This window comes from Coptis chinensis, chromosome 7 (assembly GCF_015680905.1).
Source record: "Coptis chinensis isolate HL-2020 chromosome 7, ASM1568090v1, whole genome shotgun sequence".
Classification (NCBI taxonomy): domain Eukaryota; kingdom Viridiplantae; phylum Streptophyta; class Magnoliopsida; order Ranunculales; family Ranunculaceae; genus Coptis; species Coptis chinensis.
This window is the reverse complement of record NC_141462.1, coordinates 54,981,790-55,053,878: the sequence shown is the minus strand read 5'-3', so window position 1 is coordinate 55,053,878 and position 72,089 is coordinate 54,981,790. Positions and strand designations below refer to the sequence as shown.

Sequence of the window (72,089 nt, the reverse complement as noted above, 5' to 3'; positions counted from 1 at the left end):
CCTATAAGCGAATGCCTTTTGGCCTTTGTAATGCCCACGGTACCTTCCAGTGATGTATGCTTCATATATTTAGTGACATGGTAGAGCACTTTATGGAAGTGTTCATGGATGATTTTTCTATCTATGGAGACTCCTTTTGAGAATGCTTGTCTAACTTTGTCTAAAGGTCTTGACGATGTGAAGAAAAGAGCCTCGTTTTAAATTGGGAAAAGTGTCATTTCATGGTCAAAAGGGCATAGTACTAGGTCATATTGTATCTAGTGATGGCATCGAAGTAGATAAAGCCAAACTAGATAAGATAAGCGACCTACCTAAACCACGGACTGTCCAGGTGAGATTAGAAACCTTTCTAGGCCATGCGGGGGTTTTATAGGCGTTTCATTAAAGATTTTTTGAAAATAGCTAGGCCTTTAACTAACCTGCTTTTGAAGGATGCAATCTTTGATTTTAATTTTAACTGTAAACGGGCTTTTGAAACCTTAAAAGCATAACAACCCTTGCACCTATTATCTGACCTCTGATTGGTCTAAACCTTTTCGAACTCATGTGTGATGCTAGTGACTATCACGGTTAGTCTTTGTCTTGGGACAGAAACTAGATAATAAGTCCACTTTGTTATTTATTATGCTAGTAAAACATTAAACAATGCTCAACGGAATTATACAACTCTTGAAAAAGAATTCTTAGCTGTCATTTATGCTTTAGATAAGTTTAGTCCTTATTTGGTTGGTTCTAAAACTTTAGTTTACGGACCATGCAGCCATTAGGTACCTTCTTGCAAAGAAGGATGCTAAGCGAGATTAATCGATGGATTCTTCTCCTGCAAGAGTTCACATTAGAAATAAAAGGACAAAGAGGGGTCAAAACGTAGTTGCCGACCACTTATCTAGACTTACAAATGGCGATAGTAGTGATTACGAGTCCATACGGGACTCTTTCACGATGAGCATCTGTATGCTATTTTTTCATCACCATGGTATCGCGGACATAAATAAATTATTTAGCGGCTGATGTTATGCCTTATAATTGGTCAAGAAATGAGCGTAAGAAGTTCTTGGCGAGTCAAGATATACTATTGGGATGAGCCCTACCTTTTTAAAGTATTGTGCGGATCCAGTTATTAAATTGTTTGCATTCCCGGTGGGAATATAATGAAGTTCTATCGTTACGCCATGACAAAGAGTGTGGTGGCCACTTTAGTGGAATGAAAACAGCCGCTAAAGTTCTTCAATGTGGATTTTATTGGCCTACCCTTTTAAGGATGCCCAAGTGCATTGCAAGGCGTGTATTAGTTGCCAACAACTTGGGGCGAATCCGCAGCGTAATATGATGCCATTAAATCCAATCTTGATAGTAGAAATTTTTTATGTTTGGGGTATTGATTTCATGGGCCCTTTCCTGTTTCCCCACGGTTATAGTTATATTCTAGTTGCCGTGGACTCGTTAATCTAAATGGATAGAGGCCCTAGCTTGCGTAGCAATGACCATAAGACCGTTGTATTTTTATTAAAGAATATATTTTCTGTCGGTTTGGCATTCCTAAAGCCATCATTAGTGATGGTGGAACACATTTTTACCTTGAGTTGTTGCATCCCTAGTGAAAAAGTATGGAGTTACACACAAAGTAGCAACTCCTTATCATCCACAAACTAAGCGGCCAAGTAGAAGTTTCTAATAGGAAATCAAAAGATTTTAGAAACAACGATAAACCACGATAGGAAAGAAAGATGGTCGAAGCGTCTATCGGATGCCTTATGGGCATATAGAAACTGCTTTCAAAACTCCTATAGGTATGTCTCCCTTTAGACTTGTATTTGGGAAACCATGTCATTTGCCCGTTGAATTAGAGCACCGTGCTCTATGGGCTATAAAAGCCTTAACTTCAATATTGATGAGTAGGGTGTCAAGCGCAAGTTACAATTAAATGAGCTTGAAGAAATCCGTGGCGATTCTTACGATCTCATGAAGGATTATAAAGCTAACATGAAACGTGTTCATGATAAGCATATCTTCTTGCGCCAAAGAGTTTGTGGTCGGACAAAAGGTTTTGCTTTACAACTCCGTCTACATATTTTCCCGGAAACTAAAAACCCGTTAGTGCGGTCCTTTTAAGTTCTTGAAGTCACCCCTTACGGGGCAATTACCTTAGTAAATCCCAAGGACAACATTACCTTTCAAGTTAGCGGTCAATGATTAAAACATTTTCACGAACTTACGTCACGATATAGAGGAAGTCCTTTTCACGGGACCACATCTATGAGGAATGACCCTTGTCATTGGTGTACTTCCTTTCACTTCCATTTAATGGTAAGTGCACCATTAAAATAACGGGCCCTCCCTATGGAGTGTGTGGCTGTAAAAACCCGGATCCTAAGTCCACGGTTCACATATTTCCGCGTTTTCCACTCTTGCATGTTTTCTCCGGATTTTTGAGTCATGTTTCTCTATGGTGTGAATTATGTCTTTATTTGCTTATTGTTTTTTCCAAAAAAAAAAAAAAATATATATATATATAATAATATATATATATAAAATAATAATAATAATTAATTTTAATAGTTTTTTCATTTTTAGATATAGATATATATCTAAACCCATAAAACTAACAATCCAACAAGTCTTGGGAATCGACTTTAAATGACCCATGTTAAAACAAATTTTGTGTTTAAAAATTTGTTTGGGGAGTCAGAAAATCATCTTTCCATCGGATTACTCGAACTTTCATTTGTGTTGCTTAGGTCCATTAGTATACTTCATTGGGGTTGGCGTCATCTAATTTAGAGTTCATTCGTTAAGCACTTACATCACACACGCCTTCGAGGCGTTTTCCACACTCTTATATATCACCCATGGTTAGAATTGAGTGTTTTATGGATCATTGGATTGGAAATTCTCTCTGATCATTTCCATAACTCATTAAGCCAAAATCGGACCCGATAACAAAGCGGTAAATTGAATTTGAAATTACGCGAAAAATCGAAAAATTTGAAATTCAAATTGGGCTTGGGCCCAAACCGCATACGCCTGCTTGTCGTCTCCTTCCTTCCCAAAAACGCGGTGTTTCCTATTCCACTCCTGCCGGCTACCATGGTTTAAAACAAACCCTAAACCAAAAAAAAAAAAAAAAATAGAAAAACCGAACTACACTCCACGCCAAGTAATTCAATCAAACTGAAATCTTCTTCAAACCATTACCACAAACTACCCCACAATTTTACAACTCCGAAAACAACCACCGTAACCACCACCGCCACCACCATTGTTTCTTTGGTTGTTTTTATCAAACTTCGCCTCCCCACGGGCTACAAAACCATTAGTTATCTAAGAAACTTCAATGGCGCTCTGACGAAGAATGTTCTTAACCGCAGCGTTTGGCCGACCATTTCGCACCATTTTTTTTAATGCCTTGAATATGATTAAGAGGGATTGGAACGGTTGTGGTATTAAATGAGAGGAGTTCTATCACTATGATTTGGTAGAACAGTTTTATAAGAAAAAGCGAGAATTGGAGGAAATAGGATTTTCATTAGGATAGCGAGGAGCGAGGAGGGAAATGCGAGGCGGTTGTTGGGCTGAGCTATTAGGAATCACGCCTGTAACCAACCTAGATCGACCATTCGGGAATCGATATCTTGGAGTTCTGCTTTGATGAAAGATCACGGTCATAGAGGGTGAATACAATCACGATATCTCATTCGTTAAGCGGGGCGACCACGAGAACCAATCAATCAACCGGCTGCTCGGTGGATTGGTAGGTCCTCGGGAAAGACAAAGTCGGCGACATCGGACTTGATTAATGCGCGTTCTCTGGATTTTGCAAGCGAATGAGTGTAATTTCTGCATCCTCGGTTTAATTTTGAATGTGATTGGAGGAGGGGAAAGAGCATGGCACCTCTTCCCGTATTGATTACTAAGATCATGCTCTCATTTAGAGCATGTCGCCAAAATCTGCTCCTATTAAGATCAAATTGTATTCTAATGCAAGTATTTATAAGGAATGCATCAAGAGACTTGGCGTTGTCTGCAGAGGATGAAGTTGATTCGGATAATGAAGGGGAAGATATGACATGGTTGGTTGAGGATAATTTCGATAGTCATACTTCTAATTTAGAGCGAATGATAATCTTTGCAAACTGGTTTGCGATCGCGGTTATCGTATCTGTGAAGATATCCGACATAGACAAATTGTAATTGAAATAAACAAAGCGAACTTTCAGGCGAGAGTTGAAATGCTTTCGAAAGAAATTCGGGAAAGATATCTTGTCTAAATTGGAGATTATCCACGGAATCACCAAGCCCGATTATCGCGATTACTCAAAGGCGAGATGGAAGCCTGGTAGCTTGTTCGGGATAGAGATGCTACGACGTATGCCACTTTCGGGGATGAGTCTGTCTCGGTGAGTCGCGAGGCATGCATGGTCGTCGCGCCCCAGGCCGGATGGCTCAAGCCATTCTTCACCCTGAGAACCGATCTCCATCTCGGGGACCATCTTCTTCACCGCGCCTAGGTGTTCACCATCGGTTGTGTCTGTTATTTCATTGTTTTTATTGTTTTGTTAGTGGAATTTTATTTCAGTAGTTAGATTTAAATATTAAGTTGTTTGTTTTAGATTGCTTGGATTTCATATTATTTTAATATAATTTATTTTGATCATCTTTCTTAAGGTTGTCTTGGAGTAAAAGTTGAAAATTAGGCCGATAACGGCATATCTATGATTTTTTTTGTAGTGGTAGCATGATATGTAGGAGAGTTTAGAAGTTACTATTCTAAACCAAGTTTAAAAGATACCAGGGTTGTTAGGAAATCAAAACTATGGTTAGTTTCCGTTTTCGGGTTTGGCGGTTTTTCTATTTCGGAAATTGCCTTAAAACAATTTGGCAACTTGCCGATTCGTTTTGAAACCGAACCCTATTTAAACTTCCATCATTCTACACTCACAACCCACACTACACCCACAATCATCTCTCACCTTTCCTCCAAGCTTTTTCTTCTTGTTTTTCTTGTAAACTTCGGTTTACGCACTTACGGCCAGCGCCAGCGCCTCGATTAAGCCAGCGCTGCGCCCGACTGGCTGCCATAATTTTTTTTTTTTGGCGCGCGAAAAATCTCATGGCCTACAACACTGTAAATCGAAAAATCTCCGCGCCCAGCGCAAACAACTGTAATTCCAAAACCTCTACAACTGTACTTCAAAACCTCTGCTATCTGGCCTATCTGGCGCCAGCCCTCCTCCCGTAAACGCGGGAAATTCCGATTTTCTGAGGTTTCTTCGAGTTTTCGCGAGCTGTTCTCTGAGTAGTTTTGAGATGACACCTCCTATAGTGATTCTGAACAGTCATTTGAAGACTTGATGGGAACCGATACCTATGGAGCATCGTTCATGGCCGGATCGATGCGATTAGGATGGCGGCATCTTACGGTGAGTGATGGCGATTCTTTTTCACCTAAGCTAACTGAATTCTTCTATAATAATATTACTTTTTTTTGTACCCAAGAAGGAGAACAAAAATTTTCCCTTGCTATTGATGGCACGACTATGGAATTGATAAGCAATTGATAGCTTTGGTTTCGGGGTTGCCATTACGACCACTATGCACCGCGTGGGGATATATGACGGATAACTTCATACCTATATGAATATGCCTATTTCCATGAGTATTATGGGGGAGGGTGTTTAAATATCATGGACCAAGACCAATATAACATAATACTGAGTAGCCTATCGGCTGAATGTAGAGCCTGACCATATTGTTCATCATGATGAACATTCTAGAACGCGGCGGTTTATACGCCAATAATACGGCTGGTGGCGTTTTCCTTGCTTTAGGCGAGGGGCGTCGTCGGTATGACATTCCCGAGTTTTAGTTGCTACTCTGGAGCGAGGCCATACCTTGAGGCATAAGTACCTTCTTATGCATCTTGGTTTGCCGCATTATCTTGCGCTTTGCCTACCCATATTCTGTACCGCGATTACCGCAGTTGGGAAAGAATTGAAACCATGAGACCCACCAATCGATAATGGTAAGATCATTCGAGAGCCATGACTTGGCGGGATGGCGAATCAACCACATTTGGTTGCCCCTTACACCCCATCAGACCAAGTAACACTAGAGAGGTTAGCACTAGTTGATGATACCGCGGCGGGCGTGGCAAGTTATTATGGCATGGTAGGATCGCGAAAAGAACCTCATATAGAAGAGGAGGATGGCGAGTAAATCTTTGGGGTGCGGGTAAGTTTTTAGTTAAGTTAGTGTGCGCTTATGTCCCAAAGCAATTTCATTACATTAACCCCATAATGGGTGGAACTCTTATAGAGTTCGTCGGTTTTTTTTATATTACTATATTTTGTATGTTTTAACCTTGTTTTGCGGATGTTCACGAATTTCCGCGCGCTTCAATGGTATTTTTTCCTACCTTCTTTATTTAAATGTTTTGAGGACAAAGCATGCTTCTTGTTTGGGGGGCATAGAAACCGTGTAATTAAGACATCTGTTAGGATATAGATATGTATAATATGCACTTGTTTTCTAGTTAAAATTTCAAAAATTCAAAATATAAATAAAAAAAGTATGTTATACACTTAGGAATATTGGTATTGTTTTCTTTCTCTATGCTCTTAACAATTTAGAAGTCTCACATAGCTTTTGCATCAGAATAATTGTTAGAAACTTAGGTTAATATGTAGGTAATAATCTTTGCATCTATCTATAAATTTATTACATGAGTATCTATGATTGTTAGCGATAAGTTTAAAATCTAGGCTAGAGTACTTATTCTAAAATCCTGTGAGAATATAGCCTAAAGCCTTATATGAAGCGAAACATTTGAGAAATGACACAAGGGAGAAGTAAAATCCGGATAGAGAAATCACCGCGTCCACTTGCTTGATCACTAAACCATATCCTAAAAAGCGAGAATTTAGGCCCTCTTTTCGATCGATATAGCCAGAAATTCAAACCTATGAATTAGTTTCCGCTAATTAAGCCCCTCTGAGCCTTTCCTTAGCCTTTCATAAACCAAAATTCCTTTACCACTGTTACAAAAACAAAACAAAATAAAAATATAAAATCAACCTACCCAATTTAGAATAAGTCGAGAATATAATGAGGAAGAAAGAAAAAGAGAAAAACACATGTAAACAAAAATTAGTAGTTGCTTGAGGAAAAAAAAAGAAGTTTCCATCCAAGAAAGAAAAAAATAGAAATAAATAAAAAAACTCCAAAATAGAATAAAGGGAGTCAAAAGCCAAAAGAAAAAAAAAAAAAATATGGCTAAGGATGAAAACAAAGTATAGAAGCAAAAAGAAAATAACAAGGTTTTCTCTAAGTTACATAATATGAAGACTCTATTATCTCGGACTTGTCCTTTTGAATATCCATTTCCTTCCTTCTTAAACCATCTCTAATCCCATGACACCTAATAAAGACCTCTAGCTCGAGTTAGGAATAGGTTAGTGTGATAGTAAGTGGTAGATGTGTTTGATCGACTCCGACTTCCTTGTGTGTCATTGAGATTGTAAGGTAAAAGTGTGCCCATTTACCACACTTTTGGGATATGAAAACTTGAGTGGAAAAATCAGTGGTTTTGTCTCTTGACATTTATGTGAGGACCTACTTAAGGGCGTTATTCGAGTTTTAAAAGCGGACCTGCTATTACATTTCATAGTATTACTCATTGTTATATGTTTATTTTAGATGATTGATTATTATGCATATATTAGCTTAGGGTTACATTTGGGTTATTCTTATGTATTTGCTAGTGAGATGTATAGATAGTTGAGACATGAATGAGAAAACAATAGTTTTATTTCTTAGTCGTTGTAGTATAGATGAAGTTTGTGAGTACCTTCACTGGAAAACTCTCCTTGAGGGCTATAACTTCGTCCACTAGGGAATTCCTAGTGGTTTAAGGCCTTGTTGCATATATGGTCAATCTGTCGCACTTTCAGTGAGGCGAGTAGATAGAACTCCATTTTGGTCACTTATGCTAATTTCTCATATTTGCTTGAGGACAAGCAAAATGCTGTTTGGGGTGGTTGATAAGATCCCAAAACTGTAGTTTTAACCCCTTAGCATCATACTTTTAGACCAATTATGTGAGTAATAAGTAAGAGTTAATCTTGATTCACGTGTTTTATGTATTTTTCGGGCTTCAAAGTCAATTATATGCGAGGAATGTGCCACTTTGATGAGATAAAGGAGCAATGGTTGGTTACTAAGGAGTTCGGTGATTAAAGGCCAAGATTCAAGAAGACAAAGCCTTTGTAAAGCCTGCTCAAAAGATGAAAAGTCAAGGTCCACGCAAGGCGAAAAAAACAAGCAAAAGGCAATGAGAACTTCCGAAGACCATATCTTTGGACTCAGACCTTGGAATTGGGCCTACCTTATGTCAAAACGACCGGCTCGGAAAGAGCTTTCCAATGGACCAAGCCTTGACCCAATCAGAGGAGTAGAAGTGGACGAAAAGTCTGCTGAATCCAACGGCAGGTGAAGAGGCCTTTTTGAATTTGAAAAGAATTGAGTTTTGGGCACGATCCTCGGCCCAAAACATGACTCAAGCCCATGCACGATTTTTGGATCGGAACATATAAAAACAAAAGCTTAGCTCTTTGTTAATGGTAGCTAGTTAGACCTAAAATAATATAGATAAATCTAGATCTGTTTTTCATTAATTAATTTAAGTTTTAGTTCCAATTTTCAATTCTTGTTTTAGATTAAGTCTTTGAATCATTATTCTTGATTGATTAGATAAATAAAAAAATAGTTATTTTAGCAAGTTCAATTGTGGTATTTCAATTTATAGATCTAGTTTTAATTATTGTTGGTTACCATTTCTTAGTTGTTAATTAGAATTTAATCATTATTTAGTTTAGATTAAGTAGATTTCGAATCTTGATATTATGTTTAGTTATAATAATATGGGAAATGATGTTTTGATGACTCAAGGCCAAAACATCCATTAGAGGGGTTGATGAAGCCTTGATGAAAACTTAGTTGTTTAGTATAGAATCGTTGTAGAATCTATTCCACTCTAGAAGGTCGTGTTTCGCCATGAGAATGGGTGGGCGACCTCACATGCTAGTTAGTACTTGGTAGAAATGCCATGAACACTAAGGATTAGACTCGAAATTCTTGCCGTGAAAACGTAAGAATCGAGATACGACAATCTATACTAGGTTATTAAGTTGGATTCAAGGTGGATTTAATTCCCTCTATTTTCTTTATCTAGATTTAAACAATGTATTTTTCCGTAGCTTTTCGTAGATTAGCTTTAGTTTATATTTTATCTTGTTATTTATTATATTATTATATCTTGTTATTTAAATTAACGCGTCTTGTTAGCATAACATTTCGTAAAGTTCTCATTAGACTTCAGACTGATTTCTTAGACTTAGAAAACAATCCATGCTAGGGAACTAGGAGTGGAACGAACTTCCTACTCCACTTAGTGCAATTCGCATCGAGAGTAGAAGCTTTGATAATTGAGATTAAAAGATCAGTTTTAGTTTACTTACGTTTTGAATTCATTTCGTTCATTTCGTAGGTAAACTATTCATTTTACATTTATCAATAACCTAGCATAGATTCTTGTATCTCGATTCTTACGTTCTTACGGCAAGAAATTCGAGTTCTAATCCCTAGTGTTCATGGCATTTCTACCAAATACTAACTAGCATGTGAGGTCGTCCACCCATTCTCATGGCGAATCACGACCTTCTAGACTGGAATAGATTCTACAACGACTCTACACTATACAACTAAGTTTTCATCAAAGCTTTATCAACCCCTCTAATGGAGGTTTTAGCCTTGAGTCATCAACCCATCATTTCCCATTGAATTATAACTACACATCATATTAAAATTCTAACTTAACTAAATTAACTAACAATGTTTCAATCTATTTAAACTACGAAATGATAATCAACAAGAATTAAAACTAGATCTATAAATTGAAATGACAAAAATCGAAATTGACAAAATAACTATTTTATTTATCTAATCAATCAAGAACAATGATTCAAAGACTTAATCTAAAACAAGAATTGAAAATGGAACTAAACTTAATTAATCTACTGAAAACTAGATCTAGAATTAATCTCTATTTTTAGGTCTAACTAGCTACCATTAACAAAGAGCTAAGCTTTTGTTTTTATATGTCTAGATCCAAAAATCGTGCATGGGCTTGGAGCCATGTTTTGGGCGGAGAATCGGCCCCAAAACCCAATCTTCGATCCAAAAGGCCTCTTCACCTGCAGTTGGCTTCAACAGACTTTTAAGAAACTTTTGCTCCTCTGATTGGATCAAGTCTTAGACCATTGGAAAGCTCTTTCCAATTCGGTCGTTTTGACATCCTGAGTCCAAAAGATACGGGTCTTGGAAGTTCTGGTGACTTTGAGTCTTTGTTTTACGCCCAGCGTCGACTTTTCAGCTTTTGACCGGGCTTTAGAAAGGCTTTGTCTTCTTGAATCTTGGCCTTTAATCGCAGAACTCCTTAGTAACCAACCTTTGCTCCTTTATCTCGCTAAAGTGGCACATTTCTGCACATAATGGACTTTGACGCCTAAAATGCATAAAAACACGTAATCAGTATTAACTCTTAATTATTACTCACATAATTGGTCTAAAAGTATGATGGTTAAGGGGTTAAAACTACAGTTTTGGGCTCTTATCAGTGCTTTAAAACGTCTATGGGCTGGGTGGTTAGAAGCCCATTGGGTATCCCTTAATTGAGCCCGACCATCAGGAGTGAGAGAGTCATCATCTCTGCGAACACCGTACCTCTTCCTGGTTTCACTGTTTCTCTTCGTGTTTCTCGGGATGGATTCAAACCACGATGCTAATGAGTAGGAGATGTATGTCGACCCTGAAGATAGTGAGTTGCTGGTAGCAAACCACCTTTGTGCGCTTCGATTACGAACTCGAAGAGATGCTTGGAGATTTCTATCACCACCTTGATAACCAGTAAAAACTCAACTAGATTACTCTAACCTTATTCTTACGGTATCAATTATTTATTTCCTACTCTCACATATATATTCATGCAATATATCGAGTACGGAATCGTTCCACTCTTAAACTAGAAAGACATAAGTGAATTCAACTAATCAAACACAAAGAACAATGGTGAGAGTAATGTGTGATGTGAAATTTCTATTCTACGATTATATTATGGATGCAAATAACTCTAAATTAACTAAACTATTAAAAATATAGATGAATCAAATATGGAGAAAGCTAGAGAGAGATTGAAATACACTTTTTAACTTCTTAACATGCTAGAATAGTATAGAAAACCCTAGTCTAGATATTCTCACACAAAATTAAAATATAAAGACTATACCGTTAATGATCCCTAATTACTTTATAGTTTATACTATCTCTAGTCATAAAATAATTAGCATAAGAGAAAGCTTGTTCCCATTCTCATGGAAACTCACTATTCTCTAGTTTAGGTTAAACTCTTCTTATCTCTAAGTCAAGAAAAACATAAACTTAAAATCCTAAACAACAAATCTATACTAACAAATCAAGTCCTCTAAAAGCTTCATTCAACTCCCTCTAATAGAAGTTTAGCTTTGATTCATGGGACTATCATGAACAAAATAATGAAAAGAATACATAATAGAAAAAGAAGCAATTGAATTGAATAATAATTAAGCTTTTATTAAATGGTTCTAATTGAGGCTACAAAGCTAAATCTAAATTAAAACAAGGTAATATAACTAATTACTTGAATTCTAAAACTAATTGTGATTCTAAACAGTAATCTACTTTGTTCTAACACTAATTAATTGAAGGTAAAAACTAGATCTAAAACAAGCTATTGGAACTAATTAATGGGGTATAACCTAATTTTCTCATCTAGATCTAACTATCTTAAAAGTTAAGTCTTCTCCATATAAATGGAGGAGACCAGATCCACTTTTTCATGCATGAGCTGTGGAGCCATGTTTTGGGCTGGAAAATTGAGCCCAAAACCTAATTTCTTCAATCCACAGAGGTTTTTTCAGTTAGATTTGACTTCCATGGACTTTTTGCCCACTTTTACTCCTCTGATTGGGTCAAATCTTGGACCATTAGAAATCTCTTTCCGATCTGGTCGTTTTGACATAAGGTAGGCCTAATTCCGAGGTCTGAGTCTAAAGATATGGCCTATGGAACTTCTGCTGACTTTTATACGCTGTTTCTGCTCGCGTTGACTTTGACTTTTCAGCTTTGACCGGGCTTTAAAAGGGCTTTTTCTCCGTGAATCTTGGCTTTTTATCATAGAACTTCTTAGCAACCAACCATTGCTCCTTTATCTCGCAAAAGGGATCCATTTCTACACATATTCGACTTCAATGCCTGAAATACACAAAAGCACGATAACAGTATTAACTCTTACTTATTAATCACATAATTGGTCTAAAGCAATATTGTTAAAGGGGTTAAAACTACAATTTTGGGCTCTTATCAAACCACCCCAAACAGCATTTTGCTTGTCCTCAAGCAAATATGATAAATCAGAATAAGTTACCAAAAATGGAGTTCTAACTAATCTCGTTTCGCCGAGTACGATTGCATTGACCATATGCAACAAGGCCTTAAACCACTAGGAATTCCCTAGTGGACGAGTTATAGCCTCGTGAGAGTTTTCCAGTGAAGGTACTCACAAACTTCATCTATACTACAACGACTAAGAAATAAAACTATTGTTTCCTTATTTATGTCTCAATGATCTATACATCTCACTAGTATTTAAACAAGAATGATCATTCTTAAACTCAAACTAATACATGCATAATAATTAAATCATCTTAAGATAAACAACTATACAATGAACTATGATATGAAATACAATGGCAGGTCCGTTTCTGAAACTTTTGGATAGCGTGCCTAAGTAGGTTCTCACAAGGAATGTGTCAAAACACATAACACTCTGATTTTTCCACTAAAATTTGCTAACTCCAGTGTGCAGTGGGCACACATTTCCTCACAATCTCAATGACAATCCAAGGAAGCCGAGGTCAATCAAACACATCTACCACTTACTATCACACCAACTTATTCCTAATTGAGCTAGAGGTCTTTATTAGGTGATACGGGGCGTAGATATTGGTTAAAGAATGAAGAAAATGGATATTCAAAAAGACAAGTCTGAGAAAATAGGGTCTTCATATTATGTAACTAGAGAAAATTTTGTTCTTTTGCTTCTACACTTTGTTTCCATCATTAGCCTTTTTATTTTGGTTTTTTTACTCCTTTTATTCTATTTTTGGAGTTTTTATTTTATTTCTATTTTTCTTTTTCTTTTCTTTTCTTTTCTTTTATTTTTCTTTTCTGAAGCAACTAACTAATTTTTGTTTACACAGGTTTTTCTCTTTTCTTTTCTTCACTCATCCTATTTCTCATACTTATCCAGATAGGTAGGCTAATTTTATTTTTTATTTTGTTTTATTGGGTAAAGGATTTGTGGTTTGTGAACAGGCTAATAAAAGGCTCAGTGCGGCGACTAGTGGATAATAAATTTCATATAGGTGTGAATTTCTTGCTATATCGATCCAAAAAGGGCCTAAATTCTTGCTTAGGATATGGTGTGGTGATCAAGCAAGTGGATGTGTGATTTATCTACTTGGAATTGACTTCTCCCTTGTGTCATCACTCAGATATTTCACTCTTATAAGACTTTTAGGCTAGATGCTCGCAGGATATGTATTAAGTACTTTAACCTAGATCTCAGAAAAATACTGCCAAGTACAATCAAAGATGCTCATGCAAGATGTTCGTGAAAAGATGTAATGACTATTACTTATGTATTAATCTATGTTTCAAAAATTAAATCCTAATTCAAGTACTGCGTGAGATTTCTAGACTAATATCATCATGGAGAAGGGAACAATACCATTATCACTAAGTGCCTAGTATAAACAATATTTATGATTTTTAATTTTTTTATAAAGAAAAGTTCGTAATTTACATCTTAAAAGTGCCTAATATTTGCAAATGTTTCTATCCCACCCCCAAACAATCGATCTCTTTGTCCTCAAAGTGTAAAGAGATAAGGAAAGAATTTATCATAGAAACATGGCAAAAATTGGCAGTACCTGTAACAGAAATATTGTAAAGATGATATGATACCATAAAACACAATTAAACTATTACGTACTAACTAACACAAACTTTACTAGAGTAAATATGACAGACAATGGGTGGCAAAACATTTTGAAATGAAATACTAAAATACACCACCCCCAAACAAAATTGGAAGACTCTTTTTAAGTTTGAAATTTTTTGTTTGGCCTATACTCCAGAAAAGTGGTATTGTACAAAAACTTGGGTCTTTAAAAGTTAGACTCCCTAGACTTAATGTGATATATATGTATTAATATGTAGTTTACCATATATCAATAATCTAAATAATTGTGGATCTTTCCAAAAATAGTTAACATGGAAAGCACCATCAAACAAAATTAAGCACCAAGATTTCCTATGGCATGACTTAGTAGAATGGGAGTGAATTCTGATGGATCTAGAACCTAATCGAGCATAAAGTTTCTTCTATTTCTTTGAACGAAAATGTGTCCAAGTGAATGATCGTGAGAAAATGGATGGTTATGGAAGATATGTATGGTATGGATAAGTTTTAGATTGAAGGAATGGAAAAAATGAGTGCGTGGTTTTAGCATAAAACTTATTGGTGGCATGGGTTGGTATTATCACACATCTGAAAATGAAGGTATCAGGTGGCTCTTTAGGTAGTTCTTGAGAGGGTGGATCATCATAGGCTCTTAGAAACTCGTCGAATTCCTCATCTAGGTTGTTTGCATCCATATAATTATTGTTTTCATCTCCAACTTTGAGGAATTCATCTATCTCATCTATTGTGAGGTTTACTCCATCTCTTGTATGGTCGAAATGCAGGGTGGGAAATTCTTTCGCTAATTCAGTACTTCAGTTATGTTTAAGGAATCAAAATTGTGATCTTTGTCTTCTTCCATAAAAGGGGTATCTACTAGTATAGGGACGAGATCATCGGAAGCACTAATGTGATATACAGAACTCTCAATAGACTTAACTTCACCTTCTACAGGAAAACCTAGTTGTCTCTACTTTTGTTTAAACATGTTAACTTCCACAGAAAGATTTCCAAAAGAAAGAGTCATTGAGACATCCCGACAACTGATTTGGGCATTGGCGGTTGCCAAGAAAGGACACCCTAAAATGATGGAAATGGAATCATGAGCAACTTCTGTGTCGAGAATAACAAAGTCGGCTGGATAGTAAAAATCCTGAACTTTAACGAGAATGTTTTCAACTACACTCTTGGGATACTTAATAGAACGATCGGCTAACTGCAAAGTCATTTTGGTTAGTTGAAGTTTTGTTAGACCTAGTTGTTTATATAAATAAAAATGAAGTAAGTTAACACTCGCTCCCAAGTCTAATAAAGCAGTTGTTATGAAGGTATCACCTAAGGTGTATTGTACAGTAGGACGACCAGGGTCTTTGTACTTAACAATTCCGTTATGTTCAGATAAAGAGGGATATTGTTCAGTTAAGAAGGCTTCATTGGGTATGTTGGTTTTCCTCTTCTTGGTGCACAACTCTTTTAGAAACTTAGCGTGTCCAGGTAGACTTTTTATAGCATCTAGAAAAAGTAGGTTTATAGTCAGATTTTTAAACACTTCCTTAATCTCATCAAAAAATTTGTCCTTTTTAGACACAATTAGTCTCTCGGGATACGGTGGTTTATCTCTATATTTAGCAATATTATTAGTCTTTGCTTTATCTCTAGCCGTTTTCCATCTAGGTGTCCATATTGGAACCTCTACAGGTGTAGGGTCTTCAATTTCTATTATTGGGTCTTGTAAGTTTTTCTCTTTTGGTTGTGGTTTAACTGATACTTCTACAGTTGTAGGGTCTTCAATTTCTATTACAGTATTTGGTATGGTTTCATTTTCAGCTTCTGTTTGTGGGTGGTCTTCAGGCATAGTTACTTTGTTATCAACTACTTTCCCTGAACGAAGGGTAGTGACTGCCTGTAGGTCCCCTTGGTTTATATTACCATTACATTGAATATTGTTTATTTCAAAGGCGGTGTTTGTTTACTTAGGATTAGGCGTTGCTTGACCTGGAAACACGTTGGTTTGGTTATTATTTTGGTTAGGAGACATGTCAATAACCTTTTGGCGCAAAGACTGCATCATTTGCATCGTTTGTTTCATCATATTAGAGTTTTGGTCATACTGATCTTTCATCAAGTTGGAGTTTTGTTGCATAATTTGATTTTGTTTTTCCAACAAGGTCATTACTACTTTGTCCGTAGATGGTTGAACTGGAATTAAGGCTTGTTGAGCATTCATGTCTTGATGTTGATAGTTCTGGGTCATGGGCACTAAACCTCTATTCTGGTCACCTAAGTTTCCTTGTCCATGATGTGAAGTTAACTGGTTAAAGTGTGATGGTTGTGGTGGTGGTTGTGCATAGTTAAGAGGACAATAGAAGTCGAAATGCTCAAGGCTACAACAGACATTACAACGAGTAGAGTTAATCTTCATGACTGGAGTGGGTTGTTGTTGAATAAAGAGGGCATCTACCTTTTAGTGAGGGCATCAATAAGAGTTTTAAACTCGGGATCACTTTTAACCTCAGAAGAAGATGGAGTGGAGCAGGAAGAGTCGTTACCTCCCCAATTGTTGTTCCTTTTAGATTGATCTTCTAAGAATGTATAAGTTGACAAGGCTCCTTTACTAAGAAAACTACCCCCAGTCATGATATCTAAAACCTCCTTATGACGATGTAAAACCCCCTTGAAGAAGGCACGAACAAGCGTGTCTTTCGCAAGATTATGATGCAGGCATTCAATAAGAAGATCAGTGAAACGATTCCAGGCCTCTGAAAAGGATTCATGAGGATTCTAGCGGAAGAAATGAATCTTTTGAAGCATTTCATCTGTCTTCAGTGGTAGGTAAAACTGTTCCATGAACAATTGAACAAGTTGAGCCCATGAGTCCACAGAGTTTGGCATTTGGGCAGTTAACCAAGACGCTGCCTTGTCGGCTAGGGTGAAAGGAAACACCCTAAGTTTAACTTGATCCGCACGTACACTAGGATGATGGAATGTAGTGAGAACTTGTTCTATCCTACACATATGTTGGTAAGGCTTCTCGTGGTCTAAACCATGAAAAACCGGTAATAAGTTAAATATATTAGGGGGAATTCGAAAATCCCCTACTAGGTCTGCAAGAACGATGCACGACTTAGGGCCATCGTTTAGGGTTTTATAAAAATCAGAGAGAGGAGTCTCTTATTCTTTAGCCATTGATGCAGGTGTAGTGTGTAAAATTTTAGATAGGCATGTGGTATTTTTGTCTACGAAAAACAAGCCTGATTATACTAAAATTAAAACTCCTCTGACAGAAGAGACGAGGAGTGGAAGAAGGAGTACCTGAATGCCTCCTTGCTACGCGTTTGAATATCGTCTTGTATACGCGATCTCAGTGTTTGTATGATGTTAGAAACGCTGAATAACTTGAAGAAATGAAAGCTTGAACTAACTTGTGAAAAATCGGGCTGGTACACAAGAGGGCGCGGGTCGCGCTCAGAAATGGCCTTGGTAGGGCGCGGGTCGCGCTCGTGCTTTACACAATGTCCAGGCGGTTAAGCGTGGGGTGTGCTTGGAAATAGGCTATCTTGGGCGGGGGTAGCACTCGTGCTTGACACAATGTCCAGGCGGTTGAGCGCGGGGCGCGCTTGGAAATAGGCTATCTAGGGCGTGGGTCGCGCTCGTGCTTGACACATTCTCCAAGCGGTTGAGCGCGGGGCGCCTTTGGAAATAGGCTATCTAGGGCACGGGGTGCGCTCCAAAAATTTTGAAGGTTTTACAGTAGTTTGCTAAGACGTCTATCAAGTAGCCTGTAAAATTTCAGATCAATAGGAGCTATAAAAGTTCTTCTACTGCCCTTCAAAGTTTGTGAAACAATTTTTGGACACAATACAAACAACTGAATGGTTAAGAAAGCAAACTAGAGCCAAAAATCTCCAAAGATTTACTGGAGACTCCTGACAGATCCTACGTGTTTCTGTAAAAATTTTAGAGCAATTGGAGTTCTACAAACCCTCCTTATAGGCTGGTGTTCTAGAAATTAAGTGTTTGCAAAACTGCAAAAACACACTGAAAACAATCCACTAGTTAGGTGGTCAAAACAAATCAAAAACTCGTCAAATGTTTACTGAAAACTCCTAACTTAGTATAGATACTCCTATATAAAGTTTAGAATTTTTGAAACTTCCTAAATAGCCTTACTCGTCTGTTTTTCAAGAACTTACGGTTTGAAAACTGAAATGCAGCAATGTAAAGATCGTATCTGTTCACAAGGTAAAACAATTAGGAAAATTCGGAAAATATTCCAGTAAATCAATAACACCTTAAATATTATACCTGAAAATATTCAGAATTTTAGGAAATTTAAAAATACCTTTACTGCAGTATTCTTCGTTGTGATTCCGCAGATATAAGGGAGGGAGGGCGCGCTCTGTGCTTAAAACAGTGAACAATAACGAAAATATGAGAAAAAAAGAAAGAAAAATGAAAAGGGTGGATGGGTAGAGAACGGGGGATTACCCCTTGAATTCAAGCAATTAAATTCTTGTCTTGAATGAGACTAAGACAGCAGCGGCGTCATTTGATAACCAGTAAAAACTCAACTAGATTACTCTAACTTTATTCTTACGGTAGCAATTATTTATTTCCTACTCTCACATATATATTCATGCAATATATCGAGTACGAAATCGTTCCACTCTTAAACTAGCAAGACATAAGTGAATTCAACTAATCAAACACAAAGAACAATGGTGAGAGTAATGTGTGATGTAAAATTTATATTCTACGATTATACTATGGATTCAAATAACTCTAAATTAACTAAACTAATAAAAATATAGATGAATCAAATATGGAGAAAGCTAGAGAGAGATTGAAATCCACTTTTTAACTTCTTAACATGCTAGAATAGATTTGTATAGAAAACCCTAGTCTAGATATTCTCACACAAGATTAAAATATAAAGACTAGACCTTTAATGATCCCTAATTACTTTATACTATCTCTAGTCATAAAATAATTAGCATGAGAGAAAGCTTGTTCCCATTCTCATGGAAACTCACTATTCTCTAGTTTAGGCTAAACTCTTCTTATCTCTAAGTCAAGAAAAACATAAACTTAAAATCCTAAACAACAAATCTATACTAACAAATCAAGTCCTCTCAAAGCTTCATTCAACTCCCTCTAATGGAAGTTTAGCTTTCATTCATGGGACTATCATGAACAAAATAATGAAAAGAATACATAATAGAAAGAGAAGCAATTGAATTGAATAATAATTAAGCTTTTATTAAATGGTTCTAATGGAGGCTACAAAGCTAAATCTAAATTAAAACAAGGTAATATAACTAATTACTTGAATTCTAAAACTAATTGTGATTCTAAATAATAATCTACTTTGTTCTAACACTAATTAATTGAAGATCAAAACTAGATCTAAAACAAGCTATTGGAACTAATTAATGGAGTCTAACCTAATTTTCTCATGTAGATCTAACTATCTTAAGAGTTAAGTCTTCTCCATACAAATGGAGGAGACCAGATCCACTTTTTTGTGCATGGGCTGAGGAGCCATGTTTTGGGTCGGAAAATTGATCTCAAAACCCAATTTCTTCAATCACCAGAGGCTTTTTCAACTGGATTTGACTTCCACGGACTGTTCGCCCACTTATACTCCTCTAAATAGGTCAAGGCTTGGACCATTGGAAAGCTCTTTCTGATCTAGTCATTTTGACATAAGGTAGGCCCAATTCCGAGGTTTGAGTCCAAAGATACGGCCTTCGGAAGTTATGCTGATTTTTATGCGCTGTTTCTGCTCGCGTTGACTTTGACTTTTCAGCTTTGACTGGGCTTTAAAAAGGCCTTTTCTCCGAGAATCTTGGCCTTTTATCATAGAACTTCTTAGCAACCAACTCTTGCTTCTTTATCTTGCAAAAGGGACGCATTTCTGCACATATTCGACTCCAATACCTGAAATACACAAAAACACGATAACAGTACTAACTCTTACTTATTAATCACATAATTGGTCTAAAGCAATATTGTTAAAGGGGTTAAAACTACAGTTTTGGGCTCTTATCACACCTCTATTATTGCCTTGAAAAGGAATAATAGGAAGAAGATGACACCGATCTTTTCGAATAGGAGATGATGAGATCAAAGGCCGGTGAGTCCTCTCTGTGGTGAATGTCTGATTGTTGTTGTGTGGGGTTGTGAGAAACACCCAAATCGACAGCTTTAGAATGGGAAGTTGAAGCTGAAGAGTTATGGCGCAAGGGTGCATGATGGCGATGAGGCCAGAGTTGAGGGCGTGAGGAGCTTGAGGAATTGGCAGAGTCAGTATCAAGATTGGAGTCGTGGGCAGGGAAGTTGTCATATGCTAACTTTTCAATCTCTAAAGTCTGCTCAACTTCAATTGCTTTTGCTTTGCCTTTCTGATTCTGCATCATTTGTTGCATCATTGTTTGCATATCCAAAATTGCGTCTTCTACTCGATTCAGCCTTGTATTAACTCCGGGGGGTCTACCACAACCTCGTTCTTGATTTGCCATAGCAAAATAACTAAGAAAGTTGCTGAAATCTTATACCAATTTGATGTATCCTTGTCGCGGAAGCAAGAACAATAGATACACAATGTATAAAAATACCCAAAACTAGGGTTTAATGAATAAAAATGAATTTCATAAATTCAATCTAATAATAAATCAAGTCTGAAAATCTTAAAGTTTACATCTGCTTATATAGAGAACTAGTTACCAAATCCTAATCATAATAGAACTTGGGAAACTAAAATAGAAGCTAGTCTAATTCTAATTAACTAAGGATTTAAAATAGAAATAGAATAAAAGATAAACTCTAGCTATAGCATTATGCATATGCTGTGCACATCTATTGCGTCCTCGCATCAATACCTTTGGAGTGTGCCACCACTTTCAAATCCAGGTGCAATAATATCAGCAAATAGGGAACTAACTTCGCCGCAGAACGTCCATCTGTGTAAACTTTGTTATTTTACTTGGTTGGCGGGGCAAGGCGCTTAGAACATCTATGTTGTTCTTCATTACTTTTCGTTGTGGATGAATAAAAGAATTTAATTGCTAGAGTTTGCTAGATCGAGTTATTGATGAATGGAAGAATTTAATTGATACATTGTAGACTACAAAGGGTGCAGGTGTAGGTGGCCCCACATATAAAAGGGCCAGAAAAACCATTTTTTTTAATAAATGAGAAATCATTAGTAACAAATACTGAACCGTACCGTCAGGAATGGAAATCATTAGTAACAGATACGAAACTATTAGGAATGGAAAATTAGTAACAATTATAAAATGTCAGAAAGGGAAAGTACCAATACTTTATCAGTTGCAAACAAACGTTGTGCAAAATTAATAAACGTTGGTAATGAATTGTAACGGTTTTTACATGTCACTGAAATTAATTTCAGTAACGTATAATATCTGTGACTAAATTTCATAACGGATAACAAATGTGACTAATATCCATTATTGTTGATTGTCACGCTTTTGTGTCAACGCAAGATAACCGTTACTAATATTTTTAGTGATGGATGTGCATCCGTTACAAATCAGTCAATATGTGACTAATGTTAGTCTCATTTGTTATTGTAACGGATAACAAACGTGACTAATATCTATTACTGTTGATTGTCACGCTTTTGTGTCAACGCAAGATAACCGTTACTAATATTTTTAGTAATGGATGTGCATCCGTTACAAATCAGTCAATATGGTGTAGTTCTCTCTCTCTCTCTCTCTCTCTCTCTCTCTCTCTCTCTCTCTCGATTTAATAACATTACTTTCTTTTACTAAAATGGGAATATTAGTTGGTTCAATTTAGCATAGTTCTCATTCTAGGTTTTTACTTGAAAAAATTCCCTGGTGTGTTGTACATGCAGAGGGGATCGATATGTCAATGTTGGTGATTCTGCCCTTGGTTTTGACAGTTAAGATCCTCTAGGGCATTTACTCGGATTATGTGGTATGTTACACTGAATCACTTTTCTTCCTTTAATTATGTGGTACATTTCTTTGAACATTGAATCCATTAGAATTTGCCACTCCAATATGAAATTATGAGATATTTATAATTGCAAAGAATCTTGTTTGCCAACTTTCCCCGAGTCATCATAGTTAGTTAGAAATTGATTCTCAAGTTCCTTTGGCTATATTGAATAGCATGCATATTTTTGTAGTACTTGTCTTACTTCTACATAAATGTCCAATTTTTGTAGTACTTGTCTTACTTCTACTGAAATTTTCTCCTGGACACTGTATTTTCTCCTCTAGTCAAGCCAAGTACATAAATGTAGAAGCAAACTAATTCATTTGGTTGTTGTTAATGAAGTGAACTAAGGTTAGATATATGGTAAAGTAACAAAGAAAAAAGAAGAATCATGCGTGTGTTACATCCTTGTGATTTTTTTTTTTGGTAGATGATCCTTGTGATTTATGATGTGACCTAAAGTTTTTTTACTAGTTACTTGTGAACCTATCTAGGGGGAGTGCAACTCTTATTGTTTTTACGAAAGGTACGTAAGACCAAGGCCAAGTAGAATCTTGTTGCTACAAAACTTGCTCCCTCAGGTGCATTTAGCATTTTAGGCACCCTTGACCCCCTTTGTTAGTTAGTCTGGTTTGAAGCCGAATGAGACTATTTCTGTTGGTATATATCTCACTGGGGATTAAAATATTTTGCATTTTATATTTTTTTTTTCTTGTTTTTCTATATGCTCTAATGTAGTGTGTTAGAGCATACTACATATATATATATATATATATATATATATATATATATATATATATATATATATATATATATATATATATATTGATTGGTAAGCCTGTTTTAAATGAGAGCAATAACTCTTTGATGCTGGTGGGGTTCGAGCCCCAGACCTCTGGTATCATCACCCAAAGATTTTACCGACTTTGCTAGTCAGCACCTACAATGTAGTTAGTTATATGCTTGTTTTTCATTTATTGTTGTCACTATTGCTATTATAAGGATCATTTATGCAAGCATAAAGGATGCCACAAATTGCATTTAGCCACTTTAAACACAAAGATATGACCAGCTTTTGTCTACTTTCGTGCTCTATTTTAGTGACCTATTTGTTCGTTCATTCTTGGGGTTTGTTTATATATCAAGTGGCTCAAGTTCTCACCAGACCATACCATTTTTGGTTATTAAGTGTTGGATAGTCTACCTCATTAAAATGTTAGTTTCTATACTAGCTAGTCCTAAACCTAACCACAATTCCCACCCAAAGACCATCACTTCCATAGATGTTTTGATATACAATTTCTCTTACTTGGCATTTATTCTTTTTCTTGTAATTGATAACAATTTTAGTGACTTGACTATTTATTTCTTTTCCAAGGTCCATTCTCTATCCCCTTCATCATCATTAAAATTATTTGTTACCTTTTTCTTGAAGAGAAATTAAATTGGTGGTGCTTTTATTTTGTTAATTTAATAGCTGTTTATATGTAATTTAACCAAGTTGAAATTTTTGCATGATTTCAGCTTTTGGATGTCTGAAAAAACATAGATTTTCATTCATTAGAGTAAAAGGCTAGAAGAGTATTGGGGTTATTTTTTTCTTCATTAATCACTGAAAATCAGTGTAGGGTTTTTCTTTTGTTAATATCTACGAAATGCCCAATTTAGAGGATTTAGTGGGAAAGTTTGTAGTAGTGAACTAGTGGTATGTGCTGTATCACCTCAAAGTTTTTGAGATTCTAGGCATCCCAGCATACCAATAAGTCTGAATGAACTTGGGTTTCTAGAAGTTTTACTAAAGATTTTAGTTATCTTGGCGAAATTAGTTTTGAATATATTGGTGAATATAGATGTTTTTTATGTGGGTGGAACTCTTATTGTTTGATGGATCAAGTTGTAACAAGTACAATATACCTAATTGCATTATACCAAACAAGTCTGATTTTGGTGTCAGAAGAGAGTTCCAAAGACTGGGATTTGTGTGTGTACCTGTAACACACGGAGGTATGGAATTTTGCTTTGCTTAATTTATCTTTTCTTCCGTTAGGTGTAAATCATTTTTCTATTGCTTGAGTGGGCCATTTCTTTTTGTATTAGATATGAACCATGCTAAAAAAAATGCTTATATAGATATTGTATTGTTTGGTATTGTTATCGGAATAAATAAATAAATAAATAAAATGTATTATTTGGCATTGTAAATGATTGTGGTTTCGTTGGTACTTTGGTGGCTGCTTGCGAGAATCTTTGGTCTTATGTGGAATTGGTAGAATTTTTTTTACCACTGTCTTGTTTCTTCTGTTAGTGATTGCAAGTGGTAAAATGATTGAATGGCTAAGGACATACAAAACTAGAAGTAGATAAGGTTGTTGAATCTTTTCAATCTATCATTGTACAATTATTCTACAGTTCTATTAGTTTTAGTTACTAGATATGTGAATGAACATATGTATATTGGTTATTCCAGCTACTCATAAGTAAGCCTACGTACTCGAGTGAAAGAAAAATTTGAACTTGGTATTATAATACATAAGTTGTACTACGGTAATTGGATGTCATTCTAGTGGTCTAACTTTTAAACCTTAATTTTCACTTAAAAACTTAAAACTCAATCAGACCTTATCCTTCTGGTATACATGTAAGTCAAAATCTTATGTTGTTTTTCTCCTGTGTCATACTATTTAGAACTTCATATACGATGTTTTTCACCTTGTCAAAGAAACTATGAATTGAGAAGCAACAACTTGATCGGGCATGTTCAGGCACAAGGAAATGAACTTTAGTAACTAACTTGGCAATGTAGTTGTAAATGTGAGGCTAGTTGTCCTTCTACATCTTGTAAGACACACCATGTGTGGTACCCACCATGAGCACTCTAGGTGCTTAACAATTTAATTTTTCTCATTCTGTGGCCATTTTCAGGTTCTTGATATACGAAGTTTGACATGGTCCAAGAGGTTGAGGTTGAGGTTGAGGTTAAGGTGGGGACTGTCTTCGAAATTGTCATCTCCAGTACTTGTTCCCTGTGTTGAGCATCCCTTGCTTCGTATTCTTCAAGACAGTGGTGCATCCTTTTCATTGTATTTTGATATACTTTAATTTCTTCTTATCCTATTATTAGTTGTTGAATACTATTTGTATGTAGATTCTATGGGAAAATAAACTTCTTTCTATTGTTGAACATACGAAAGATCCTATCGAGGTCATATTATGTCAAATTTGCAACCTTTTTCTTCACGCTTTCTTCACTAACTTTTTTTTTTAATGTTCTTTCTCATGCCAGTGAAGGAATTTAATATCTAGGCTTGCACTTGGTGTTTGTGCCTTGAAGAATCATAGAAAAGTACCGCTATTTGATGTGCATCCTTATCTTTATCTCAACGGAACAATCAATATGATGCATCTTTATCTTTTTCAACTACAACGATAAAAGAGAAAAGAAGAGATTTTTTTTTTTTAGTACCAGTGCTCAACACCTTCCCCACTTCTTCTTGACTAGGGCAGGAATATGTTTAATTGTTCCACTTGGAATTGGAACATTTTGTTCATCTTCAGTCGTTTTCAACCCCTTAATAGTTTGTCTACTCAAATCTAAGAGTATAAGGTTGCATTGTACAGGAGTAAATGATTGATTATGCAGTGTGCAAATGATTGATGTACCAGAGTCTTTAAAATAGTTTGTGACAGATAATTGTATATATGTGTATATTATGACAATTTTTGTTTCTTTTTTTGACATCAATGATATGTGACATATTTACTGTCATATTGTTAAGTATGATAAAAACAATAACATATTAGGCAGTTATTATAACGGATGGAAAGACATATCTTTCTTATGACAATTGGAATGACATAGTACGACTTGTTTCAATGCCACATCAAGTTTGGTCTCATATGACTCTAAATTGTTTATAATGAAAATATCCATAATGACGTATGTCATTCTTAATGTCATATTGGCGCTTTACTTCTTAAAGTTTCTAAAGTAACATACATAGGCTTTTCTCTAGCACCAAGTCTAATTTATATATCATTTGGAATGACATATACATATATTACACCATTTGTAATGACATTAGTACTAATATATATATATATATTACTCCATTTGTAATGACATAAGAACTCATATGTTATTTGGAATGATATGGACCTATACTACGCAGTTGTAATAACATAAGTACCCATATATCATTTGGAATGACATAGACCTATATTACGTCATTTGTAATAACATAAGAGCATCTCTAGGTGGTGGAGGCAAATCCCCATAGTTTGCCTCCACCAATGTGAATAGTCACTCACAAATCGTCCCCAACTCTAGGTGGTAGCAACCAAATTAAATAAATAGTGGGACCCAATTTTATTTTAAAATTATTCTTTATTAAAAGTGGTCCACAAGTTAGTTTTTTAATTATTTAATTAAAAATTAATTTGGCCAAAAAAGTGGCGATGGTTTGTATGTCATTCTCAATGTCATATTGGTGTTTTACATCTTAAACTGACATATGTAGCCTTTTCTCAAGCACCAAGTCTAATTTATATATCATTTGGAATGACATATACATATATTACACCATTTGTAATGACATTAATATTAATATATCATTTGGAATGACATATATATATATATATATATATATATATATATATATATATATATATATATATATATATATATATATATATATATATATATATATATTACTCCATTTGTAATAACATAAGAACACATATGTTATTTCGAATGATATGGACCTATTCTACGCAGTTGTAATAACATAAGTACCCATATATCATTTGGAATGACATAGACCTATATTACGTCATTTGTAATAACATAAGAGCATCTCTAGGTGGTGGAAGCAAATCCCCATAGTTTGCCTCCACCAATGTGAATAGTTACTCACAAATCGTCCCCAACTCTAGGTGGTAGCAACCAAATCAAGTAAATAGTGGGACCCAATTTTATTTTAAAATTATTTTTTGTTAAAGTGGGCCCCCAAGTTAGTTTTTTAATTATTTAATTAAAATTTTAATTTGGCCAAAAAAGTGGCAATGGTTTGTATGTCATTCTCAATGTCATATTGGTGCTTTACTTCTTAAAGTAACATATGTAGGTTTTTTTCCAGCACCAAGTCTAATTTATATATCATTTGGAATGACATATATATATATATTACGTCATTTGTAATGACATTAGTACTAATATATCATTTGGAATGACATATATATATATATATATATATATATATATATATATATATATATATATATATATTACTCCATTTGTAATGGCATAAGAACCCATATGTTATTTGGAATGATATAGACCTATACTACGCAGTTGTAATGACATAAGTACTCATATATTATTTGGAATGATATATACCTATATTACGTCATTTGTAATAAAATAAGAGCATCTCTAGGCAGTGGAGGCAAATCCCCATAGTTTGCCTCCACTAATGTGAATAGTCACTCACAAATCGTCCCCAACTCTAGGTGGTAGCAACCAAATGAAGTAAATAGTGGGACCCAATTTTAATTTATTTTAAAATTATTTTTGTTAAAAGTGGGCTCCAAGTTAGTTTTTTAATTATTTAATTAAAAATTAATTTGGCCAAAAAATTGGGCGATGGTTTGTATGTCATTCTCAATGTCATATTGGTGTTTTACTCCTTAAAGTAACATATGTAGGCTTTTCTCCAACACCAAGTCTAATTTATATATCATTTGGTATGACATATATATATATATATATATTACTCCATTTGTAATGACAGAAAAACTCATATCTTATTTGGAATAATATGGACCTATACTATGCAGTTGTAATGACATAAGTACTCATATATCATTTGGAATGACATAGACCTATATATTACGTCATTTATAATAACATAAAAGCATCTCTAGGTGGTGAAGGCAAATCCTCATAGTTTGCCTCCACCAATGTGAATAGTCACTCACAAATCGTCCCCAACTCTAAGTAGTAGCAACCAAATCAAGTAAATAGTGGAACCTAATTTTATTTTAAAATTATTTTTTGTTAAAAGTGGCCCCCAAGTTAGTTTTTTAATTATTTAATTAAAAATTAATTTGGCCAAAAAAGTGGCAATGGTTTGTACGTCATTCTAAATGTCATATTGGTGCTTTACTTCTTAAAGTAACATATGTAAGCTTTTCTCCAGCACCAAGTCTAATTTATATATCATTTAGAATGACATATACATATATTACGCCATTTGTAATGACATTAGTACTAATATATCATTTGAATATATATATATATATATATATATATATATATATATATATATATATATATATTACTCCATTTGTAATGACATAAGAATCCATATATTATTTGTAATGATATGGACCTATACTACGCATTTGTAATGACATAAGTGCCTATATATCATTTGGAATGACATAGACCTATATTACGTTATTTGTAATGAGTTAAGAGCATCTTTAGGTGGTGGAGGCAAATCCCCACAGTTTGCCTCCACCAATGTGAATAGTCACTCACAAACCGTCCCTAACTCTAGGTGGTAGCAACCAAATCAAGTAAATAGTAGGACCCAATTTTATTTTAAAATTATTTTTTGCTAAAAGTAGGCCCCAAATTAGTTTTTTAATTATTTAAAAATTAATTTGGCCAAAAAAGTGGCGATGGTTTGTTGAAACAAAACTCTCGCGACACTCCCAAAATCACCCCTATAAGTTGAAAAGTCAAAAGAATACCCATGCGACATTACCAAAGTCGCGCAACACTCCTAATGTAATGTCGCGCCATATCCGCAAACAAACACTACTAAAAAAAGGGCTTTTTATGACAGCTTTTAGCTATCATGAAATACATATCATAACACTTTCTGATTGAAAAACTAGTCGTCATTACTGGGGGTGTCATAAAAAGTCAACCAAAACCGTCATTAAAGTTATGACGGTTCATAGAAAGGCATCTTAAAAGTCCCTCCCATTATGACATATATTTGTTTTTAAAATGTCATATTAGGTAAATTTTATTATGACACCTCATATGTAACCGTCATAAATTATAATTAGAACCGTCAAGAATACTCATTGACTACTATAAAACCGTCATTTTATGGAAGAAAAATACATCAACAAATAGTTTACACTATGACAGTTCTTCTAAAACCGTCATCTACTTTTATTTTTATTTAAAAAAATATATATATATTATTTATATTTTTATTATATTTTTTTTCCTGCCAAAAATACTGCATAATAACCTGTAATTCAATTCCTAACCTGGAAACTTATTTCACCAATAAAACAACTATAAAATTCTCAAAAATAAAACTATAACATCCACAATAACTTCAACCCTATGTATTTTCAAACCATTCGAAAATATTTATTCCTTACATCAATTTATCCAACATCATTGAAAAATGCTAGATACATTTATTTGATAGTACATTCAACCAAACTAAAAATCATTTTAATCAACTCCATCGTCAACAAATTAAGTATTATCCATCGATCGATCGACGTTGTCAAACCTAAGAAACAAAGTAAAGAAACATTATTAGTAAATTTGCTACCAAAAGCTCAAGTCACTTACCAAAAGTAGGCTATTTTATATATGGCATGAGAGGAACAATGCGATGGGACCTAGTTCTCACAACGGAAGGAAAAATAAATGAAAATACCTACAATGCAAATAGACTGTGGTTAAAGATATACACTACTACAGTTATATATAGTACATGGTTAAAGATAAGCCTTTCCTCACTTCCATTTACACCAAAAAAATATCGAAGTGTCTAATGTCATCTGTCAAGTGTAGAAACAATGAACAACAGTGTATTTTAAGGACCATGAGCAGCCTAACCAAAAGATTTTCCTGCCAAAGGATCATGACCCAACTCCAATTAAAGTCAACCGTTAAGAACACAAAAACATAAATAAACAAATTAGGCTAAATATGTCAAAGGAGAACACGTACATCAGCAGAAAACTTCATTTGAGAATGAACCACTCACAATATTGTTTTCAGGTCTCTTCCAGTAGAATCCATGCATGTAAGAAGAGAGGTAGTAGATTGCAGGCGGCAAAGATATAAATCATCAATGCATGCTTTCCCATCAACTCTAGAACAATAGTTGGCTGCCTATATCCCCACACATCAACCTATAAGAAGAACACAAAACAAGATTTTAGCTCTAGAGTGTTACAGTTTCAATATACGATACAACTGTCAACTAGTTATTGTACGTCTGTAAGTATATCAAACTATGAAACAAAATGCCAAACAGGATTTATGCAATGCATAACTAAGACACATAAGTTTGCAACGTGGAATTCAAATATCTAACCAAAGACATAAATTCCAACAGACCGACCCGGTTTGTAACACATGTGTAACTTGAACTCAGAAGGGCCTTGTTCACATGCATTCTGTCACATTAAGCAGATTGGTTAGTTGAAGACTAGATTTATAGTTGTTCTTGTCAGACCAACAAATTCGAAGTTTTTATTTACTGCATGCAGCACTTCTCCACCAGTCCACAACCTCCATTCGATTTGAAGATTCTTTTTGGAACCAGTATAATAGTTTACGGTGGATAGGCATTAGTTGAAACTAACCTCAGAAAATTCAAATAAAATAGAAATGAAAACAGAATGAGCTTACCAGAAAAGTCTAAAATAAATCCCATGACTACAAGACAGGAGGCGGGGATTATCTAGTGCAATATTTTGTCTTTGTGTTCCTGCATGCAGTGCAGATTTAGATAAGACATCAAACTACAATTCTTTGTCAATGAAGAAATATTTAGTTGCACTAAGATGAATTACCTTGAAATGTACAATAACATGGCCATAATATAATCAAATCATGCAAGTAACAACTGCCATCACTGAGCTGCACAACATGGTAAATCAAATTTACTACACATACAACATAGTGAGAAGGATTCACCACATTTACTTTTATGTAAACCCGTGTTGGCATGAAAATGAAATTAATCCTGAAAATGCAAGAAAACCATAACAAACCTTAAGATTCCTTCAGTTCAAAAAGCGATCGACAACAAGAAGGAGCACCTTGTGGAAGTGGACCATAATCTAGTGACTTGATGCTACATTGCTGAAAAAGGACAAAAAATGGAGGTATAACATTTGACCAAGGAAAAAGAGCACAGAGTAATCAAATTCTACCATTACGCAATCGTAACCTTTGTCCTAGAATATATAGCCTTTTATATAGATGTTGAACTCCTAATAATGTACGATCTATCATTCCAACAAAGATTGCAAGCGGTCCAAGTGTCTCCCCTTACTCCATATTTCACCTTCGGATGGAAATAAAAATATATATACAACTCATTAGCTACTGATTTCGGACATAAGGACACGAAATTCGAAATCAAGTTTAATATTAATACTAAGAGTGTTGAACCTACAAATGAAGGTCCTTGTTGCAATAGAAGTGCCTTCACTTGGAAGTTTTTTTTGGATAAGTAGATAACTATGAATCCGGCCAGTATTTACAAATAAAAGCCGAACCTATAAAGACAACATTCAGCGGCATATGACCTTATTACAACTATTGCCTACAATAACGTTCAAGTATTCAATCAAAAGGACACAAGATAAAAAGCTAGGATATTCATAGCATAATATGTTCGATTCCACCTCCTATCAACATCGGAAATATTGTCTCAGGTTCTTGTGTTGCATTCTCCCACTTTCTCGCACCGGCATAAGGATCAATGGTGACATTTATTACAATTTGTTTTCCGTCGCGAAAATGATTCTCAGTTAAGTGCAGACTTGAGCTCTTCGGAGTTCCAACAAGATAACCTTTGCCTCCAAAAGCTTCCATTACAAGATGATGATATCTTTGGACCGGTACAAAAGAAGTAGGGGCGGGATCATCTTTGTAAGGCCCAATAATTTCTTCGAGGTTCCTCCGGTCACCTCCATACACACCACCATTGTTAAAACAATCACGACCACGCATTAACCGATATCGTACTAATGTCTCGACTTCCATGGCGCTAAATCCAAATCCGAATCGCCTTCAACAAAGAACAACAAAGGCGTCGGTGATGCAACTGCAAAGATCGATGCAATAACCTGACCAACCCCCATGGTCCCCAAGTTCCCGCATCTAACCTTGTCCTTGGCTCTGCTCGAGCGAACAAATCGGCCAACATCCATCGTGTTTGCACCTTCTGAAACCAAAATAGGGGTAGGGCTTCACTTGAAAGTTAGTATTCCCAATCAGGGACAAACAAACCATACAATAGAGCCATGTGCACAACAGTAAGCACAAGGAACAAAATGAACAGTTTTCTACACATTGCTGCAATAATAAGAAAATAGAAGAAGAGGACTGCAAGATTCTGTCATACATAACTCTAGTATCTAAGACAAGAATCTATGAAATTCAAATCCTGATCTTAAAATGTAAAAATAATGTTTCGTTCAATCCGCATAAACATATGCGATCCCATTTTGAACTGAGACCACTCGTTGTTGCCCACTCGATTTCGAGAAGAAAGAGCTCGAGAAGAAAGGGCTTTGATCCATTTTGATTTGGTTCCTTAGTGTGCTGAGATCTAATCCACTGAAGAGTACAAAGATCGAGATTTGGGAAGAAGATAGGAAGAGAACTGATCAAAGGTTTTCAAGAAGAAGACGGCGGATTAAGGCTTTCTCTATTTTTTGTTTGGTTTGGTTTTTTACTGATTAAACCAATGGTTTTCTTCAGCTAGGTATGTTTGACGTTTCAATTCGATTAAACACACCAAACATACCCGTATGTCGCCTTGACCACTCTTGACCCTTGACTATAAAATAGAAGAGTCCGATTCCTCTATATAACTAGATAGATTGATCTCTTGATCTCGTACCACACACATCTCAGATCTCGCACGCATTTTACACATCTCGAGCACACACGGTATCGAGGCACACACACATATCTCGATTCCGATCAATGGTGAGATAACACGGTTCTGAGATGATCTTTGTACCCATTGTAGAGATCTCGAGTCCAAAATAGAAACACTAATTTTTAAGGGTCATTGAATAAAATGTTAACCGACAAATTGTATTGACCGGTTTGGAACTATGGGAGTTATCGCTTGTGCTAGACTCGTCAAATTAATCCTTGATGCCTTTCTTACTCTCATAAAAAATATAGAACTATATTAGCGATGGTTTTTAGTAGTGACAATTAATTAAACACCGGTTTTGCTAGAAGGAAAAAGTTAAACAATTTTTGACTTAACGTTTGTGAGAAAGAACACATAAATTTGACACCAAACTTGATACATTGGTAAAAAAATGGCATAGATATTTATGATGGCTAGCCTATAACAATCAACATTAACATCAAAGCGTCATAAAGTGAACGATGAAGTATACATCTGTGCTAGTCACAAACTTGACACATTGATAAAAATCGTCAAAGATATTTATGACTGCTAGCCTATAACCGTCAACATTTGACATCAAGCGTCATAAAAGTAATGGTGAGATAGAAATAATGACGGCTTATACAGAAGCCGTCAAGGTAGAAAAAAAAATAATCGTCATAAAAAGCCCTTTTTTTAGTAGTGAAAATGTCAAATTTGCGAATACGGATGCAAATATAAGGGTTTGATGCTAGATTTGCCTTCATCTAGATATGGAATTTTGGTAAATTCCGAATTGGTGGAGGTAAACCCATGTATTTGCCTCCACCTAAAGATGTTAAGTACCCATATATCATTTGGAATGACATATACATATATTACGTCATTTGTAATGACATTAGTACCAATATATCATTTGGAATAACATATATATATTATTCTATTTGTAATGACATAAGAACCCATATGTTATTTAGAATGATATGGACCTATACTACGCAGTTGTAATGACATAAGTACCCATATATCATTGGGTATGACATAGACCTATATTACGTAATTTGTAATAACATAAAAGCATCTCTAGGTGGTGGAGGCAAATCCCCATAGTTTGCCTCCACCAATATGAATAGTCACTCACAAACCGTCCCCAACTCTAAGTGGTAGCAACCAAATCAAATAAAGAGTGAGACCCAATTTTATTTTAAAATTATTTTTTGTTAAAAGTGGGCCCCAAGTTAGTTTTTTAATTATTTAAAAAAAATTGGCCAAAAAAGTGGCAATGGTTTGTTGAAAGAAAACCCTCGCGACAGTCCCAAAGTCGCCCCTATAAGTTGAAAAGTCAAAAGAATGCCCACACGACATTGCCAAAGTCATGTCGTATCCGCAATCGAAATGTCAAATTTGCGAATACAAATGCGAATGCGAATAGAGTGGTTTGAGGCTAGATTTGCCTCCACCTAGATATGGAATTTTGGTAAATTCCGAATTAGTAGAGGCAAACCCATGTATTTGCCTCCACCTAAAGATGCTAAGTACCTATATATCATTTGGAATGGCGCATACTTATATTATGCGATTTGTAATCACATAAGTACAACCTTTGTTAATGTCATACCAAGTTTGGTCTCATGACACTAAATTGAAAAAACAAGACACTAACATCATTTTGGTGTTACTTTTTCGGATGTTGATCCTCAACACCCTAGCTTTTCCTTCCTATTTTAATGCCACATCAAGTTTCCTTTAGCAAAAAAAAACGTATAATGCAACAAAAATGGGTATATTCTAATGTTAACAGCCCTTGTTGCTATATGACGCATAATAAATAAATTGTTTTACCAAGAAAAAATCAATCTAAGTACAATTGATAATACTGGGATTATAAATATCACCTTACATATTTACATCGGTTTTAGCTGTAATGTTGCTCATGTAGCAATAGCAAAACTTATGACTATATTCATCATACTTTAAGTTACGCTAGTTATTTTCTCATAAACTTAAGTATGTCATATGAAATGACATTAGAATTTGGGCATGTATAATTAAAAACTAGTGGTGGAACTTTGGTCGGATTAGCCCAAGCCCGATGGACTAAAACCCGACTTTTGTTGGTCTTGGGCTAACATGTCATGGTCCGAGCTTGGTTTTGTAAAATCAAAACCCAACTCGATTTTGGGTTGGGCTCGGGTTAGAATATCAAAAAACCAAAAAACCCGAGCCCGTGTACATATGTACGTATATCTTTCAATCATTCTATTTTTGTAAAAAATAAGATTGAGAATCTCTATTTTAGAGAGAATAATATAATCAACAAGGTTAGTTTCTCTTTCAAACAATCAAATCTCTTTGATTTCATTAGAAGATTTTAATGTTAGTGTTTTTTATCTTATAATTCCAAAAAAAAAAACCAGAGAAATTTGACCAACCTGATCTAACCCGACCCAATCCAAATTAGTCGGGCTAGGGCTTGGGTTGAAAATTTAAAGACCGACTAGGGCTTGGTCCCGGGCTCGAGTTGAAGCATTTGAAACTCGGTTTGGGCTCAGGTTATGCCTCAACCCAACCCAATCCGCCCGAGTTCCACCCCTATTAAAAACTACACCAATATATGATACATATTCTGTCATAACCACCATATAACACATTTAATAACATATTAAGAAAAATCGTCTTCACTCCAGACGTGAGCTTAAGGGGCATTAGCTTCCTGGTTCTTGCCCCATCTAGGTTTAATTACACATTGAAAGATGTAATTGTAGCATGTTGAGTCTACTTCTATCATCAATCTGGTGCAACTGTAAAAGGATGAAAAAGAACAACGCATCTCTAATTTTTAAAATCGTCAACTAAAAATCAATTTCACAATCTATAAAGTGTTATATTTACAAGGAAGAAGAACGCAAAAGACCAGCAGATCTTGAGCTTCTAGTAATGAAGATGTAGGCTAGGAAATATAACCTACCAACAACTCGACTAGCCTCGAGAGTTAACATACGTTCATCAACAAAAGCATGATGCCTTGATATCTGCAACTAATAAATAATCCCCATGCCAGATCAATATATATAATAATTTAACAAGTATTATGTCGTAAACATAAGTATGTCTTATGTAATGACATAAGAAGTTTCTTGTATGATTCAAGATTATCAAAAACTATGAATAGTCACATACATACCATTGTTGTATGACGCATTTAACAATATAATAAACTGCTTCCGTTACAATTATAATTGAAATAAGCAACCCAAGAAAATACTACCATAATATCATAGGAAGCTTTAGCTCAATATTTTTTTGGGTTAAATTTAGGCACCCTCCCCCCTCCCCACTATAAGGAAAAAGATTAGCCCTCATATTTCAACACTCAAATTTTCGTTTATCTTTTTGTATTTCAATCATTGTGATTAGCAATGCCTCATGTAGTCTTCCAAAAACATAAGTTGAAAAAAGAGTGAAGTTAGTTGTAGAAAAACAAAGAACTAGAGGGAAAGAAAATCACAATGAATTACAAGCCATCTTAGACAGGAATTTGTCAGACCCCAAATTTTGTAATGCCTGAATACCAAAGACACATGGCATCTACAGTCATTACGAAACTCATAACGTGATACGGGACAGCCAAGCAAAACCTAAACTATACAAAAACAGAAAAATCCTACAAAATTTTCAACAAAATCTCCTCTGTATTTTCGACATTTCACAAACTTAAATCTTGTCAATAACCTGGAAATCATAACAATATATATTTCATTGCTCAACCTAGCTACTTAACAGTCTCAACGAATGCCAGAACAGTTAAGTAACTCTTACGCCTTAAGACAATTTAGTTCATTCCCTCGGAAGGCATTATTTTCTCTAGCGAGTCTAAAATCTACTAAAAACATTATATAATTTACATCAGGACAATTAGTTCCTCTATACAGTGTCAAGCGTCTTTTTTTTTTCAAAATTAATTAGCAAATAAAATAGATTTACCTTGTTCAAAAATCTTTATATGGTACACCCCTACAAGAAGGTTAGTATATTTACCATTCTGCAAAACATATTTTAAACGAGTGAAACTAGTTAACATTTATAATAATTCACACTTAACTACATATCTAAATTCATTATAATATTACACATAAATATCCCTAGTCATGACCACGATAGTCACCTCTACACACTGCTGTGATTGACACATATATCCATCTATGTCTTCTCGCATAACTAGCTCCCACTCTCAGTAACAGGCAACCATCTGAGCCGGGATATCGACTCAAGCTCACAGAACGCTAAGAGAGCTGGATCTATGCATTCGCGAGCTAAATCATATCATAAATATCACAACAGCCACTCTTGAGCTAACAACCACACTTGAGCTAATATATATAATCACACCTCGGGGAATACAACCAAGGAATTTCCTAATCCCTACACACCTTGGTGATCAAGCAAGCTAGGAATTTTACCACTCACTACACCCCAGAAGATTCACTCGAGGAATTTTCATACAATAAAATCAGTCATTACATGACTTTCATATCAAACGAGTCTTAGCGGACTAGGGATTTACACAAAAGCATACAATTATTCTCAAGGAACCAATGAATCATATCAAAATAAAACTAAAGTGAAACCAATATCACTACAAGCCCAACAGGGTATATCGTTTAATACCCAATAATCAATATCAAATAATATAAGCTTCATTATGGTATACCATTCAATACCCATTGTTCAATATCCATATAAGCTTTATCTATTTCAATTTCGTATCTTGGAACCCCTAGGTTCCCGTGGTAACACCACCACTAATAAATATTAAATTTCCATAAAATCCAAGCATGATCGCCATCACATATAAATATAATACCACATGACCACCGTTTAGTTTAAACAGTTCAAAAGCATACAATAATACTATTTAACCCTACATCAAGAGCAGTAGTTCCTCTTACTTTTCAAGACTCACGGGATAGTTTCTCGTTTAAGTATAAACATATAGTTTCTTGACTCGTACGTAAAACACAAATTTATTTACGGATACTACATCCATTGCACACATATATTGGTCGCAAAAACTAAATATATAATATGTACTATAGAGGCTACAACTTTACATAAAGCTTCCTACGTATTCAATCTTTTAAGATTATAATCAAAGCTTACGTAGCTCTTAACCAAAAGCATAATTGCCCTATAGAACCATGCTCAAAATAATCATTATTCTCACTTTAGATAATGTTCATATTCAAACATCATATATAATCCCCAGGGCATCCAACACTAGCACAATGAAAACATTTCCAACAAGTTCAACTACCATTCGTTATGATATAATTGTCCCATTTCAGTAAGGGAGATTTTCTAGAACTCACCTTGGAACTCTACAGCACAAAACAGTCTCCACGACATCCAAGTATAAAATTCCTCCAACAATAAAGCGAATCTGAAAACAATAATGTATAAATCTCATTATGCTTACAAATAAGGAAACCAACTACTTAAATCATTTAAAAATAGGTACAACAAGTTCCAAATATCCCCACAAATATATATATAAAGTTTCAGCCCTAGTGATGCACAATAGGTCATAATTGCTCAAAAACTGATTTTATTATCCTTTCGGGCCTCCAAAAACTATCTAAAGATTCATGTCAGTTCCAAACAAAACCACCATCTAAAAGTATGCTGCAAACGTTATATAAAATACCCAAGAAAAGCTTAAGAAACTCTTTGTTCATTACTAGACATATTTCCCAAAACAAGTTCATGCACATAAAAGGATAACACGATAGGTTTTCTAGCAAACTTGTCAATGTTATAGCTTTTTCTACATTTATCCAAATGAGACATAACTTGATTATTTAGAAACTAGGATATATAAACTTGCTTTTTCCTATAGAACTCGAAGTCACAACCTAAAAATCCTGATTTTCAGCAAACTAGATTTCTGACGAGCTATCTTCGGGATAGGACAACTCTTTCCATAGATATCCAAAAGCAATGAGGTTTTTTGCGCTATAAAGATAACACATAGACCTTTATGTTTTACAAAAATTCTCAATCTTGTTCTAAATATGCTAAAACTAGGCTAGAAAACAGTGCACAAAAACTGATTCCTGACGCACTGTTTTCTACCAACCAAACTTTTAGACATCGTATCTATCTCCACAGGACTCTGAATGTGTCGAGGTCAAAAGGGTTGGAAAGCAGACACAAGGGTCTTAATTTTTCATGTTTTAGTATGGGTTTGAATCTTAGCCAAACTATGCGAAAACGTGGCTCCAAAACTGACACAGATCTTGATTTTCAGACAACAGATTTCTTATAGTGTATCTTATTGACTGCCTAATCTTTCACATACACGTTCAAATCGTGTAGGACTTGCTGCATTGAACTGAAGTCTCATTGAACCTATCTATTTATGTTTAGGCATAGGCCATATCAAAGGTATTTGAAATATCGATCAACTTCAATTCCTCAAGACATGAACAAATTAGTATCAGGCATTTACCAAGATGAAACCTCTTATATTAAAATCCATACATGAGACCCCAAACAAGGAAATCCAAATTTATAATACGAAATTGTTTTGAAGTCTTCTCACCTTAATCCACTATATATTTACAAAAAGAAAAAAGACAAGAAATCAGAAAATAATAATGTCCAAGTTAATCAAAAGCTCCAATTAAATGACCACTATGTCAAAACAACTGATTTAGGACGGCTTAGATCTATCGAGATTAGTCAATCTCGACAGCTACTGACTGTCTCATAAGCCGTTGTTAAAAATGTCGTGGTATTTATTCTTGACGGTTAGTGGCTGTCTATTATTTGAAATACAAAGACAGCTAGTAGCCGTCGAGAAATTAGTTTTGTGGATGGCTAATGGCCGTGGTTTAGGGTTTAAAACAACAGCTTCGCATTGTCTAGAGTTGTGTCCTGCTCTATCAAAACACGAAACTGAATAGTTTCAATCCCTTATTGCAGACGGCTAATGACAGTAGAGTATTTGAAAATCTAATTTATCGGATGCGCCTGGTGCTTCAATATGATTGGCTACCCAAATAGTTTAAATTCAAACTATACTATAATTAAGAAACCATAATCAAACTTAAGTACCAAAACATCTTTATATTTATCATTCTATCCAAAATGTTTACATTGCAATTCCATATACTATAAAACTTGAAGTCTGACAAAATACCAAAATATTTGAACTCGATCTTGTTGCTCAAGTATTCAATAACTAGCTAGAAACACTATCCAAAGACCAAAAAACAACTATGTACTTGGATTTACAAGGCACGCCAAAAGAAAATAAGTTTTTGTCGATTTAAAAGCTTCATCGATCAATGAAAAACCACGTAATTTTTTGGCCAAGTAATCATGTCACCAAGCACGATATCTCCAAGCTTTCCATCTCCTTCATACAACGGTGCAAAATCATCAAGTATCTCATCGATTCGGACAATATACAAACTTGGAGGTGTCGTTAAATAGGTGCAGACTTCTCCAAGTGCAACCACAGTCTTTATTATGAAACTCTTCAAGTGACAAGTTGTAGATTGAGGTTGGATATTGCGGGAATCATCACGAACTGGTGATTGTTATATTTCCTAAAAAAAAACAATGAAATTAATGTAGCGTTAGAGACTTTAAATAGCTTACTGAACACAAGAACCAAAAGCACCCAAGTTTGTTTTTCCTAAAATTCTTAGAACAAATAAAATCGAACACATGTAGCAATAGGACCCGAACAAAAAAAAATCAACATAGCAAATAGGACCTTAACAGAAAACCTAAAATAACACTAAATATGAATACTTGAATGTAGCTATGATAGTTACCATGAATTGTTTGAATGTTCCCCTTTTGATATACGTACGGATTCGTTCTATATAAATTGTCCTCACTTGTTTATGTTATAATGTAAACCTCTGATTAAGGCTTACCTCATAACAGGGCAAAGTTGTGATGTGTTGCTAGATTACCTCAACTGTCAATCCCCCGTTGTTTAGAACTTCGATAGTTTTCATTAACATATTATGCTATATACAGAGAAAACTTGAAGGTGACAACAGAAACCAGGCAACCTAAAAATCAAGTGAGAAATCAACATATGCACTTCGCAGGATAGTTGACCAATAGCATTATAAGCACAAGCATGCATAGATTTGTCTCACTTTTTATAGTTCAATCATTGATGAAATGATCTTCAGTATGCATTTCCGAAAGTTTGTCACTTAACGTTCACTATAATACATGGTAATAAATGTTATCAGGAATATAACAGTTAGGATTGAGATGTTGGCAGTTCATAACTATGGAAATTTAAAAAAAATTGTCAATGTCTCTACTTTCCTAGTGGAATTCTCTCGCCGACATTACAAATTACATACTTGGTAGTTTGGTAGGACACTAGGACGTCTCAATTGAGTAATTAGAGTTACGAAGCATGCGAGAAAACTCAACAAATATAGCAGTATCGGTGAAGTGATTAAGTGGCTAAACATTAGGAACCTGTAACGAACACATCTGACAATTTAGATGCAAAAGAACTATAGTATAGCTAGTTCAACAAAGAAATATTGTTAAAAGTAAAAAGGAATAGAAACTAATACAATCATAGAAGTCATTTAAGATTTTGACCAATCCATCCATTAAATCCATAAATGCGATTTCCAATGAGTAAAGGCTAGTATAAGTCTCAACAAAGATAGTATCATCATAATTGTAGTATAGCTTGATATTTGTGTGCACTTCTCTAGGCTTCTAGCTAACTCATAATTTTGAGACACAAGAAGACGAACATTAAGTTCCTGTCGTACAGAAAAGGGTGAATTCCTATTATGATTTAAGTTCAATCATGTTGTTAAACAATTCAGACATCTTTATCCTGACATGAAAACAAGCAGAGAAGACAGCAAGCATAAATAAAGGTTGAACTGCATGGAGAAAGAAGAATTTACTTACATCTTTTCTATATATGGCTCCTGGAAATACAACAAAGTTGGACGGTTCTCAAAACCCGAGAAATCGTGGACAAAGGTTCTAATTACATGCTTGTAAAGAGCAATCACATCCTTCTCAACATTAGCAACAGTTGGAGGATACCTTCCAAAGTCTAAAAGTATGAACATGGCTGGCCATAATTTTACTCTTGCATCTAACATGCTATTTGGATGATGCGCCATGACTACATGGTCTCGCCCTCCTGATCTTTTACACTCCTCCTGAGAAGTCAAAACCTTACAAGCTTCTCTTGTAACATTTTATTTTGACTCGTCTTTTCGGGTGGCTTCACCTTTGAATGACGATTGTAGCTCAAGGAGGAAAAGTAGGGAACAAATATGACATCAGCCTCACTTGAGTTGATCGAGGACTCTTACGGCACTAGAACCACTATTCTGGTCATGAAAACTCGAAGAGAGAAGATCCAATGTGAGCCAAATTTGTTAATCTTCTTTGAGCAAGTATTTTTCCTTACAAGCATGTGACTGTCTTTTATAATTCGTAGGCAGGTTCAGACAAGAAAGTGCTCATTTTGTGTTAGCACCTGCATATTATACATACTTTCAAGGTTCTTGTTGTAGAGTATAGTCCACAAAATTCTCAGAGCAGACAATGTGTCGGAGGGTGTTGGTTATTGTTTATTGTTCCCCCAACTGATGAAATTGGCTTGGCATGTCAAATATAAAGAAGATGACTTTGCTGTGTTTATGCGAAGTAAATACTTTACTAGAGGCAATGAACCCATCGAATACTACACAAAGTCATCGCTATGGCCAGGCATCGGATGGGCTCTACACGAAGTTACTTCAAGATCCCAGTGGCTCATAGGTGATGGGAACAAAGTGGACCTCTGGAGAGATGTCTGGGTTGGTGAGCAATCGATCCAACAGGCTTTACAGCTTTCTACAACCCAGCTGAAGAATTGCAGGTCAAAACTCAGTTCGATAATTCATAATGGTGTATGGAATATACCTCCTCCACTTTTGGTGTTGTTGCAACATATGGGAGTGGACACAGAGAACCTTCCGGTCATAAGGCAAGATGAAAGGGATTGTAGTGTCTGGAAGGAGGACCTTAAGGGAAACTTTTTAGTCTCTTCAGCATTTCAAGCCATCCGAAGAAAAAACACGACAGTGGATTGGCAGCAACAAGTGTGGAATGAGTATGTGCATCCTCGAACTGCAGGGACAGCTTGGAAACTTTGCCAAAAGTGTGCGGCAACAAACGCTGCCATGCAACGCAGAGGCCTTCAGATGGCGTCCAAATGCTACTTGGGTTGTCAGGCGGAAGAAAATCTCCAGCACATCATATGGGACTGCAGATTCGCAAAGGACCTATGGGAGTGGGTGGCATGGCAGTTTGGTTTCCGAGGCTTTACAAATCTAAAAGAGGCAATATCGAGATGTAATCACAGAAGTACAATCATTGTACATTTGTGGACTGCAGTCGTAATGGAAGGTATGGTTCTCCTTTGGAAGCACAGGAACCTGATAGTCTTTGACAACAAACGACCTCACTTATTGCAGTGCAAGATAAAGCTCCAAACCCTTATACACAATGCCTACTCCCTCTCTAAAGGAAGTATGCATGGTGCGGCAGATATGAGGATTCTGGAAAAATGGGGTTTACAGGCAAGACATCCGAGAGCCCAAAAAATCAGAAACTGTAAGTGGTACCCACCTGATCTCGACATCATTAAGATCAACACAGATGGTGCGTCCAAAGGTAATCCCGGTGAAGCAAGTTATGGTGCAATCTTTAGGAATTCGAATTGTGAAATCTTACAAGTTCTGTGTAGAAATATTGGTTTTAACACTTGCTACATAGCTGAAATCCGGGGTATTCTTGAGGGTATTGAGGAGGCAGTAAGCAAGGGGTGGAATAAAGTTTGGGTGGAATCAGATTCTACAGCCGCAGTCATGGCCTTCGGAGAGGACCAACTCCCATGGTTCTTAAAACAAAGGTGGAAGAGAGTTCAAAGAAGGCTGTCTTATTGCCAGATTACAAGCATTTGGCGGGAAGCAAACTTTGCAGCTGATTTAGCCGCAAATCATGCGCTTTCACTCAGTTGCACGGATCATCACGTTTTGTATGAGAGGAAGACCGAATGGCTTACTAGATGGGAATCTCCCTCGGCGACCTACTATAGGTTTGTTTAAAGGTGGTTCGGGACTGTACAAACCCAAACCAACTACTACATGTAACTTGTACCCCTTTTTTCCCATTCTAATACAATTTTGCTAACTTAGAAAAAAAAAAAAAAAAAAAAAACCTCTGGATGTAATAGGTGGGAAAATCTGTTTGAGGGTATAGATGGCTGAAAACAAACAACAGACTATTTCAAAGTAGATGATAGAGAAGTTGATCCTCAAGAAAACCCAAGGGTAATATGTAAATCGAGTAAGGTGTCTTTGAAAGTGTTTATGTATGATATGCCTCCCGAGTTCCATTTTGCGCTCCTAGACTAGAAAGCTCAAGGAGACAGTGTGTGGCCTGATATAAAAAAAAAGATCCCTAATTGCCCCGAGGTCTAAATTTGTAGCACAGTATTGAATATTGGCTCACATTGGATCTTCTCTCTTCTAGTTTTTGTGACTAGAATAGTGGTTCTAGTGCCGTAAGAGTCCTCAACTCAAGTGAGCTTGATGTCATATTTGTTCCCTACTTTTCCTCCTTGAGCTACAATCGTCATTCAAAGGGTAAATGGCCTAGAAATGAATAACCAATAAAGCCATGTTTTCTTAATCCATTCTTTCGTTCTATCATATACCTACCCCCACCTAATCTCTATATAGATAGATAGATAAATGAATAACTAATAAAGAGCACCAAAAAGGTTAAAACAAAGAATGTCAGGCAAATCCAAAGACCATGCTGCTCCCGCCAAAGCAAGAATAGCTGATCCAACCCCGTATTCTTTCTTGAGTGAGTCCGGAATAGTAGGTCGGATACGGAATAGATTATATTTGGAATGAAGGGACAGAATATAAAAACGACTACTTGAGATCATTCTCAAGAGGAATGTTATTTTCAAAATTAGTCTCTGCCAAGGCGCGCACAGACCAAGAACTTGGCAAAAGGAGGAAAAGAAGAAGGGAACGAAAGCACCAGAAGCACATCTAGTTAGGAAAACCTCCAACACTAGCCTATTTTAGAGAAAGAAGCATATGTTGCTATCTAGCAAGCGTCTAGACTCGCCCTTGTGGGGCTATGACATGCTGCTCTTTCTCCTCAATGATAAATTGTTTTCATCTTATACGAAATTACTTGACCTTGCTTAATCTAGTGAGGTACCCTTCAAAAAGGGTACAGAACGAGGAGCATTGACACATCAATTCTAGCGAATGAGGGAATTGACTCCAAGTATTCCTTCCATAGCCCCAAAAAGGCGAAGGAAGGAATACATTGAGAGGCTGTGACCGAGTGAACCAATGTGTTTTAACTTGCGGAAATATACATGAGTTCTTGACCTTCGGCTTTCCTAATTCTGTTGTACTTGACTTAGGTTATTCACTCTTAGGCATAAAACAGTAGGAGTAATGATATACTTAGAGAGTCAATATCGATGTGTTAAGCAAATGCATATTTCAAATCAGAGTATCTTAGCTTGCTTTTTTCTGAGTTCAATGTCAGCTTTCGAATTTGGGCTTTCCGATAGACTCAATGCCCAACACTCAAAATAGGAACATGGCTAGCAACTGGTTGCCCAAGGGAAATCCACTTCTAAGCCAATCGAAAGGGTGTGGAAGCATTTCTATTCCTAAGAGTGATCTCTTAGAGTAACAGTAGCTCTTTTGAGATACCCTTTCTATGGCCATTTCTCTTTAGTCAAAATCACTTTAGTCAAATAAGATGTATGTTGCTTCTTTTGTGAGCAAAGAGTTGGGGACAGTACGCTCTCGAGCAAAGAATGAACGGCTAAAGCAAAGAAAGGGAACACGGTACAAACAAAGTAAAGTCTAGTGCATGCAGACAAGCAGTTCTTCATGTCAGAGCAGAAAGAAATCTCTATGCATTAAGAGATGGTATTGATTGAGTTCAAACAGCCAAGTTTCTCTGCGTTAAAGCTCAGTTTATTTTCTTAAGTTAGTCCTAAATCATAATAAACTATGTTCAAGTTTAGGCCATACAGACCTATGTTGTAAATATTCTTTCAACTAAATAGACCCTATCAAAACAAGAGAATTAGAATCGTTGTGTACTGTAGTTGGACAAATGATAAGAGTCTAACTAGAGTTGAGTCCCATACTCCCACTAGCATCCAAGGGAAAGATCCAAAAAAGACACCAAAAGATGAAAAAAAAAAGTATGCTGACAAACAATGATGTTATATGGGCTTCGATGTTATATTCATGTGATTTAGTCAGGAGAATCTATTGCGTTATTCATATTAGAAGATCGAAGAAGACCTGCTCGACTTGCTTGCAACAACAGAACAACTCCCACTAACGAAAGCCAGACCCAAATATAACAAACTTCATTTGGTCAATGGACACAGGTTGTATAATGGAAGTCAGATGGCGTCCTCCTGATATTGGGTTTGTTAAGGCCAAAACAGATAAAGTGCCTAAGTAAAAATATCATGGCTCTTGGCATCCAAGAAGCTTGGCATTGACACCAGGCACAATCCTGTTCTCTGCCTTCCATCTAACATAATTAATGCGAGAGAACTTGGTGAAACTCCATCCACTTCCTCCTAACTTAATAAGGGACATATGCTATGTTCATATTCTTAGTCTAGACATAATTAAATTAACAAATTATTACCTGAGATGCATTTCCAAGCCCTGAAGATTGTCGCTTAAGGTCTGCAACTTCATCCTCAAGTATCTTGCGAGCCTTGTATGCTTTATCAAGTCTTGCCATGACCGCCTCATAACCTGACTCACTGCTTTCACGTGCTCTCTTCTCTCTTTGAGCAATCTCCTTATAAGGAGCTGAAGCATGGTAAACAGTCTTTGTGACACCACCACCTAGACCGCAAACACGTCCCCTTCCATCACGACCAATAACCTATTGAGCAAATAAAAGTTTAGGTAGAACTTTGAACAAAACCCATTTGCAAAACCAAAACAAGATGAGAAGCATCATTGCAACGGGGTCATTGTTTAGATCCCTTTCCACTATGTCAGGCTCATTGCTAACAAGTCTGTTAATTTCCTCCTACAAAAGAAATCAAAGTCACCATTTCTTAAGTACGTAATACCTGGTCATACAAACATAAGCAATTACTATATAAATGTCTCGTTGTCTCTTACAAGAGATTGCTTTGTTTCAAAATTGATGCAACTCCCATCTCTCCTCGTATGGATGGCCACATATCCTTCTGTCCTTGAAACCTCACTAGTTGGGCTATTTTTTTTTTCTGTAACATATTAAACGAATAATAATAGTTGAGTGCATATGATAACTTTATGGCATTAAATAGATGTTTACCAACTGCTCAATAACTGGAATTGCTCCCATTCTACCAGTTGTATGTGGGTTCTTCATTTGTTCCCTTACTAACTTTCTATTGAATCGCTTGGTTTTATCCTCTTCTGTTGAGCACATGTCGACGAATGCCTCCCATTCTTCCTTTTTCACCTTGACAAGAACATTTCTTTTTCGCTCTGCATTTGTTGGAAATTTATCATACACCTGACGAAGTTCATATTTTTTCTGCTTCCAAGCTGTATTAAGCTTACAAAGAGTGCATTCTTTTCGGATGAGTGGAAGATCAATTTCTTCCTGTAAATTGGACATGTCAAAATCATTAGTAAACAAATTTGGATACAATACAAATTAAAATGTTTACTGAAATAAAATCAGGTGGACACACGGATCTATTCATTTTTCGCATGCTACCAAACTTACGTTATTAAATAAAAAATTAATAATCAAATAAAAAATGTTACTTTACCTTTTGGTTTTGTCGTCGTCTCACTTGCTTCAGATTCATTTGCTTCAAATCCACTTGCTTTAGATGCTTCTGACATGACTTCTTTTTACCTAAATATAAAGTTCAACAAAATGGTTAAAATCTAAGGCAACGAAATTAAACAAGACATGGACTAGATGTAGCATGTATCATATGTTGCACCACTCGAAGAAAAAACTAAAAACAGAAAAACCCACTAGACAGAGAACAGCCAAGATGTTCAAGCCATACTGTTTAACTCACATGTACCATGTTGAGAATTGGAAAAGATGAACAAAAACAAAAGATACCCAATTCAAAAAAGCTTTCCCATAAATATCAATCATACAAAAAAAAAAAGATTATTCATTGATAAGTTTCCTAAGAACGTCCTGAATTAAGATTATTCATCAACATAAAAAAAAAAATTATTCATTAAGATTAAATCCAATCTTCTACAACTTCTAGAACGTCCTCAAATAGAGTTGTTGATGAAGAATCATTAGCACTTGTTCTGGCCTCGAAGACCAATGGGTCTTCATAAGCATCTATCTCTTGACTCAACCTCTTTGGAGCATCCAAGACAACATGCCAATTATCCCTACTCAAATCCCGGCAATAAAAGACTTGTTTAGCTTCAGAAGCGAGAATAAAGGGCTCGTCAACCTCACTTGTATTCCTCATGAACCTCCCAAGATTTACAAATACCATGTTCGTATCAGGATCAACTGTGCAACCATTTGTTTTATCCTCAATGCGCACCCAATCACAGTAGAACACAATTTGTTTAAATTCTACATAATCAAGTTCAAGAATTCTTTTGACAACTCCATAGTAAGTGACTTCATCATCAACAAGGTTCCTATCCTTGGCGCTTGCCCTAAAACTAGTCACAACCTTCATGGAAACCCCACTATTCTGTGTTGTAGTCGTTGATTCGGAATCCGATGTATAAAAAACATACCCATTCGTTGTGTATCTGTTATATGGCACCGCTGTAAAAGATGGACCATCAACAATCCTCTTGAAAGGAGATACTTTTTCATTTTGTAGTTGTAGTCTTAACCAAGGAATGTAGTCCAACTCTTTTGCTTGACTGCCCCTACAATTTTTACCCCTTGATTTCTGACTTTGGAGGTATACTTGATACTTCCTGTGAAAATAATAAAAATTCAGGACAATTGACATGCATAACTCAAGTATTGACTACCAAAACAATGGTAACTACACGACTTACTCTTCCCACTCGGCATTTTCCGAAAAATGCGTCAAAACCCACTTGCGAACTTGTTAATACTCTATATTTGGAAGAACATATTGCTTTCCCTTTTTATCTATAGGGTGTGCACTTTCAATATCCTCATTCATGATCACCCTTCTCCCATTCTTATGGCTTCCCAAGTTGCCATCATGAATGTACTCCATACAGTACATCATCGCCTCTTCTACGAGGTATTGCTCTTGGATGCAACCCTCGACAAAAGTCTGATTGGTCACATACCTTTTATAAGTTTTCATCATCCTGTGCATGTGTCATTAATTAATACAAAATGACTACATACTAATCACAAGAAAAATATATATAAAGAACATTACTCACCTCTCAAAAGGATGCATCCACCTATATCTAACAGGTCCGCAAATTTATGCCTCTTCCGCTAAGTGCACAACAAAGTGTATCATTGAAACAAAAAACGAATGCGGGAAGTATTTTTCAAAGACACACAAAGTTTCCACAATGCGTTTTCTCATGTTCGAAAGGTTCGCACGACAAATGACTTTGGAGCATAGGACGTTAAAGAATAAAGACAACTGGCGAATAGCTTCACGCAATGGCCAAATATGAGCAGAAGCAACATACCAGCGTCAACATTCAAGTTGACAGTTTGGATATGTCTATATCACATCAGCTATTCTACATTTGGAATATCCTTGGATATCAAAATCCTGAAACTGGGACTTTCCAATATTTAGCTAGTGTTATGGATCTGAAAGTTCAATTAAGGAAGGCTTCTCTGCTTCTAACAGATGGGACGGTATGTTTTTCTTTAATGATGTTATGAATGCTCATTTGAAACTTAAAATTCAATATGTCCAGCTGTGTAACTGGATTCTAAGAGAATTCTAGATTAGATTTGTTTGCCAGTTTGGGTGTTTGTACTTTTGCCTTTTGAATTCAATTGGCGCTTATTGGGTCATTCATTGTAAAACTTGCACTAAACATAATCACTCGGCTAAAAACATTTGTTGACCGTTGATGCATAATCACTTGGCTTAAAAGTAAAAACATTTTTTTTGTATGCAATTGACAAAACGCAAATTTAGCTCCGTCAACCAAACTAGTCTGTATCCCTTGGTTTTTTCAGTCGCGTCATTGAGACAACCTGTAAAGGCTTCGTGATCAAGCTTTCCATCAAGGGGTAGCACATAGATCTTACGTTCAGACTTCTATTTTTGGGGAGAAGTTGAACTCCTAAATTCAGAAGGATGAACAGTATGCTATTCCTTTAAGCAATTGAACTCCGGTGGAACTCTAGATGATATCATGTGTACACAAAGCACCATAAATTGTATGTTGAACTTCTTATTTATAATATACTGTTGTTAACAAGTGTCTGTTGGGGATACGTTCATCGGTGTAGCATCTCAAAAGCACAGTAAAGATTGTCAACTTTGGTTTATAACGATAGTGATTTGGTGGAGTATTCTATATTGACATCGGGGATTTCATCTTGAGTGGTGGTTTATTTTGATAGAGTCGCAATTATGGGCATGCTTAGTCATTGTATTGCAGGGTGCAGTATAGAAAGTGATCCTGTTTGGATAATTGTTACATCCTGGTAGTGTTAGTAGGCACGAAACATTGAGATAATATTTTCAGTGAAATCAACTTCTTGTGTGTCAATAAGATATAGATTTTTGTATCTTCGTTTTACTGTTATGATTTACTCTGCCACTCAATCATATAGTTCATAAATAAAAGCTTGTAAGGGTAATGCGACGAGAAAATTAAAGATAATACGTGAGTGGCTGTGGCTCTACATGTGCTGCTATGGGTTAATTTGTAATTATTGCAATTTATGCGTTTTGTTTTGTTTCTTCAACTTTTGAAGTTCATGTTGGGTTAATTTTGAACTTTTCCCTAGGCCTGCTTGTTAATGTTCACAAGCTTATATGTTCTTTCTACATAGTAATTTTGATTTAACCCAGAAGACTTTCTTAATTGTGTAAACTGAAATTGCACATTTCTCTTGACCTATTGGATTTGTTGGTTCATTTTATTCTTTTGTCACAGTATTATAATTATTGCAATATTAATGAAGATGTGTAATTACAATGCATTATGTAATGTTCTTCCTAAACTTTGTGGAAGGCTAACCCTTCCGTAGCTGATTTTGTCCTGTGCTCTTTTAGTGTAGCTGCAATGGACCTATCCTGGAGATCCTCCTGAAGAATCTAGTGTTGCGTTCTGACACAACTGGAAGTGCCATGAAGGCTTCTCTTGCAAGTGACATGTTGGTCAACTACTTTAACATTCAAAAGGTACTTCATGTCAGAAGTTGTCTTCTCTGTAGACTGCAATTGAATAATTATCTAAACGTTTCCGAATGGTTTCAGGTCATGTGGGAGCCCTTTATAGAGACCTGGGATTTTAAGCTAGACGTGATTAGAACACAGCCAGAGTTCTTTTCTCAACACCTCTGCAGTAACCGATATCCATTTAACTTCGACAGCACAACTTAATTTGAATTTAACAGTACCTGGTATAGAGGTACACAATTGAACATCACTTACATATTTCAGAGTGTTTTTTCTTTAAAATTCCTCAGTAGTGGTGCTTTAAAACAGATTGGATTCGCCAGTGGAGGATGGGTAGAAAAAGAGGGAGTTTTACTTCTCTATCTCTGAAATTTTCAGATATAGGACAATGTAGCATGACTGACTGGTATTTAAAGGACTTCAGTAGTAATGGTCTCTTCATCACCATAATAAGCTCAATAGAGTAGCCAAGTATGGGGTACAACTATAAAGCACGAAACAAAAAGAAATTATAGAGATAAGGAACAATTATTATCAGAACATAAAATAGATGACATTAAATGTCGTCGTTGAAGTTGATGGAGCATTTACCTAATTTCTCTCCACAGATATCAGTATATTCTCTCTATACCCTCACATCAAATCCATCGAATAAACCAGACCACATTCCCTTCACTGGTGGTAATTGGGCAACAAGAGCATTCCAAGGAGGGTAACCAAGGCCGCTTCCACGGACACGACCGTCCAAGCGAAAAGAGATATATCTTCAGAATGAGCAAAATTGTTCAGATCGAACTTTTGACTAAAAACACTTCTCGGTAACTTAGCAACATGTAAAAAGCAGAAATATGTGTGTAAGAGTCTGGTGACACATTAGCCAGTTTCTTCTGTTCATCTAGCCACCTGCTAGTACATAATATCTTAAGATTAAAAGAAATACTTAAAGGCCCAAAAAAAATTCCCAGTATGGATTATTCGTATCAAACTACAAAACCTTGTTCACATATGCTTTCTTACACCTGAAGCAATTGGACTATGTCCAAAAGTTACATGTCTCAAACTAAAATTATAATCTTGCAATAGTACTAATAAGTAGTCTGGAGAAATATAGCGCAGGATAGATTTAAGATGTTCACAGTTGAGCTTGGCATAAACAAAAGATTTTTGGAAACATCAAGTGAACAAGTCTTGAAGGGCTTTGGTACAATTTTCCTCTTACTAGACGCCCTCTAAAAACCAATGCAATACTTTGTTAAAAAAATATCAGCCATTACCAAGCTACAGAAGTTTTATCAAATGTGGACATCATGACATGCTTGAACATGACAACACACCTCCCCTTAGCGAGCAATTACCTTGAAGATAATTAATCAAATTAATCAAAGTCGCTTCAAAACCTTAAGGTTCATATTAAGCCCAACCTAAGTATGATATGGTTATAAGCTCTATATCTAAAAACAGCGCCATCATCATGAACATCAACAATGCATTGTACTACATATAAAAGCAACAATGAATAAGTAGCTGTGCAGTTAAAAAACAATGCACATACCTAGACCATTCGGAAGCATTAACAGGAACAAGCTGCCAAGGTCTCTTATTCTTTTCACTACCAACACCACTCTCCTCACTCTCTTCAACTTCAAATTTTGGCAAATTCCCATCAGTAGCAAAAGGAACAACAATCACACCTCTTTCAATCAACCCCTCAGTAAAAGGTTTCAACCTTTCAAACGCCTCCATAATAAACGAACCCGGTCCAGCAACAACAACAAGTCTAGCAATCCCTCTCAATGCATTAACAGAAATAGTTCTTTTCTCATCAACCCGAAGTTTCAAATTAGATAAATTTTCTTCTCTTGAAAGTCTAGCAATCTGCGCATTGTTTTCTCTTGAATATAAAAATGCAAAAATTGAAACTGCTCCTAAGTCTATACCAAGTCCTTTTAATATTTCAATAGTGTCCATAGCTTGGTTATGTACTGTTACTGCAGCTATTAACTGCGTAGTAGCTATTATTCCTCCTAATGATGCATTTGCTATAAATGCTAAGTAAAAAAACATTCTAACTGATCTAAATGGTGTTACCGTGTTAGTACTTCACTTCGAATCTTCGCAGTATAATTGAAAAAAAGAAAACAGTAACAAAAATTTAACTACTTAAATGAAAAGTCATTATTACAATTGGATTTCTGTAGTGACAGTTTACAAAGAGATACCTGATTTCTGTAGGTGAAGATGGTTTGTTAGCTGCAGAGCAAGTGATTTCTGTAGTGTGTAAGTTTGTTTGGTTTGTATTGTTTTGTGCAGAAGGAAAAGTTTGCGGGGAATGGAACTTTTGCTGGGAAGTTGGTAGTGTGAGGGTAATTTTGGACATTTCAAAGTGGAGTTCGCTACGCTCCCGGATTACGGTCTCTCAATTTTGAGTGGGCAACTGGAATTTGGGCGGCATTCTTAAATTTTTCACCGAGATACCAGCGGGAAAAAATTAGTTGGCAACAATTAGGGGGTGTCACAAAACCATTTAAACGGACCGAACCGAATCGCCATGAGTTGGGTTGGCTCGAATCGGTTTAAAAAAATAGAATACCAATAGGGTTGGTCACTTGGTTGGGTAAATAGTTTTTAGAATTATAAATCGAAAATAACCGAACTAAACCATATTACTACCAAAAAGTTGATATATATATATATATATATATATATATATATATATATATATATATATATATATATATATACTTAAAAGCTATTTGATTATTCTTCCATAATGTTGGTTTTTGGTTTGGTTACGATTAAAGACAGATAACTAAAAAATTATTAGTTCGGGTCAATTTTTGGTTTTGTAAAATACATTGGTTTAGTTGCAGATCGGTTAACCATAAGGTATTGGTATGGTTGCGGGTCGGTTAAACATAAGGTGTAGGGTTGGTTCGGTTCTTATAATACCTAAACCGATTAGGGCGGTTCAAATAACGGTTTCAACCCAAAACCGAACCAAACCGACCCATGCCACACCACTCTTGGAAACAATGTATGAGGGCACAACACTCGACACTCCTACTAAGGCTACTATTCCTACATACTCACACTTTGTTCGAAGTCGTGAATTTTACGTAGAAATTATGGTTTGACAAAAGATAGCTTCAAGATTGTCAAAGGTTGCTAAGTTGAGCGACTTGATGGCCATATTATAATTGATACGGAACTCAACATTTTTGCGAACTTGGTCTATACGAAAATGATATTACGTGCCTTCGAGCTTAGTTGGTAAAACTTTTGGGTGATGGTACTAGAGGTTCGAACTCCGCTACACACTATTGAGTTACTGATCTTGTCACACCCCGAATTTCGATAAATCAGATAATATAAATGATATCCGACTCCTCGATATCCGAGATATGACAACAACCTCAAAACCCAATCTATATCATAACCCTAATGAATAATAACACATGCCGAAAAACTAAACAATAAAATACTCAAAACATTCACTTATCATTATGGAAACTTGTGGTCAAAAGTAAGTTACAAACTTCTTCACTTAAGAATTCGGAAAAAAATAAATTAAACATATGTCCCCAACAAATTCCACTACATCTCTGAGGAAAAATGAAACGACATCTTATTAAAAATAAATGCTAACATCAATCACGAAGCAAAGACCCTCTCTCGAACATCGGTAACCCTCGTCCCAGATGATCGACTATGTTCATATAAGAACACACCCGATTAGCAAACATGCAAATCGGGTCAGCATTATAAATAATGTTGGTATGAGTAGCCTTAGTAAAACCATTTAGATATACATAATATTTCATTCTTTACATGGCAGGTAGTTCCTCCACCGAGGCGCCTTATCTTAAGGTAGTTAGTTCCTTCATAATGGCACCTTAGCTTCTAATTAAGAGTAAATAACTTATGGCAGCCTAGTACTTACCTTTATGCATGCTCTATCGCAAAGTGGGTCCTCTCTGCAAGAATAATTAGTTTAACTCACTCTCTTGCAAGAAATTTGTAATAATCATAGCAAAAATGAAACTTAACTTGAAAGTCTTAAATCAATAATCACACCTGAGGAAAATATCATGGCAGTAACCTTTATCAAGTGTCCCTAGTAACACGTCGTCTCTATGTTTTACCTAGTTTCCCTGGCTACCACAATCGCTACCCAACGCCGAACATGTACATCCACATGCCTCCCCTTACATAATGAACCACTCCGTGCGTAACTACCCTGAGCAGGATACCGCACACCAGGTAACCCTCACACGAAAGCCATTATGTAAGTAATGCCACTATTTGGCATAAAAGTAATGCACATCTCATTTTAAATTTTTGCGAACGAGATAATCAAGCCACTATTCGGCTACACTAGAAGGGTCATTCAGATTTACTGAAACGCCCGAAGGGCCAATCAAATTGCACACGCCCACACAGGGCAAATGACATGAGTTGTGGTAGCTAGGTTCTAGGATTTTCGTTACGTAATTTATTCAAATGTATATATCTATGCATCTTAAAATTTCCCTCTCTTCACGTGTCAACATTCACAGAAGATCAATGTCAAATCTATATTAGATACTGACAAACAAGTTTCTGCAAGTGTCACCAACATCCTATCATCGGATTAGTCCATAAAATTCAATCTATAACATTTTGGAAAACGTCAACAGTCAACGGGTCAACAGTCAACCCAACAGTCAATGGTCCTAACCAGTGGTCATCCCAACCGGTCCTCACCCAAACCCATATTTAAAAGGAGTTCAAACCCTAGTCCTAATCGTCTGGGCTAAACTGGCCTGGTTCAATAACTTAAGCCTTAACCCAGCCCATAAACTAATATGGCCCAACTTGAAATTATCTAAACTCAACAGATGTAAGAATAGTAAGAATACTATCCGATCCACTTAACCTTCGAAGGACCAGCCCACACAAACCTTTTAAACCGGCCCAAACCAAAAACTAATATGGTCCGGCCCAACTAATTAGTCCCAAGTCTAAAAAATTACACAGCGATCGGGAGCACTAGATCGCTCTCACGGTCATCCACTTCGCAGCAACAGCCGCTAGCTTCCAGCCACCCCCAAAAATCCTTCACACACCACCCACAAATAACTTAGCGAAATTTGTGTGGGTGAAAAACCCCACAACTTTACTTCACCAAGCGACCCCAAATTTTCAGTTTTCGCAATCCCTCTCAAATCACAGATCCGACCGCCATTAATGTTCTTGGAGCTCTCAACCCCCCCACAAACTCCCCACTACCACCATTGATTAAACCAACAACCCACAACACAACCAAAACAGTTTACAACAACGAAAATTACAAATAAAATCCAAGCCCTCAGTATCACAGTAATGGATATTTACAGGGGAGGAGGTTTGGGGGCTCGCGCCTCCCTTTACAACCACCTAAAGGTTTCAACAGTCCTAACAAATAACAAATCTAATAAGTTTAAACCTTACAGAGAAGAACCATGGTTGAACAGAAATGAGCAGGCATGAAAGAATGAACGAAACGTGTTTCTACAGTAAGGTTACCTGGGTGTATATACGAGAAAAGAAAACTAACTACTCACCTCCTGTGTTATCGGCAAAAAGAAATATCGAATACGACAACGCGAGAACCAATCCCAGCTAGCTCGCAAAATCCGCCGTTCTTCTTCGTTTTTGCTTGAGTGTGTTGTTTGTGTTTTTGAGAAAAACCTCCTTTCTCCGTAGACACTATATATTTAGCCCAACTTCCTATTTTACTAACTATTCTTATATCAAAACTATGGAATGTTATTTTCTATTAAAAGTACTATATCTATTAAGTTCCTTATGTTACTATCTTATTTCCTTCTTATTTAAAACTTTCCGAAAATTAAAGATAATCTATACCCAACATTAAAAATTCAAATACTAGTTTCCTATCTTAACATTATTCGAAATTACTATTTGGTATTCCCTCCTTTCTCTTTCTATCAAAAGTCAAACCCACATATTAGCACGTTGACCAGAAAAATACAATTAAATACAGACATACTAAATATTGTTACGAAAAATAATGTAAATAGAAAATAGGGGTCTTACAGATCTCTTTAAAAACAGGCTTGCCCACGCATTTTTTCGTAGGTGCCTTCTAGCTTAGTTGGTAAAAACCTTTGGATGATGATACCAGAGGTCTGGGGTTCGAACCCCGCTACACACTATTGAGTTACTGATCTCTTTAAAAACAGGCTTGCCTACACATTTTTTTTGCAAGTGCCAACTAGCAAAGTCGATAAAACCTTTGGGTGATGATACCAGAGGTCTGGGGCTCGAACCCCACCATATATATATATATATATATATATATATATATTTATTTATTTATTTATTATTATTTTTTTTTTTTATTGGCAAGCCTATTTTAAATGAGATCAATAACTCTTCGATGCTGGTGGGGTTCGAGCCCCAGACCTCTGGTATCATCACCCAAAGGTTATATATATATATATATTACGTGGCTTTTAGATGATTAAGCATGACAAAAACATTAGGTTTGCATTGAAATACATGACGCCATCTCAAAAGTGTAATAAATATAACCTCACATTGACTTTTGCGTGAATGCTTTCTTTGAATTTTGATTCCCTAGTTATAAAGTATGTAAAACATGGGGGGTTAGCTAAGCAATATTTATCTAGAAATGGCCACAAACGTTAAGTCAAATGCAATAAACCACATTACATACACCAAACTGATGTTGTTATCTTCACCATTACCATATTCAAATTATTCATCCCTTTTCAAGCTATATAAGCATCAACAAAACCTTGGTTGCATAAACAATCCATCAATTTTATTCTCCCTATATATACACATGCATGATAACACACGGACAATCCATTATTCTATTTCCTTAGATCATATGACAATTTTCAACATGCTTAAATTTGATCAAATTGTATTGCTAATATGATTCCATTGATAGGTTAAAATATAGGCAATAATAAAACCAATAAATGTATAAATCCTAATATAATCATATATTTGAATGAAAAACCACTAGTTGTAATGATAAACCTATGTATCTCGCACAACTACATAATAATTATTATTAGGCTAAGGAGATCCTCAATTCCCCTTGGTTGGGGATGATTATGAATATTGAAGTTGCATGCAATGAGAAGCCAAGATCCGCCTTCATGAGCCTCTAAAATTTTATTGATTATTGATTAAGAGATTAATAGGTGAATCTTTATGACACCTTATATAAGAACAAAGGATAATGTCAGTTCATTGATGACTCAGCCTATTCCCTTGTTAACTCAATTTCAGATTTTTATGAGAGGATAATCAGTGGAAAGTAAAGAGTTCATTGAATAAGATAAACTCTAAATGAAAAGTATCTTGGAAAACATCATATTAGACGAATACTACATCTCAAAATAAATCATTCCTTTCAAAATTTCGACTTAACCTCCTTCATATTTTTAGCATTTTCAAGAATGGGAAACCTGTCATAATGCACTTTCATCCAAATCCAACCATTTTCCAATCAATCCAACAAAAAAACCATAATAGTTTACAAAGAAGATAACAATGTTCACCAAGAAGACGTTATTACATATAGAAACTACACAAAAGGTTATACATAGGTTACAATCTATTCCAATCTTAATATACACCATGCAAAGAACATAGTATATGTCGAATCACATACCAAAATCCATTTGTAAAGCACGATCAAAATAGATATATTTTATTTCTTCAATTTTCCATTTAAATCATATACAAATGCTTTCCCCGCACATTTAACTAATTAACATTAACATGTGAGGTAAAAATTATGTATTAAGCGACTTCAGCGTTTTAGTATCATCTCACTAAAGGTAGTAGCCCTGGAATTCACAATTTAATAAAGAGAGAATAGTACGTTAAAGATGTAGAAAATGTCCATGCTCCAGAAAATCCAAGTCATTAAAAGAATTTTAAAGATTCATACTAATATTACAAGAATATATGCAAATGCTAATTTAAATGTAAAAGTGTTGTGTAGCAAATATATGGAGGCACATTCTTAAAACTAACACTAATAAAATTCAAGTTCATACAAACACTATAACAAAAATAAAAGACCAAACTAGTTATTTCACTAGCAACAAACTCAACTATACCAAGTACTAACATGTAATTTTGATCTCAGCAGGCAGTGTAATCTTGCCACGGCTTAAACAGTGAAACACAAATGGTCGGGGATGGTAACAAAGAAAAACTTAAGAACTAAAATTCAAAACTCACGGCCAGCGTATATTTTAGGTTGTACAAGTATATAAGATGTGTCGCTGCTTTAATGCTAAGCATTGTCCATGTTCATGCCCCAGCGCACCAACCCAACCCAAACTTCACCACAAATAGTTTCAAACCTCCCATCATATCAAATTCTCAACCAACACAAATAACACAACCAACGACATCATAACATATGGTTTAATCTCAAAATACCTATAAGGGCATACCTTAATTGGTTCAAATTTGTAAATAAGGCTTTCGTCTTCCCCAGTTCAGCTACACTCTCCTTTGCCTATATTTATATGGTATTTGGCTCTAACTATAAATTAGATTTTGTTTTCAGAAATAAAATAGCTCAGACAACATTTAGGTGAGAATTATTGAGATTAATATGGTGAAATGGACATATTGACAATTTTGAGAAACACACTCATAAGTCATAATTCTCAAATATTGATGACGCAATAATAACCAACAATCATCCATACATAACTTTTAACTGGTTTTCCAATCTGAACAATTTAATTCTATATTTTCAGATCCATGAACATAGAATAAACTACATTATAAGTGAATTCTCTTATGTAACCAGAATCCTCAAAATAAAAAAGAACCAAAACTAATTAATAAGCACTCCAAACCAACTCCGAGTATAGTAATAGAAATAAGAACACTACATATATGCTAGGTTTTATGTTTTTAACCAATAAAATTCTTAAGTCAAACAATTCACCACCAAAGTAATCCAATTAATACCCCCATACCCCCACCCCACTAGTATACCAAATACCCAGTACCACCAATGGCTTTCCAAATTTTGTAGTGTTGTATTGTCATTGGCATGTGTAACAGAGATGGATATAGAGGAAAAAATTTGGGGTGGGGTGGGGACATACACGTCAGAGAAAAAGATTGTCGTGGTTTTGATAAGAGCCCAAAACTGTAGTTTTAACCCCTTTAACAATATTGCTTTATACCAATTATGTGATTAATAAGAGTTAGTACTGTTATCGTGTTTTTGTATATTTCAGGCATTGGAGTCGAATATGTATAGAAATGCGTCTCTTTTGCGAGATAAAGGAGCAAGGGTTGGTTGCTAAGCAGTTCTATGATAAAAGGCCAAGATTCAAGGAGAAAAAGCTTGGTCAAAGCTAAAAAGTCAAAGTCAACGCAGGCAAAAATAATGCATAAAAGTCAGCAGAACTTTTGAAGGCCGTATCTTTGGACTCAGACCTCGGAATTGGGCCTACCTTATGTCAAAACGACCGGCTCGAAAAGAGCTTTCCAATGGTCTAAGCCTTGACTCAATTAGAGGAGCAAAAATGGGTGAAAAGTCTATGGAAGTCAAATCCAGCTGAAAAGGCCTCTGTGGACTGAAGAAATTGGGTTTTGGACTCGATTTTCTGGCCCAAAACACGGCTCCTCAGCCCATGCACGAAAAGGTGGATCTGGTCTCCTCCATTTGTATGGAGAAGACTTAACTCTTAAGATTACCTAGATCTAGATTTAGAAAAGGAGGTTAGACTCCATTAATTAGTTCGAATAACTTGTTTTAGATCTAGTTTTTTACATTCAATTAATTAGTTTTAGAACAAGGTAGATTATTATTAAGAATCAAATTTAGTTTTATAATAAAGAATTAGTTTTTCATTTCAATTTAGTTTTTTATTCAATTCTTATTTTAGATTTAATTGTCTTAAATTCATAATTAGTTTGTTTTAATTTGGTAAGTAGTTATTCATAATCTTAGTTCTAAATTAGTTTTAATTTTAGTTTTAAAGATATACTACTTTTCAGATATACTATTTAAGGTGTTATTGATTTACCGGAATATTTTCAGAATTTTCCTAATTGTTTTACCTTGTGAACATATACGATCTTTACATTGCTGCATTTCAGTTTTCAAACCGTAAGTTCTTGAAAAACAGACGAGTAAGGTTACTTAGGCAGTTCCAAAAATTCTAAACTTTTTACAGGAGTATCTATCCTAAGTCAGGAGTTTTTAGTAAATATTTGATGAGTTTTTGATTTGTTTTGACCTCCTAACTAGTGAAGTATTTCCAGTGTGTTTCTGCAGTTTTGCAAACACTTAATTTCTGGAACAACAGCCGATAAGGAGAGTTTGTAGAACTCCAATTGCTCTAAACTTTTTACAGGAATACCCATAATCTGTCAGGAGTCTCCAGTAAACTTCTGGAGATTTTTGTCTCTGTTTTGATTGGTTAACCATTTAGTTGTTTGTATTCTGTCTGAAAACTGTTTCACAAACTTTGAAGGGAAGTAGAAGGACTTTCATAGCTCCGATTGATCTGAAATTTTATAGGCTACTTGATAGACGTCTTAGCAAACTACTGTAAAAATTTCAAATTTTTTGGAGCGCACCCCACACTCAACCGCCTGGACATTGTGTCAAGCACGAGCGCGACCCGGGCCCTAGATAGCCTATTTCCAAGCTCGCCCCGCGCTCAACCGCCTAGACATTGTGTCAAGCAAGAGCGTGACCCAGGCCATACCATAGAAAATTATGAGCGCGCCTAGCGCTGAAGAACCTAGAACTTGAGTTAGACAGAGCGACCAGCTACCAACCAAGGTTATTTCGAAATACACCGCCTTTTCTAGAGCAGCCCGATTTTCATAGGTCAGTCCAAATTTTCATTTCTTCAAGTTATTCAGTGTTTCTAACATCATACAAATACTGAGATCGCGTATACAAGATGCTATTCAAACGCGTAGCAAGGAGGCATTCAGGTACTCCTTCTTCCATTCCTCGCCTCTTCTGTCAGAGGAGTTTTAATTCTAGTATAATCGGGTTTGTTTTTTGTAGATATAAATACCACACGCCTATCTAGAATTTCACACACTACACCTGCATCAATGCCTAAAGAACAAGAAACTCCTCTCTCTGATTTTTATAAAGCCCTAAACGATGGCCCTAAGTCGTGCATCGTTCTTGCAGATCTAGTGGGGGATTTTCGAATTCCCCCTAATATATTTAACTTGTTACCGGTTTTTCATGGTTTAGACCACGAGAAGCCTTACCAGCATATGCATAGGATAGAACGAGTTCTCACTACATTCCATCACCCTAGCGTAAGTCTGGATCAAGTTAAACTTAGGGTGTTTCCATTCACCCTAGCCGCAAGGCGGCGTCTTGGTTAACTGGCCAAACGCCAAACTCTGTGGACTCCTGGGCTAATCTTGTTCAATTGTTCATGGAACAGTTTTACCCACCACTAAAGACAGATAAAATTATTCAAAAGATTCATTTCTTCCGCCAGAATCCTCATGAATCTTTTTCAGAGGCCTGGAATCGTTTCAATGATCTTCTCATTGAATGCCCGCATCATAATCTTGCGAAAGACACACTTGTTTGTGCCTTCTTCAAGGGGCTTTTACATTGTCATAAGGAGGTTCTAGATATCATGACTGGGGGTAGTTTTCTTAGTAAAGGAGCCTTGGAGGCTTATATACTCTTAGAAGATCAATCTAAGAGAAACAACAATTGAGGAGGTAACGACTCTTCCCGCTCCATTCCTTCTTCTTTTGAGGTTAAACCTGATTCCGAGCTTAAAACTCTTATCGATGCCCTCACTAAAAAGGTAGATGCCATCTCTGTTTAACAACAACCCAATCCAGTCATGAGCATTAAATCTACTCGTTGTAATGTCTGTTTTAGTCTTGAGCATTCCGACTTCTATTGTCCTCTTGTCTATGCACAACCACCACCACAACCGTCACACTTCAACCAATTAACTCAACATCAAGGACAAGGAAACTTAGGTGACCAGAATAGAGGTTTAGTGCCCATGACCCAGAACTATCAACATCAAGACATGAACGCTCAACAAGCCTTAATTTCAGTTCAACCATCTACAGACAAATTAGTAGCGACCTTGTTGGAAAAACAAAATCAAATTATGCAACAAAACTCCAACTTGATGAAAGATCAGCATGATCAAAACTCTAATATAATGAAACAAACGATGTAAATGATGCAATCTTTGTGCCAAAAAGTTATTGACATGTCTCCTAACCAAAATAATAACCAAACAGGCGTGTTTTTAGGTCAAGCAGTGCCTAATCCTAAGTCAACAAACACCGCCTTTGAAATAAACAAGATTCAATCTGAATGGTAATATAAACTAAGGGGACCTACAGGCAGTCACTACCCTTCGATTAGGGAAAGTAGTTGATAACAAAGTAACTATGCCTGAAGAACACCCGCAAACAGAAGCTGAAAATGAAACCATACCAAATATTGTAATAGAAACTGAAGACCCTACAATTGTAGAAGTACCAGTTAAACCACAACCAAAAGGGAAAACCTTACAAGACCCAATAATAATAGAAATTGAAGACCCTACACCTGTAGAGGTTCCAATATGGACACCTAGATGGAAAACGGTTAGAGATAAAGCAAAGACTAATAATATTGCTAAATATAGAGATAAACCACCGTATCCTGAGAGACTAATTGTGTCTAAAAAGGACGAAAATTTTGATGAGATTAGGGAAGTGTTTAAAAATCTGACTATAAACCTACCTTTTCTAGATGCTATAAAAAGTCTACTTGGACACGGTAAGTTTCTAAAAGAGTTGTGCACCAAGAAGAGGAAAACTAACATACCCAATGAAGCCTTCTTAACTGAACAATATCCCTCTTTATCTGAACATAACGGAATTGTTAAGTACAAAGACCCTGGTCGTCCTACTGTAAAATACACCTTTGGTGATACCTTCATAACAGCTGCTTTATTAGACCTAAGAGCGAGTGTTAACTTACTCCCTTTTTATTTATATAAACAACTAGGTCTAACAAAACTTCAACCAACCAAAATGACTTTGCAGTTAGGCCGATCGTTCTATTACGTATCCCAAGGGTGTAGTTGAAAACATTCTCGTTAAAGTGTAGGATTTTTACTATCCAAATTGACTTTGTTATTCTTGACACGAAGTTGCTCATGATTCCATTCCCATCATCTTAGGGCGTCCTTTCTTGGCAACCGCCAATGCCCAAATCAATTGTCGGGATGGCTCAATGACTCTTTCTTTTGGAAATCTTTCTGTGGATGTTAACATGTTTAGACAAAAGCATAGGCAACTAGGTTTTCCTGTAGAAGGTGAAGTTAAGTCTATTGAAAGTTTTATATATCACATTAGTACTTCTGACGATCTCGTCCCCACACTAGTAGATACCCCTTTTATGGAAGAAGACAAAGATCACAATTTTGACTCCTTGAACAAACATGAATTAGAGACAGAATTTTCCACCCTGCCTTCCGACCCTATGAGAGATGGAGTCAATCTCACAATAGATGAGATAGATGAATTCCTCAAAGATGGAGACGAATAACATAATTATATAGATGCAAACAACCTAGATGAGAAATTCGACGAGTTTCTAAGAGCCTGTTATGATCCACCCTCTCAAGAACTACCTAAAGAGCCACCTGATACCTTCATTTTCAGATGTGTGCTAATACCAACCCTTGCCACCAATAAGTTTTATGCTAAAACCACGCACTCATTTTTTCCATTCCTTCAATCTAAAACTTATCCATACCCTACATATCTTCTACAACCATCCATTTTCTCACGATCATTCACATGGACACCTTTTCGTTCAAAGAAAAAGAAGAAATTTTATGCTCGATTGGGTTCTAGATCCATCAGAATTCACTCCCATTCTACTAAGCCATGCCATAGAAAATCTTGGTGCTTAATTCTGTTTGGTGGTGCATTACGTGTTAACTATTTATGGAAAGATCCACAATTATTTAGATTATTAATGTATGGTAAACTGCATGCTAATACATATATATTACATTAAGTCTAGGGAATCTGACTTAAAAAGACTCATATAATTTTTTGTAACATACCACCTTTCTAGAGTATAGGCCAAACAAACATTTTCAAACTTAAAAAGAGTTTTCCAATTTTGTTTGGGGGTGGCGTATTTTGGTATTTCATTTCAAATCTTTTTGTCACTCTTTGCCTGTCATGTTTACTCCAGTAGAGTTTGTGTTAGTTAGTACCTAACAATTTAATTGTGTTTCATGTTATCATATCATCTTTACAATATTTTTGTTATAGGTACTGCCAATTTTTGCCACGTTTCTATGGTAAATTCTTTCCTTATCTTTTTACACTTTGAGGACAAAGTGTTCGATTGTTTAGGGGTGGGATAAAAACATTTGCAAATATTGTGCACTTTTAAGATGTAAATTACGCACTTTTCTTTATAAAAAAATAAAAATCATAAATATTATTTACACTAGGCACTTAGTAATAATAGTATTGTTCCCTTCTCCATGATGATATTAGTCTAGAAATCTCACGTAGTATTTGAATTAGGATTTAATTTTTGAAACATAGATTAATATATAGGTAATAGTTATTGCATCTTTTCATGAACATCTTGCATGAGCATCTTTGATTGTACTTGGCGGTATTTTTCTGAGACCTAGGTTAGAGTACTTAATACATATCCTGTGAGCATCTAGCCTAAAAGCCTCATAAGAGTGAAATATCTGAGTGATGACACAAGGGAGAAGTAAATTCTTAGTAGAGAAATCACACATCCACTTGCTTGAACACCACACCATATCCTAAGCGAGAATTTAGGCTCTCTTTAGATCGATATATCCAAAAATTCACACCTATATGAAATTTATTATCCTCTAGTCGCCCCACTGAGCCTTTCATTAGCCTTTTCACAAACTACAAATCCTTTACTCAATAAAACAAAATAAAAAATAAAATCAGCCTACCTATCTAGATAAGTCTGAGAAATAAGATGAGTGAAGAAAAGAAAAGAGAAAAACATGTGGAAACAAAAATTAGTTAGTTGCTTCAAAAAAAGAAAAAAAAAAAAAAAAAAAAAAAAAAAAAGTTTTCATCCAAAGAAAATAAAATAAAATAAAAACTCCAAAAATAGAATAAAAGGAGTCAAAAAGCCAAAATAAAAAGGCTAAGAATGGAAACAAAGTATAGAAGCAAAAGAACGAGGTTTTCTCTAGTTACATAATATAAAGACCCTATTTTCTCAGACTTGTCTTTTTGAATATCCATTTTCTTCCTTCTTTAACCAATACCTACCCCGTATCACCTAATAAAGACCTCTAACTCAATTAGGAATAGGTTGGTGTGATAGTAAGTGGTAGATGTGTTTGATCGACCTCAGCTTCCTTGGATTGTCATTGAGATTGTGAGAAAATGTGTGCCCACTACACACTGGAGTTAGCAAACTTGAGTGGAAAAATCAGAGTGTTATGTGTTTTGACACATTCCTTGTGAGAACCTACTTAGGCACGCTACCCAAAAGTTTCAGAAACGAACCCGTCATTGCATTTCATATCATAGTTCATTGTATAGTTGCTTATCTTAAGATGATTTGATTATTATGCATGTATTAGTTTAAGTTTTAGAATGATCATTCTTGTTTAAATACTAGTGAGATGCATAGATCATTGAGACATAAATAAGAAAACAATAGTGTTATTTCTTAGTCGTTGTAGTATAGATGAAGTTTGTAAGTACCTTCACTGGAAAACTCTCACGAGGCTATAACTCGTCCACTAAAGAATTTCTAGTGGTTTAAGGCCTTGTTGCATATGGTCAATGCAATCGCACTCGGCGAAACGAGATTAGTTAGAACTCTATTTTTGGTCACTTATTCTAATTTCTCATATTTGCTTGAGGACAAGCAAAATGCTGTTCGGGGGTGGTTTGATAAGAGCCCAAAACTGTAGTTTTAACCTCTTTAACAATATTGCTTTAGACCTATGTGATTAATAAGTAAGAGTTAGTACTGTTATCGTGCTTTTGTGTATTTCAGGCATTAGAGTTGAATATGTGCAGAAATGCGTCCATTTTGCGAGATAAAGAACCAAGGATTGGTTGCTAAGAAGTTCTATGATAAAAGGCCAAGATTCAAGACGAAAAAGCCTTTTTAAATCCCGGTCAAAGCTGAAAAGTCAAAGTCAACACGCGCAGAAACAGCGCATAAAAGTCAGCAGAACTTTCGAAGGCCGTATCTTTGGACTCAGACCTCGGAATTGGGCCTACCTTATGTCAAAATGACCGGCTCGGAAAGTGATTTCCAATGGTCCAATTCTTGACCCAATCAGAGGAGTAAAAGTAGGCAAAAAGTCTGTAGAAGTCAAATCTAACTGAAAAGGCCTTTGTAGACTGAAGAAATTGGGTTTTGGGCTCGATTTTTTGGCCCAAAACATGGCTCTTCAGCCCATGCACAAAAAAGTGGATCCGGTCTCCTCCATTTGTATGGAGAAGACTTAACTCTTAAGATTACCTAGATCTAGATTTAGAAAATGAGGTTAGACTCCATTAATTAGTTCAAATAACTTGTTTTAGATCTAGTTTTTTTACATTCAATTAATTAGTTTTAGAACAAGGTAGATTATTATTTAGAATCAAATTTAGTTTTATAATAAAGAATTAGTTTTTCATTTCAATTTAGTTTTTAATTCAATTCTTAATTTAGATTTAGTTGTCTTAAATTCGTAATTAGTTTGTTTTAATTTAGTAAGTAGTTATTCATAATCTTAGTTCTAAATTAGTTTTAATTTTAGTTTTAATTCATTTTGAATTATTATTGTTATTATTCAAATAAATTAATAGAGTTTAATACTTATTCAATAATGACTTGTTCTATTTGTTTAATCAAGTTTAGTTTAATTTACATTATGTTTTCCTTTCATTATTTTAGTTTAATTAATCCAATGATATGAGGCTAATCCCCCCATTAGAGAGAGTGATTATGAAACCTAATGAGGAATAGATTGCTTAGTAGAATTATTTAATTGTATATGTATTTCAACGAGTTTAGTTTATTGTATGACTTCCAAAATAAGCATATGATAAATTACACTAGGGATTGTTGTAATTAAGTCGAGAAACTTGGTTGTAATAATCCTACATGCTAGTAATAATGGCTATAGAGATGTAGGTTGTTGCTAGGGATGATAAAGGTTGAGGCTTTAGGTTGAATCATTGCGTGAAAACCTATATACTATATCTTTTCAATGAATAATTTGATTATTGCATGAAACTAGTTATTAGGTGGATTGATCACTCTTCTCTATAACTTTCTCTTCCATCGAAACCCTATTTTTATTAGTTTAGTTAATTTAGATTTATTTGAATCCATCGTATAATCGTAGAATAGAAATTTCACATCACACATTACTGTCACCATTGTTCTTTGTGTTTGATTAGTTGAATTCGTTTAAGTCTAGAAAGTTAAGAGTGGAACGATTCCGTACTCTATATATTGCATGAATATATATGCGAGAGTAGGAAATAAATAATTGATACCGTAAGAAAAAAGTTAGAGCAATCTAAGTGAGTTTTTATGGGTTATCAGGTTTCTATGCGTTAACATGATAGCTAAACTAGTCAAATTCCACAAAAACCTGGTGTGAATGCATCCCATCAGAAAATGCTTACTTGTGCAACCACATATGGTAAAGCAGAAAACATCCCCGTAACTCTTTTTCTGTAAAAGACAGTCCGTTAAACAACCACAACTGGTTGCACGGTTGAAGCATTTTGAGTCCCAATGAACAGAACTGTTGTAAAGATGGAACCCATTGCACCGAACTTAATTGCTTCCTGAACCTGCAAGTTTCCCAAGAAGAATAGACGATATACACATGTTGTGGTGAAGGACTTGAAAGTTTGTAAGTTAGAGATTAACTTACGCTTGAGAACCTTGCTTCCGCAATATTGACCCAAACATTAAGGCAACAACAATTGTGAAGAATATTTGTACCGCTTGCGATATATCTTTGGATCACGCCCGATGGGACAAGTGTTGTTTCCACAAGCAAGCCATGCACTGGGTAAGTATGGGTTGGGAGTATTGAGTGCTAAAGTAGAGATCCTTGGAACTTGGAGGAGGGACACTAAGTTCCTTTTGTAGGAACCGTTATTCAGAATGCAATATTTCTACAAACTGCGAGAACCATGCGCAACGGAATTAATGGGTTCTCACGATTTGTGATTGGAAAGCATACCTTTGAATCCGATTTAGATAACTATGAAAATCCAAGCTTTATCAAATCCGAAATCAACAATCAACCTCTTGATCTTCTGTTGTATTCCTTTAGAATAGATTGGATGTTGGGTAGACAACGATATACCAATCTCCTTCTTTCTCTCAAGATCATAAACGAATTCAGATCTACTTTTCTTGCCTCTTTTTCAGAATCAGTGAATAATGAATTTCGGCCAGAGAGAAAGAGTATTCTATTTATAGGCTACAACAGGGACCATGAGGAGAAATTAGGGTTGGGCCTCCTGACGGGCTTGGGCTTCCCATGTTCGCCCCGAACACACGGCCCAAGTCCGTCAACAAATGGCTTATTCCACTAAAGGTCATTGTTGTACTACCGCCCTAATCCCAAATTACGTGTCAGCATTTATGAGCTCCATATTATATGCTCGTTGATCTCCCCGTGTTTAAGATATCGAATGTCCGTTGATTAAGTCAAGTTACTGATAACTACATTAATCAACTTCTTATGTCCTTGAGTGGTACCACTAAACCTCATTGTCTTGTCGGAATAAATCCACCTACAGGGTTTACATGACAATCTTTTTGAGCTCCTCAAGGGGACATCATCAACTTGACTTCTTGCGGGACACGGATTCCTTCTATAATCAACAACACACCTTACATACAATGTCATTACTCAATCCATCGAGTTTGTTGATTCACAAATGAATCTCACTCATTGATGATTTAAAGCAATGTACAATGCATGTAAGTGCCCATTATTATATCCCGATTAGGAGGACAAGCATCCATAATAACAGAGGGGCGTTTGTTCTCTTATATAGTCAGTATAAGGATAAACAACCTCACTTGGTCATGTTCAATACACACAAAGTGTACTAGTGTAATCCTATAGTCAAGATAGACTAATACCAGATTATACTACAACCGTAGCAATGGTTTGTCCAAATCCATCTAGGTTGTGAACGATTACTTATACTTTATAAGGTACTGATGATATGATCTTCTGTGTGTTCACACCATATCATCTACAACATAAAGTATTAGACACACGCATATAACTAATAACATATATAATATGCATAACATTTGCCCATATGATTCTTATTCAAAATATAAAGAATTAGAGTTAATATAAAAATAATGCTTTTAGTATATAACCCTATCACCTTTATCAAGAGCTTGTTTCTCCTGAAAAGATATTTTATAGACAGGTTAGAACCAGAAGAATTGATGTTAATCTTAAGCAGAAACTTTACTCTACTCAGTGAAAGAGATCTAAACCCTTATATATTTCAGCAAATCTAATTTCGAGATTCTCTTCCTGGGCTGCAGTAGTCACCTCCAACATCCATGTCGTTGGGTTATATTTGTCTCGCATCTTTGGGACTCCTTTTATACCCTTGAAATAGCAATATCTAGTTTTCAGTAAGAGGAAAAAATCACATGATCAGATTTGGGTTAGGACTCACTTCAAAGTACTTAACTAGATGGCAAGAATTGTGTCCCAGTGGGCCAACATATATTTCTTCTCCTCCTCGCTTCATTAGGAAGAGCTGCAATTATGCATATAATACTAAAATATCAGCCAAGTTACAGTGGAAAAAGGACAAGAAAATGAGTTTAGCTCAACTCTTGAGAATCTCATACCTCGTCAAACGCCTCAAATATGTCAATGATATGGTGAATGGTACACACCACAGTTTTCCCTCAGATCCATTTGTGTTCCTCAATCGTTCTCATCACTATAGCAGTTGCTCTCTCGCCGATCGAGTCCGTGAGGTTGGTTCGTCCCATGAAAGTAATAGAGGGATTGGCGACTAGCTCAACTGCAATGGTAAGTCACTTACTCGCTTTCAGTTGAGAGCCCATCGACTCCAGTGCAACCCTACTAGTGTTCCCCTCGGTGAGTTTAGCTCCACGAAGTTCTATGACTTCTTTAATAAACATCTAGAACATTAGATTAAGACCAAATAACCAAAAGAGCACAAGAAAGAGAGTAAACCGTCCAATGAACCTTTCTAGGCGGCTGAAATCGACTCCAATTGGTAGCGGCCATGCGGAATAGAGTAGAGATTTGTAGACTGTAAAAAAAAGAATAGTGAAAAATATTGAAAAGTATGATACTACTATCAAAGGCATTATAGACACAACTTAGACCTGGCTATAAAGTACCACTAATGAATGAATGAAATGCATACCAATAATCGATGCTCTTGTTATAAGAATCATCATACGGTATTTTAGCCGACCCTTTTGCATTATGTAACAGTCTGCACAATGGCTTCTTCAGAAGTATGGGATGTGGTTTTGGATGGCTCA

General features: G+C 35.7%; 3 protein-coding genes, 1 long non-coding RNA gene, 1 other non-coding gene and 1 pseudogene across 9 annotated transcripts; 1 reads left to right on the top strand and 5 right to left on the bottom strand.

Moving 5' to 3' along the window:
* Window positions 1-31,795: 31,795 nt before the first annotated feature.
* LOC147488017 (2-hydroxyacyl-CoA lyase pseudogene) lies at window positions 31,796-42,209 on the bottom strand (annotated as a pseudogene).
* Window positions 42,210-48,367: 6,158 nt separating this feature from the next.
* LOC147488016 (uncharacterized) lies at window positions 48,368-49,351 on the bottom strand. Its single transcript, XM_086574227.1, has 2 exons — window positions 49,224-49,351; window positions 48,368-49,079 (listed from the first exon to the last, which is right to left on the bottom strand). Exons 1-2 carry the CDS (start codon window positions 49,349-49,351, stop codon window positions 48,368-48,370), a joined length of 840 nt encoding a protein of 279 aa, XP_086430353.1.
* A 232-nt stretch (window positions 49,352-49,583) lies between these two features.
* LOC147488015 (uncharacterized) lies at window positions 49,584-53,774 on the top strand. 2 transcript variants are annotated; one of them, XM_086573163.1, is made up of 4 exons: window positions 49,584-49,962; window positions 51,341-51,469; window positions 51,545-51,698; window positions 51,776-53,774. In XM_086573163.1, the coding sequence occupies exons 1-3, from the start codon at window positions 49,759-49,761 to the stop codon at window positions 51,668-51,670; spliced, it is 459 nt and encodes a 152-aa protein (XP_086429289.1). In that variant the 5' UTR covers window positions 49,584-49,758; the 3' UTR covers window positions 51,671-51,698; window positions 51,776-53,774. The 2 variants fall into 2 exon arrangements, with proteins under 2 accessions (XP_086429289.1, XP_086429288.1); XM_086573162.1 differs by having other exon boundaries at window positions 49,600-49,962; window positions 51,545-53,774.
* On the bottom strand, window positions 51,876-53,843 carry LOC147488014 (protein LOW PSII ACCUMULATION 1, chloroplastic-like). 4 transcript variants are annotated; one of them, XR_015202459.1, is made up of 3 exons: window positions 53,019-53,530; window positions 52,058-52,372; window positions 51,876-51,950 (listed from the first exon to the last, which is right to left on the bottom strand). XR_015202459.1 is itself a non-coding variant. In XM_086573161.1 (3 exons), exons 1-3 carry the CDS (start codon window positions 53,841-53,843, stop codon window positions 52,252-52,254), a joined length of 504 nt encoding a protein of 167 aa, XP_086429287.1. In that variant the 3' UTR covers window positions 51,956-52,251. The 4 variants fall into 4 exon arrangements, 3 of the variants coding, with proteins under 3 accessions (XP_086429287.1, XP_086429285.1, XP_086429286.1); XM_086573161.1 differs by lacking the exon at window positions 51,876-51,950 and adding an exon at window positions 53,686-53,843 and having other exon boundaries at window positions 51,956-52,372; window positions 53,019-53,243; XM_086573159.1 differs by lacking the exon at window positions 51,876-51,950 and having other exon boundaries at window positions 51,956-52,372.
* A 9,130-nt stretch (window positions 53,844-62,973) lies between these two features.
* On the bottom strand, window positions 62,974-63,080 carry LOC147488013 (small nucleolar RNA R71). Its single transcript, XR_015203341.1, has one exon. It is a non-coding gene; the product is annotated as a small nucleolar RNA R71 (small nucleolar RNA).
* A 6,474-nt stretch (window positions 63,081-69,554) lies between these two features.
* Window positions 69,555-71,478, bottom strand: LOC147488012 (uncharacterized). The gene is made up of 5 exons (XR_015200668.1): window positions 71,418-71,478; window positions 71,240-71,323; window positions 71,052-71,169; window positions 70,937-70,958; window positions 69,555-69,662 (listed from the first exon to the last, which is right to left on the bottom strand). It is a non-coding gene; the product is annotated as an uncharacterized LOC147488012 (long non-coding RNA).
* Window positions 71,479-72,089: the final 611 nt, after the last annotated feature.

What these genes read in the sequence shown, in the direction of transcription:
- LOC147488016 (XM_086574227.1), bottom strand. Translation starts at nt 49,351, where the DNA reads ATGGAGTACATTCATGATGGCAACTTGGGAAGCCATAAGAATGGGAGA. An exon ending in TATGTTCTTCCAAATATAGA is followed by an intron (nt 49,080 to 49,223) that starts GTATTAACAAGT and finishes TTATTTTCACAG; the next exon opens with GAAGTATCAAGTATACCTCC.
- LOC147488015 (XM_086573163.1), top strand. Translation starts at nt 49,759, where the DNA reads ATGGCCAAATATGAGCAGAAGCAACATACCAGCGTCAACATTCAAGTT. An exon ending in TGCTTCTAACAGATGGGACG is followed by an intron (nt 49,963 to 51,340) that starts GTATGTTTTTCT and finishes GTGCTCTTTTAG; the next exon opens with TGTAGCTGCAATGGACCTAT. An exon ending in ACTACTTTAACATTCAAAAG is followed by an intron (nt 51,470 to 51,544) that starts GTACTTCATGTC and finishes GAATGGTTTCAG; the next exon opens with GTCATGTGGGAGCCCTTTAT.
- LOC147488014 (XM_086573159.1), bottom strand. Translation starts at nt 53,530, where the DNA reads ATGTTTTTTTACTTAGCATTTATAGCAAATGCATCATTAGGAGGAATA. An exon ending in AATGCTTCCGAATGGTCTAG is followed by an intron (nt 52,373 to 53,018) that starts GTATGTGCATTG and finishes ATTATGTACTAG; the next exon opens with CAGGTGGCTAGATGAACAGA.